A 71,080-nucleotide genomic window follows, 5' to 3' on the forward strand; every position below is an offset into this window, starting at 1 on the left:
GAGCACTAGCCCACAGTGAGTAATGGCCACGATCGCTGTGGTCACTGAGCTGGTAGAAGCACGTGGCAGATGAGCATGTGGCCCACAGTGAGTAATGGCCACGATCCACTGAGCCGGCAGAAGCACGTGGCAGAGGCCCCTAAAGGAGCCTTTCCTTCTTTCTCAGCCCTCATCACGCCGGTAGGACCGCAATACCCCCATTTGTGCACATCATGGCTCCTCTCGCGGGGGCAGCTGCGGGGCGGGGCCAACCACGAGGCCGCGGGAGGTCGTTCCCCAACCCGGCCCTAAGTTCTAGAATAAAGTTTGTTGACATCCGCCAGGCCAGCCCGAAGTGACCGCCCCAGCGCGGGCCACGCCGGAAGTGACGCGTGCACGACGTGACCATAGAGGAGTGGGGGCGGGCAGAGCGGCCGCTCACGTGATCTGAGTCTGCACGGCTTCCGGCGGGCCCAGAAACTGGCCAGTCGGACCCGGCGGCGGCTGCGGGCGGACCCTGGTGACCGGGCTCACAGCGGCCCCTGAGGCCGGCCGGCCGGGCGGGATGTTGCGGGGTCTGGGCAGCTGGTTCGGCCTGGAACAGGCGTCGGCCGAGGGTGGCCCCGAAGAGGCGGCAGCTGCGGGGAGTGCGCCCGAGCAGCTGGTGGGGGAGCCGCGGGAAGGAGACGAGGAGCCTCTTCTGCACCAGGCCAAAGGCCTCGGCAGTGAGCGTCCCCCGGGCCCGGGAGAGCGGGCGGGGGCGGGGTGGGGAGAGGAGGGAGGACCGGGTCCTGGGGGCGGGGCGGGGCCACTCCCCCCTTCCGGAGCGGAGGGAGAGGAGGAGAAAGGAAGGAAGGAAGGAACAAGCATTTATTAAGCGCCTACTGTGTGCGCAGCGGGGGGGGGGGCCGCCCCCTCGCCTCCCCGGTGCCCGCTGGGGCGGACGTGACTTAGGACGTGTTTAATCTTGGAGCGCCTTGGATGCTGGAGACCTTGGGCTGGTCACCGGATACGTGAACGTTTACGAAACTAGTCCGGGCCTAAAGCGTGACCCGAATGTTCCGTGAGGGTGGGAGGTCGGAAAGGCCGTGACCCGACTGTCACCTCCTGGAAGGGGGGGGGGGGGGGCGGGGCGGAAGCACCCAGGACCGGGGACCCCGCGGGTGGGTTGGGCGTGAGCGGCCCCCTCTCGGGACCGAGGACAGGGTTGGATCCCACTGCACCCGAGAGTGTGGTGTGGACAGCCAGAGAACGTGCAGCTGCACAGGGGAGGGGAGCGACGCCGAGAAGGGCTTTGAAAAGCCAGACAGGCTACAATGTATCCAGTAGGCTGCTGCGCTGTCCCTAAAAGACCTTGAGATCCACTTCCGAAAAGCGTTTCCCAAATGCAGTGGCCTCCTCTTACGAAATATTAAAAGACCGTCATTGTATTGCCAATGTTTTTTATGCTTTGATAATGATGAACCACTTTCTAGACTTTGATTTTCTTTTGTAACATAGACCTTTTTGTGTTACAAAGAGCTGGAAAATAAGGGCTGCCCGTACTGTTTCGCTGAAATTTAATGGGTTTTCCACGTTAGTGTACACATTTAGAGTTCTGGATGGAGATATGTTAACAAGAAGTTAGTAGAGTGGATAGCAATGTTTATGGATCGCCTTTGCTTCAGTTAATCATATTGTCTTGTAGTATTTCCCAGTTTTACCACCCCATTAGGTATTAGCTTTGATTTCCATTTCCAATATTTGAGAATTTAATTGTCAATAAACATTTATTAAGCTTTTATTTTATGTTAGGCACGGTGTAAAGAGCTGGGGACACAAAGAAAGGCCAGGAAAAAAAGTTCCTGCTATCACGGAGCTCAGGGTCTAATGGAGAAAACAACATGCAGATAACGAGTTACATGCAAGATATCTATACAGAATAGATGATGGGAAGGTAATGTGAGACAGAAGGCACTGGCACCTTGGTGCACAAGAAAAGGCTTTCTGCTGAAAAGTGAGGCTTGAGGTCAGTCTGGCCAGGGAAACTAGGAAAGTGGTGGTGCCAAAGCAAAGCTTCCATGGGGATAGCCACTGCAAAAGCAGAAAGACAGGAGGTAGAGTGTCACGTTAGGGGAACAAGTGGTCCAGTCTAGCTGCATCATAGAGTACATGGAAGAGGCCACAGTGGAAGAAAACTAGAAAGGTAGGAAGGGCCCGGTAACTAAAAGTTTTAAATGCCAAACAGAACTGTATTTCATCATAGAGGTAATAACCACTGGAGCTCATTGAGCAAAAGGATGACAAGATCAGACCTATGCTTTAGAAAAATCAGGTTGGCAGCTGAGTTAGTTTGGAGTAGGAAGAGCCTTGGGGCAGGGAGACCAGTTGAAAGGCTCTTGCTATATAGCACAGGTAAAAGGGGATGAGGCCCTGACCCAGAGTTGTGGCTGGATAAGTGGGGAAAAGGGAAAATATATATGAGAGTTAAATGCTTCACTGAGATTTGATTTGTTGTAAAATTCTATGCAAACTAACAAACACTTGTTAAATGCAGCAAAGCATAGGGGACAAAGATCCAGCATAGAAGCCAGGGAGACAGGTTCACATCTTGCAGTTGACCAGTACACCGATAGTGTGACACTGGGCAAGTCACTTAAAATCTCAGTGTCCTATGGAATTGCCAGTCTACATTTGTGTAGAGAGTTTTCTTACTGGGAGTTCTGTACCTCAATGAAATCACTGTTCTAGAGAAGTCCAAGTCCAACTCCATAATTATATAGAATAGTCTCTAGCTGTAAGTGCAAGTCTAAAATGCATACAATATTAAAGGACTAGAATCCATCAAAGCTAATCATTTTAAAAACAAGAATATAAGCTATAACTTCTTTTAATCCATTTGCTGTGTCTTGATTGTGATCATCTTAGTCAATAAAGAAAAAGGTCATATCATAATTTTAAATGGGAATTTTAGTAGCCATATTTGTGAAACTGGATTAAAACAAGTGTAAGTGGAAGGAATCTCTTATCCAAAGTACAAAATGATAATCCCAGCAGAAGTAGTTACGCTTGAATGTATCCATGATCTGAGTTCACCTGGCCCTCCCTCCCAACAGTGGCACAGATCGCAGTTCATCCATGCCTTTTTGTCCTTCGCAATTGTAGCCCAGCCTGCTCGTGGTCATCCTCCAGGAAGGCAAACTATGAAGAGAAGTGACCTGGCAATGATTTCTGCAGATGCTGAAGCCCCTAAAGAACTGTAAAGGTCATCTCTCAAGTCTTTGGCATTGTCCAGTGGTTGTGGTCAGAAATGGACAAGGTTTTATCAGTGCAGCTGCCATTAAAGAAATCCTAAGATCTGTACCCTAAGGACCATGGGGCCTTTCCATCTGACTTCCTATATGTATTGCCATCCCTCATTAGAACTCAAGCTCCTTGAAACCAGGAGCTGTCTTGCTTTTCTGTTTTTATCTATCTCCAGTATTTGGTACAAAATTTTGCGCCTAGTATGTGTATGATAAATGCCTATTTGTTCATTCTTTCTATACTTTCCTTTAAATCCTCCAGGATATTGATGTTCTCCAGTACACTGGATACAATAACTAGGTCTTTTTTTATAAACATTTCAAAAAACAGTGTAGCACTTGGGCTGTTCATCTGTTATCCTTTTTTTGATCTTTTTTATGGTACTTTATGTGCACAGAAGTAGGAATATGCTGCAGTCTACTCAGTCCCAACTGTGGATACATTTCTGTATTGCCCTTTTGATCACTCACAATTTTGATTCTTCGGAGATTATGTAGTTCCAAGAATTGCTTCACAATAGCTATTTAGTAGCTCTTTAAGCTACACTGGCAGATAAGGAACGTAGTTAAACTGCAGTAAATTTTGAAACACCCATTATCTGTGCTCAGTGCTTTATAATTTATAGTAAGCAAACTTAGTCTGAACGATTTTCTACAAAAGTACATGTTCTTTTAGTTTTATGTTTAGAATCATTTTCTTAAATACATATTTAATATGCACTCAGTATGTATTCATCACAGCTCATCTCATGTCTTATATTCAGAAACTTATGACCACAACTTTCAAAAGGTTTTGGTCATTTCTGTTGTCTGTTTCTCTTTTTAAAATTTATCCCAGGATCATCTTCCTTTCCTAGTTTGGTTTATTTATTTATGTAAATCTATTCTGCACTTTTAGAAGGCTAGGCCTTCATCTGTCTATAGAAACTTGTAGAAAGACCAAGGATAGGGCGGCTAGGTGGCACAGTGAATAGAGCACTGGCCCTGGAGTCAGAAAGACCTGAGTTCAAATCCGGCCTCAGACAGTTAACACAAAAACTAGCCGTGTGACCTTGGGCAAGTCACTTAACCCCAACTGCACCCCCCCCCCCAAAAAAAAGCAAAAACAAGAAAGACCAAGGATGACTTAATTCTTATCTCTCTGTATATCACTTTTTAAAAATATATCTTGGGGGGGGGAATTATATATATATAATTTATCTGTCATGGGGTGGCTGGGTGGCACAATGAATAGAGCACTGGCCCTGGAGTCAGGAGGACCTGAGTTTAAATCCAGCCTCAGACACTTAACACTTACTAGCCATGTGACCTTGGGCAAGTCACTTAAACCCAATTGCCCTGTCTTCCCCCCTCCAAAAAGCAAAAAAACAAAAACAATAAAAGTTATGCATGTTTTCAATAAAATCCTTGTAATATTGGACTGATAGTATAATTTATGACCTATGATGATTAGGTTTATTTTTAATTTTGTGATAGAATTAGAGAACTATATAGACATTCCCCTGCTTATAAAAGAATTAGATGTAAAAAAGAGAGAAAACTTGTCCTGATCAGCCCCTTACCTTTCATACTGGTGTGTACCTACTCAATGCTAGCTAGCCCATAAAGAAGGAAAAATAATTTTCATTTTTGGAGAATTTTGTATTTCAACAAGTCTTAAGCGCTTATATACAGTATCATATCCTAGATCTCAGAAGAGAAAAAAAATGTAAATAAGATTCAGTCTTTGTCTCCCCCCCTGACATTGAAATGATGGTGATGGTGATAAAGACTTGCATTTATATAAATGTTTAGTTTAAAAAGCTCTTTTTCTCACAACTACTTACTTAGTAGTAAATGATAGAATTGGGTTTCCAAACCAGGGTCTTCAAATTCGTTGTTCTTTCTGATACACCTTGCTGCCTGAAATATAATAGAGATGATTACAGAGGTACATCTAACTATATAGGTCATCCTTGGGGTTCTGTCCTGGGCACTCTTCTCTTCTCCCTTTATATTTCACTTGGTGAGCTCATTGAATCCCATGGATTTAATTACCGTCTCTCTGCTTATGGGTCTCAGATCTACCCATCCTGCTCCAACATCTCTGTTGTCCTCCTTTCTTCTCTCTCCAACTGCCTTTAAACATCTCAAATGATGTGCAGTAACATCTTAAACTGACCATGTCTAAAATAGAGCTCATCTTTCCCCCTAAACAGTCCCCTCTCCTCTACCTTCCTTGTTACTGTAGAGGGCCAACGCCTTCCTCCCAGTTCTTCAGGCTTGCGACCTATAAGTTTATCTTTTGACTCCTTGCTGTTTCTAATCCCTCCCTGCCCGCTCCATATCCAAGCTATTCCCAAGATCTGTCGATTTTATTTCTGCAACATCTCTCTTAAGTGCCCCTATCTCTACTCTGATGCTCCCAGCACTCTAGTGCAGGCCCTTATCACCTCACACCTGCAAAAGCTTGCTGATGGTCTGCCTCCTTCAGGGCTCTTCTCACTCCAATCTGCCCTTCAGTCCCTAAAAGTGACTTTCCTAAAGCACAGGTCCAGCTATGTCATTCCCCTGCTCAGTAAACTCCGGGACTCCTGATTGCCTCTAGGATCAAGTACAAAATGCCCTGCTTGGCATTCAAAGCTTTTGTAACCTAGCCCCTCCTACCTTTCCAGTCTTCTTACACTTTACTACCCACAAGGTATTCTGATCTAATGATTCTGACCTGGCTGTTCCAAAAACTAGGTATTCCATTTCCTGTCTCTGGGTTTTTCCCATGCCTGGAATGCCCTCCCTCCTCAACTCTGCCTACGAACTTTCCTGTCATTCTTTAAGCCCCAACTAAAATTCTATCTTCTATAGGAAGCCTTTCCCAACCTCTCTTTAATTCTAATGCCTTCCCTCTCTTATTATTATTTCCTATTTATTCTGCATATAGCTTTCTTTGCATATATTTATTTCTATATTGTCTTAACCAATCAGATTGGGGTTGCTTCAAGTTGCATGCTCTAGCTTTTTTTTCCCCTTCTTTTAGTTTGAATTGCTTTTGAATTTTGTTCTAACCAGTCAATTTTCTGACCATCACAGAATTTTTTAATTAAAAAAAAATTACATAAATATACATTGGTTGTCTCCTCCAATAGATTATAAGCTTTTGAGGCCACTTTTTCTTCTCCCCTCATCTTGGATTCCAAATTTTGTCTTTGGAGTCATTCTGTCTTTTAATTTTAGGTTTTAAGACTTTTATTTATCAGGAAAAGGAAGGAATAATCCTGTTCCTTTTACTTTACTTGATCTCTGACACTTTTCTTTGGGCATTGAAATTCCCCTGTACCTTTTCTATCTTTGCACAGCAGTGAAAGGACCATGTTTCCTCAGAGACTTTGATATGCCTTATCAATTAGTATATTTTGTTTTAAGTGTTAAAAGTGAACTAGTCACCTACCAAATACTTCTAATTCATAATATATTTTTAGGAATATGCTATTAAGGAGAATTAAATTCTAAAATCCAATTTAATTCAGTAAACATTTCCTAAGCCCCTGTTAATGTTTATCATCCCAAAGTACTACAATTGTTTTAAATCAGTGATAATAATGTAAGAGTGGGCAGAAATGTACCTCTCCCATTTCAGCCATTATACACCTAAACTAGATAAGAATATATCTGTTATTCAAGCACTCATAGAATGATGAAGCACTAGAAAGCCTGAATACTGAAATGATATTGCACAGCAATGATGTTCAGATAGACTGAGGAGACACACCAGGATCATGTGTAAGTTACTAATAAACAAGTTGAGAAGAGATTGATTTCCAGAAATTAGAGCAAATGTGATTTTCTTCTACACTCCTGAGGAAGAAATGCCTGGGAAGGAAGGCAACGCCTCAGACAGATTTCCTTCCCTGAATACCCCCCACTCTTGGGAAGACCTTGAGAGTTTTGGAGGGTCAGGGAATGTTAGACCTCCCATCTTTCCATTGGTGGTCTAGCTACATCCCTGGAATGGCTGATAGTACTACCTCCATCCAGAACTAAGGACAGACTAGGCTAAAGGCTCTACAGAAAGCCTAGCAAGAAACTAAATCATACTTAAGAGAAACTTCTTGAATACCTAGTAAAGGGGAAAAATAGATTTTTAACAACCAAGATCTGCGGGTACTCCTTTGGCACATAAAAAGGGAAAAAAGACTTCCCATTGCTATACGTGCTCTCAGGCTCGAGGTCCTTTTTTCCTGGACTCTGGGTGGTGTTTATGGGAGAATATATCACAGACATTTGACTGGGGTGGGGAGGAATGTATTGTACCAATTTTTTTTTTATTATGGCACCTTAATAAATACCCTTTTCTAAGCAGATTTGGTGGGAGCACAAGTGATGGCATTAGAACCATCCTAAGGTCTACTTACCCCCACACCCCAGAGCCTTTAGAACCCTGAGATTTATCTATGAGAATGAGAGTTGGATTAGTGTGGTAACACACACTGTCTATAACCCCTGCTACTGAGGAGGCTGAGGCTGATTCACTGGCTTGAACTCAAAGTTCTGAACTTCAATATGGTGAGCCAGTCAGCAGCGGGATCTGGTCTATGAATGGCCATTGCACTTCTAGCTTAGGAGAGATAGGGAGACCCAGTCTGGGAGGAGTTTCCTTTTCCTTTCCAAAAAAAGGGGGGAAGGGAAGGAGTTGTAATGAAGATCCTCAGAATGTATATGAAATTGTCCAATTAAGGAGGTTCAGTATTCGCATGAATAGAAGACTCAGCACTTCAAAAGATCCAATATAGGTGAATGGGAAGGAAACCAGAGATAACAGAGTAAAAGGCTTAGGAATAATAAGAGCAACTATGATTTATATATATATATATATATATATATATATATACACACACATATTTACAATCATCACCGATGTGGGGAAGCACCAACACCTGACCACACAAGCTGGGGGATCCCAGTACAGCCATCAGGATCCCACTCGGGAGGGTCCCAGGCAGGACTTCTCCATGGGTGAGATTCCAGTTTGGGGTCTGAATCTTACAGTTTAAGGAGTGCTGAGAACAATGAAGGCATACTGCCAGGTGTTTTTAGCAAGCATCGTATCTTGTGAGAGGCCTGGGACAGAGGCCAATCCCTCCAAGAAAGATGTTTCCTTGGAATGGCTAGTTCCAGGAGTTGGGCAGTTATATCTCTTCCCAAGGATGTGGTTGGGGTCCCAGGAGAAGAGCAGACCTCACGTTTTCAGGATCCTCTTTTCCCAAACACCCTGGGGTAACAGAAAGATATATATATATATAGAGAGAGAGAGAGAGAGGAGGGATATGGGCATATGAATACATATATGAGCATGTGTACATATGTGTGCAGGTATACATAGAGGGCACAGGACCAAATGAATAGGAAGGGATGATACTTAAATGGTGAAATTAAGAGGGGAGAGGAGATGGGGAGAGACAGAATGGGGTCAACTATCATATAGAAGAGGCAAGGGGAAACTTACAATGGAGGGGAAGAACAGGAAGGCAAAAGGGAATGAGTGAACTGGCTTAGGGAGGGAAAGACATACACACTAAGTAGGGTATCCCACCCTACAGGAGAGGAGGGGGGAAAGGGATAAGAGGGGGGATAATGGAAGGGGGGGGCAGGCTGGGGGGGGGGGAGACGTTGGAAGCACTCAGTTTTGAAAAGGGATGGGATCAAAGTAGAGAATAGAACAAGTGGGAGGTGGGATAGGAGGGAGGGAAATATAGTCAGCCTTTCACAATATATCCACTATGGAAATATTTTCCTTAGCTACACATGTACAGGCTATATTGAATTGCTCATCTTCCCAGTAAGGGTGGGTGACAAGGGAGGAAGGGAAAGAATCTGAAATTCAAAGTTTTAAAATCAAATGTTTAAATAAATATATATATATACTATTATTACTATTACTTTACATGCAACTGGGAAATAAGATATACAGGCACAGGGGCATAGAGATCTAATGTGCCCTACTGGAAAGTTGGAGGGGAGATGGGAGAAGATATGGGAGAGAGCAGATTGGAGGAGGGGATATTCAGTGGGATCGCTATTTTGGGGTGGGTGGGTAGAGGAAAAATGGGGAGAAAACTATGTGGAAATGAATGATGTAAACTAAAAAATAAAAAAGGGAAAAAAATACAGTAGAAGTGAAGATTAAAACAACTGAGCTGTTTACCTTATATCCTTTAAATTGACAAAAGATCATTAAAAGGTAGAGACAGCCAATATTGGAAAGGTTGTGTGAAGATAGAAGAGTTTTGCTGATGGACTATGAATTGGGCCAACCATTCTTGAAAAAAATGACGATGGTGTAATAAAAAGTCACTAAACTGTCTCACAGCCTTTAATCCAAGAATCCAGCTATTGGACAAATTCTCCAAGAAGGTCAATTACAAAAGGAAAAGACCTTATATAACATAATATTCATTGTAACTCTCTTTTTGATAGCAAAAAACTGGAAACGATTACCCATTGATTAGGAAATGACAAAACAAAATTTGGCATATGAATGTGATGAAGTATTACTGTACTGTAAAAAATAATGTCATCCAGATTGACATGAATTGATGCATAGTGGGGAAAAAAAGTCAACTGAGAGAATATGTACAATGACAATGATAATATTTAAAAAGTAGTTGAATTCTGATGAATTGTGATGAACAATCTTCATCCTAGAGAGCTGATAGGGTAACAGATACCTTCCAGTAGAGAGATATAGAGTGATTATAAAAACATGAACTGTACATAAGTAGCTATCATACAAAGTATAATGTAATTGAGAGAAATTTGAGCTAGTCTTGGAAGTTTGGGTAGGAATTAATCAAGTGGGACTAGAAGGGAAGGTCCTTGAAAAAGTCAAAAGGGCCGGAGAAATCAAGAGGGGAGGTGAGAGAAGGACCAGGTTAGTTCAGTCGTCAGCAGCACTGATTCCTTCATAGACACAAAAGAGAATGTGGACCAAGGAAAAGTTATTGGACATTATGGGGGTTATTGGTGACTTTTTAGAGCACAGTGTCAGCAGTCAAGATGGAAGCCACATTTTAGTGGGTTAAGGAATTCGTGTATTGGAAAAGAATGGGATTTGGAATCAGGATCTAGATTTTAAATCTTAGAGCTGCTGCTTACTGCCTGTTAGTTACCTGAATCAAGTCACTTAACTTCCCAGGGTTTACTCATCTGTGAAATGAAGAGGTTCAGCTGGATTACCTCTAGACTCCCTTCTAAATCTTATGAACCTATGAGTGGGTGGGGCAGAAAGGGAAACAGAGATTGAGAAGTGTGGTAGTGAAAAAAAAGAAAAATAGTATGATATCTAAAGGGGCAATTGAATTAACCATACTTGAAATTCCTACCTTTATTGCCTTGTTCTCTCTCTCTCTCTCTCTCTCCCTCTCCCCCTCCCTCCCCCTCGCTCCCTCGCTCCCTCTCTCTCCCTCGCTCCCCCTCTTTCCTCAAGCCTGTCCTCAAAGCCTGGACAATACCTCCTTCCCAATCCTAGTGCCTTTTCCTCCGTGAAGATTTCTTTGATATCTTCCTCCTCCCCCCTTCACCCCCCCACACACATCCAGTTCTTAGTATTCTCAAAATGATTGGTTTACCTTTTATTGATTAATCTGTATGTACCTCTCTAGAATGGAAAATCTTTGAAGAAAGTCAGTTTTGATCACATAATAGATGTTCATAAACATTTGTTTTGGACTGGATTAAGTGGAGATTTTGTGCAAAAGCAAGGTGCTAACTGGAGAGATTAAATATGCTAAAGAGAGGGGACATTTTGAGGGAGCAAAAAGGCTCGAGATTCAAATGCATGGGGAGAGTAGAGAGAAGGGACATTACCTCTTGATGAAAAGGAAGGGTGGGGGGAGAGGGACTTTGGGTTAGAGAAAAGTGGAAGAATGCGTACCTTTTGACATAGATCTTTATTTGTAAAGTAAGAAGTAAAGGATGAAGTTGAGAGTAAAGGGAAGAAGTAAGGATGGAAGCTTGAGCAGAGCAAGGAAAGTTTGCGATGGCTGCTGTGGGAAGTTTACTTGGGAATCACAAAGCAATCTAGTCAGTTAGCAGTTGTATTTGCCTGCTGTGTGTAGTGTGAAAGCCTGACTAAAGCCTAAAAGTTTGTTGGTTTTCTTTTCAACCCAGCTTGAATTTTTGTTCTTTTGATTGAATGTTTAATGTGGTATCAGTTAATATGACAAGTCATGGAATACCACAATCACCAAAGAGTTGGAGAGACGTGGTAATGAACCTGCTTCCACACAGACAAAATAGTTCCACAGTGAATCAGCACAGCTTGGTCAAGATTATGGGGCAACCCTGGTGTTTCTGTGCTACCCAGAATGGCAAGAGAACCAGCCTGTGGGCTCTGCCTTCTCCGGGGACACAGACAGGAATATGCCAGAATGGACAGGGCTGGATGGTTTGCCTTCTGCTAGATGGAGAGTTCACACCCATGAGATCACAGACAACCAGAATGGGAGTAAAACATACAGACATACGTATGTTAAACAGACATGGCCCTCCCCTCCCCCAATCAAAATAACTGACCTACAGTGAGTTTCCTTTGTCCCTTTTATTTGTGCAGCCTCTATTCTTGTTCTGTGCTCAGCATCTTTAGTTGGATTTTTGCACTAGCCTCTTGGTTGGCCTCCCTGCTCACAACCTCATTGCTCTCCATTTCATCCTATTCACAGAGCCGTCAAATTAATACTCCTAAAACATAGATATTGCAATGTCACCTTTCCAACTATACATATACTCAGAAATCTTTAGTGGCTCAGCCTGGTGTTTAAAGCCTCTGTCTGAAATTCCCTCCCTTTTCTCAGTCTGCAGGGAGTCTTAACCTCCCTTCAAAGCACAGCTTAGTTGCCTTCCTTAAAAAAAAATACCTGTTCTGATACAGTTACTAGCACTCTCTTGAAATTAATTTTATATATATATATATATACATAGTTTGTATTTGCTTATTTGTATGCATTTTGTATCCTTCCTGGAGAATATAATTTTCTTAAGGTCAAGGATTATTTAATTTTTGTCTTCGTATTTCCAGTGGCTAGTGTAGTGCCTTGCAAGTACGTAATAGCAGTATAATATACGTTTGTTTACTTTATATGGAAATATCTTCCCTAATTAATAATACTGTCTCTCAGAATTTTAGATACTTGCAAGTTTTCTTTTGAGAGGAAAAATCATTATTTATCTACTAAGTATTGTACTTGAATGGAGAGCAGACTAAAGCTTATTTATTTTTTATCATTGGCAGATTACCTATTTAACTTTGCCACTGCTGCTACAAAAAAGATAACCGAATCAGTTGCTGAAACAGCACAAACAATAAAGAAGTCGGTAGAAGAAGGGAAAATAGATGATATCATTGATAAGGTACTTTTAAAATATTTTTGGAAAGTTGAACCCCCATGAAATTTAATCAGTATCTGAATTAAGTCCAAAATAGAATCTCCTACATATTCTGATATTTTATAATTTTGCTTAGTGCTGAGATCCTTGGGGGTTTTTGTTCATTTATGCAAAATTGCTTAAAATACAGATAATTTCAGCCATAGTTTTACAATTTGTTTAAATTTTTTTTATTTAAAATTTTATAACTTAGTTGTTTAATGTTATTTCAGATTCCAAACTCTATTTTCATCCCCGTGCATAATCAAATGACATGTTTCTTATGTACTTGAAGTCATAGCCCAGTGTAATCAATTCCAGTTTGGAAATTTGTTTACATTGTTTGAAACAGAGTATTGTCTAAAGCTTAGGAATCTTGTTTGATACTGAGATTTCCCCCTGCAGTATTATATGTGAATCAGTGAATTTTAGTTGAAGCCCTAGATTTGAGATTGAACTGTACTCCTAGGTATGTTGGTATAATAGGTATATTGTACAGTCACTTCACCTATTAGAGGTCCAGTTTCTACATCTGTAAAATGGGACTGCTTGTCTGACCTACCCCATAGGGAAATCATAAGAAAAGTGATTTTTAAGTTCTTTAAGAAGTTGCATAGAAATGTGATATTTTAATTAAAAAATTAAATACTCAAATAATTTTGTTTATACAGTGGGGAAAGAAAATCCTCAAAAATGTATTCTCAAGCTCAAAAAATACCATGTACCTTTTATTCTATTTTGGGAGGAAAAGATTTGCTTTTTACTTTCTTGTTTGAAAATTTGCATTATGTGTGCTTTTATCTAGTCAAGTGAAGTTTGACTATTTTCAAGATAACGTTTTTAAATTTTTTTTTAGACAATTATAGGAGATTTTCAGAAGGAACAAAAAAAATTTGTGCAAGAACAACAGACAAAAAAGTCAGGTATGATATTTATTCTATATTAGAACATTGATTTTCTAGGTGAAATGTAAAAGATTATGTGAAAGTTAAGAGTTATTCCTGTTTTCTTTTGCCTCTCAGCATATATAATTTGGATACAAAAGTTTTCGGTGCATTCCTGCCTAGAAGTAGCTTTATTTTGGCTAAATGATGATGTCCCCTTATAACCTCACACTAGTAAATACAGTTTAGGTTCTTCTATTCCTTTATGTGGCTTAGTGCACAATTACCACTTGGTGGTGCTAAATGAAAACTAGTTTATTTTTGTACCGAGGAAAGAGAGTATAAAATATAGCCATTTTATCAGTACCAAACTGAAAAAACAGTAATCACCACCCTATAGTTAACATTTTGGCTAGTTGCCTCTAAGGTCATATTTTGCTGCTGTGAGACTGAAATTGATGAAATTATTCTACTATTGATTAATTGATTAAATTATCTACTATTGTTTATTACAGGAAAAGAAAGATCATCTTCTAGGGGGTGTATGTTGGGGGAAGTGAGTCATTGATAAATTGGGTGTGGTTGGGATTGGTCTGTATTCCCCACATGCGACTGGGAGCTCTGGTACTTATGTAGTCCAGGACAAAATGTAACCAAAGAAATTTAATTCTTTTTAGCTCAGTTCAGTGTTTTGTGAAAGCTATTTCTTTGTTTAGTTGTTCACATTTCTCAAAACTCCTCATAGTTTCTACTCTTTCAACCTCTTCACAGCTCTTTCTTGTAAGTCAAGTATGGTATCTCCTTTTCAGACTCACATACAACGGATATAACTTCAACTTAATGAAATTTAAAGTTGTTAACAAATAGAACATTCTAAGTTGATATTTTACTGGGTGTATTAAAGTTTTCTCCTTCTTTATTTTGTATAATCAGCATAATTCACTTCTCCTCATGACCCTTTTTTTAACTTGTAGAAGCAGCAGTGCCTCCATGGGTCGACAGTAATGAAGAAGAAACAATTCAGCAACAAATATTGGCCTTATCTGCAGTAAGTTTCTTGTTGAAACAAACATGAGTGATCACCCGCCATGCCACATGTACGATCATATACAGTTTCACTCAGCAAACACTTTTCTCTCCATATATTGATTGACTAAGTGTTCTATGGTATCTAAAGTATAGATACCAGATAAAGTGTATCTAAAGTTTTCTAACTTTAAGTTACATATAAGATTTCTCTTAAGTATTATTTGAAGAAATGAGACACATCAGTTTAGTGGACAGATAGAGGGAATAGGCTTTGTAGTCAGACCTAGGCTGAAGTCTTGCATCAGACATTCAAGTCACTTCTGCTTTCAGTGCTTCAGGTAATTCTTAAGGCTCATTTGAAGGGCAAATGCAGATTATGTATTAGTAGAGGAAGTTTCTTCACCTGTAGTTTTCTGTACCAATGAAATCACAAGTCTAGTTCCTCTGATACACCCTTCCCCCCCAACCATTATATATTTTTTTTAATGGATAGAATTTGGGGCAGCTCGGTGGCTCAGTGAATAGAGCACTGGCCCTGGAGTCAGGAGGACCTGAGTTCAAATCTGGCCTCAGATACTTAAACACTTATTATCTGTGTGACCTTGGGCAAGTCACTTAACCCCAATTGCCCTGCCTTCCCCCCTCCAAAAAGCAAAAAAAAAAAATAAGGATAGAATTCAAGGGAAAGAGAGGTATGAGGGGTTGCAAGATACAGCTATAACTGAAGAAAGTATAACAAAACTCCAGTAATACAAACTTCTCTCCAATTCTAAATTAATTCATTATCTCTCAAGATGTAGTATAGTATAAAACAAGTATCTTATATGACTCAAGTGCAAAACTGCATCTTGTTTTAATTTCATTAATTTTTTAGTATGGTTGTTTACCTATTAGACTTCTAATTGATTTGAACATTTTCAGAATATTTTTAATTTCCCTATTACATTAGTTTTTAAAAATGGAGCAATAAAGATCCTTACAAATTTTGGTTTTTAGTGCAATTTATATAGGTAGGCATAATGATTAAAATTAATATCAACTCTGCCACCTAACTGCATTAGAAAGAGGAAGTAATATGAAAAAAATGCTAAGTTGGAGCTGGGTGAAATGCAGATTGAGGAAATCGTATTTTATCCCAGAGACTACAGGGAATCATTAAGGTTTTTGAAAAGGGGAGTGACAGTACCATACCTGTGCTTGCCGCTTTCCCTCTCTGTCTCTCTCTCTCACACACACGCATATCTGCATCTGCCCTTCAAATGAACCTTAAGAATTACCCGTGCTTGCCACTTTGCCTTTGTCTCTGTGTCTTTCACACACACACACACACACACACACACACACACACACACACACACACACACACACACACACCAGAAAATAAAGGAGAATGTGGAAAGGGAGAATGCAAAAAGTAGAGTCCCTAGAGCAGAGCCTTGGAAAACACCCTCCTTTAGAGGGAAAATAAGGCATTGGACCAGACTGATAAGTCAGAGTTCAGATACATTGGGGAAGAACACCCAGATAAATAGGGAAGAGCCATTTTGGTAGAATGATGAGATCAGAAGGAGAAAAGAGAAAGAAAATGTCCCTGAAAGGCAGAAGAGATGTAGGACAGTAGTTAGCGAGTCTAGAAGGATGAAGTGAGGGGTTTTCAGGATGCGAGAGGGCAACACATGTAGAGAATGAGCCAGTAGACAGGGAGAGATTGCGAAGACATGATAGAGGATGACTGCAGAGGCAGCCTGCTGAAGGAGACAGAAGGAGTAAGGACAGCTCATCACGTCGGACAGGGGAAGGAGGAAATAGTGGCAAAAGCTATAGGAATGATAGGAGAGAAGAAGGGGGAGCTCACAACTAATGGCCTCAGTTTGTTTTCTGTAAAATGTGAGGTAAGGTTCTCAGCTGACAGCAAGGGGAAATGGGGAGCTATGGAAGGTTTGAGAGAGAAGAAAAAGTTTTGAACATGTTTTCATTTGCCTATTGAGAATGGCTCTTATTCTTATATATTTATATTAATTCCCTATATATTTTGTATATCACATTATCAGAAATTCTCTGCAAAGATTTCCAAGTTAATTGTCTCCCTTCTCATTTTGACCTCATTGATCTTCATGCAAAAGTTTTTCAGTTTTATATAATCAAAATTGTCCATTTTATCATCTGCGATCCTCTCTGTCCCTTGTTTAATGAGGAACTTTTACCTTGTCCATAATTTTGAAAGGTAGTGTTGCCTTCCCTGCTTTTATAATTTGTTTGTGATACAACATTTTATATCTGTCATGTAGCCATTTGGAATTTATTGTGGTATATGATGTGAGATATCAGTTGAAGTCTAATTTCTCTCAGATTGCTTTCAGATTTCCAAGGGAATGATTTCTAAGCAGTGTGGAGACCTGAGCATTTTTACAGGTAGAACCAAAGGATGGAAAATGATAGTTGTAGGGGAGAAAAGAATGCTTAGTGGGGAAATCTCCTAGAGGAGATGGGAGGGAATGGGATGAAGACCACAAGTGCAGGGGGACAGCATTGATAAGATAGGTGGGAGCCTAGAGGCAAGGAGACAAGATGGAGGCAGGAAGCTCTGAAGTGTGAAAACGTAGAGATCAGCCAGCTTGGGATAGATGACCTCTGTTTTCTCAGTAAAGGAAGAGGCTGCCCAGTTGCATTAGGTGGGCATTGGGGTGTTTGAGAAGGTTTGAGCAAGCTGCTTTTGGAAATGTAATATGGAGTGAATAGGAGAGAAAAGGGAGGGAATGTCAGGCACTGTGCTGAGGGCTTTTTACAAGTATTATCTTATTTGATCCTCTCAACAACTCTCTGAGTTAGATGTTCTTATCATCCCTATTTTACAGTTGAGGAAACTGATGTAAATGGAGGTAAAGTGACTTAGGATCACACATCTAGTAAGTGTCTATGACTGAATTTGAACTCAGCACTTCCTGACTCCAGACCCAGCAGTCTATCCACTATGCCACCAGCTGCCTCCAAAGGATTTCTGTGCAATGGAGATTGCCCAGTTTTGACTGACCTTTGCTAAAGCTATAACCAGACTGAAACGTAGCTTCTGCATTAACTGAAGCTTATTAAAATTGAAGTGAATAAGGCTAATTTTATAGAATTTAACAGATTGTACAAGTTTACATTTAGTGGCTTAGCTTATAAAGGGTGACATTCATAATTCTTTATTTTAATATGTTGAATTTGATAGCTATCATTTTAAAAGGTTATATTCCCATTTTATTAATTTAGGGAGTAGGGTTCTCTTAATATGTATTTTGTGTATCAACTGTCTTTTAATAAGAATACAATTACCTAAGACAACTTAGCAAAGCTCAACAGTGTGAAAAAGAATTCTCATAACATTAGAAATATTTGCATGTGTTTTTAGTGTGACTGATTCGTGGTAGAAGAGTTTCATGATGAAAAGGGCAAAAGAATACAAATGTAAGATGGTGTAAGATTGTGCATATGTTTTCAGCGTCACTCCTTTACTTCTTTTCCCCAGCTTCACATTCTGTAGAGCTTTTTATTGTGCACAAAGTAATTTAACAGAGTGAAAGGAGAAATCCAGCTATTTGTTGCATTTTTTTAAATAAGGTACCCCTTATAGAAACTTTAATAGCTTTATTGTTTAATATTGCACTAAGACTTTAGGGGCACCCTGTATAACTAAAGGCAAATAGCTTCAACATTTATACAGTAGAAATGTTTTTGAAATATTCTAAAACTAAATGATGATATAATAATTGTTTATATGTACACGTTGTGAAACAAAGGGGCATCCGTTTTTGATGAGAACTTAAAATCCTTCCCTTTTATTAAGAATGAATTTTCTAACAGGATTAGGTTCTTTTTATATTAATTTTTCCTTTGAAAAGTCTGATATTCTTCTGGTTGAATGAAATATTTGAGTTAATCAAATACTGTTTTATATTCATTTTATCCTTTGTATTTCTCTGTCTTTCTATTAATTAAAGGACAAAAGAAACTTTCTGCGGGATCCTCCAGTGGGTGTTCAGTTTAATTTTGACTTTGATCAAATGTATCCTGTTGCTATGGTAATGCTTCAAGAAGATGAAGTGCTGAACAGAATGAGATTTGACCTTGTTCCTAAACAGTAAGCACCATGTACTTATTTAAACTAAAATTTCATAACTCATCTATTTTTTTTAGTTATACATGAATGCCTCTTATTATTTAGTGCCGCCTTAAATTGTCAAATGGGCACTTATGTATTATTGGAAAATATTTGAATGTGACAAATCAGAATTTTTGTGCTACAGTGACCTTTTGGGATTATCTACTAGTGCGAGGATTTCATTTTATAAATAAAAAAACCAAGGCCTATGGAGATTGCTTAGGATTCTGTCACTACTGAGTGGCAGAGGTAAGACTCCCCTTTTTTGTCATGTGTCCAAGCAAACCGCTCCTAGTTCCTTATTGCTGGTACCCAGTAATGTTTATTGAATTGAATTATTAAATGTCCCTCATATGTTGTGGTTATCAAATACCTTCCTCTTCATGCAGGTTTCTTCCCTGGAAACACTCTTGTTTGCTAGTGTCCCTCCTAAAATATGGTGCCCAGAACAGAAGGAAATAATCTGGAAGTGGTCTGAAAAAAACAAAGTACAACAGAAGTAGTTGCCTCTCAGTGACTGTAAATTCCATGAAGGCAGGGACCGTGTCTAAATTGTTGTCCATATAAGACACTGTGCTAGGTGTAGGGAGTATAAAGACAAGCTTCTAAAGAAGGAGGCTTGTTTTGTGTTGGGGGGAAATGTAACAAAATATATGCAAAGGGGGTTCAAGAGGAAGAGAGCACTATCAGCTGTGGGCATTGGGAAGGGCTTCGTGTTGGAGGGACCCCTGGAATGCTCTGAAAGGAGCTGGAGGTGAGGAGTGTATTCCAGTTATCAGGAGCCGCCTGTGCAGAGGCACAAAGGAAGGGCAGTGTTGCCTGGGGAGCAGCTGGTTAGCCAGTTTCAAGGGGAGTGTAAAGGCCCAGTGTTCATCATGGTTCTTAAGCCATAATAGGTGTTGTATCAGATGATTGTGGAATAAACACTTGTGAGTTACATAAGACATTGTATTTCTGCTAATTCAGCATAAAATTGCATTTGCTTTTCTGGCAGCCATCTCATGCCATTCCTCCATAGAAATCTTGCTCTGATTTCTTGTCATGATGTGGAGGCAGCCCTGGGTTCTCAAATGCTGGGCCTGCATATGCCTCCTGTCACAGATGCATGGTGTGTACTATGAAAATGGTTTCCATGCCTATGGTCGGGTGATCTGTAGCATATGATTGCTATTGTTATTTCCTTCTATGTGTTTTCCTCATTTTTAACATCTTATATATAGCGTAGAAAGAAAATCACGAGCCTCAGTTTCTTCATGTCTGAAGTAGGGATGTTAATACCTGTAGTGTTTGGAGGGTTGTTGTGAGAATCCTGCATAGTATATGTAAGCACTTGGCAATCCTTAGTACTCTGTCATTCATTCATCCTAAATATCATATATTGCTCTTCCTGCTTCGGGTCTTTTCTACTTTGCAGTGTCCTGCACTCCCAGCTACCAAAGTGACATATAACTAAATCATAGATTTGTTTCACTCTTCTTTTCAATAAATTGCAGAGGCTGCCATGGAGAAGCAATAACTTCTGAGATCAAATACAAACTGCTCTATTTGACATGTAAAGCCCCTCGCCATCCAACTCCAACTTAACCTTTCCAGATTTATCGCTCTCATTCACATACTTTTTGGTCCAGTCAATCTGACCTTCACACATGACATTTCCTCTGCTGTCTCTGTGCCTTTTTACAGAACCCCCCCTTCCTGAGTGCTTCCAGCTCATATACTTACCTTGATATGTAGATGTCTTCCCTAAAAAAAGGCAAAATCCTGAGGGTTGATATTGTTTAAGTTTTCAGTCAGTGAATCATTAAATGCTTACCATGTGCCAGGCACTGTGCTGAGTGCTAGGGATACAAATACAAGGAATGAAACAATCCTTTTTCTCAGGGAACTCACATTAAAATGAGGGATTCATTTGATCAGTACCTATTTAAGTATAAAAAGAATAAATGAAGAGTAGACAAATACAGTTTGGAAGAAAGGGTGGTGCTTGAGCTTCATCTTAGAAAGTGAGGTGAGCATAAAGCCCATTCCAAGTATGGGGAACAGCAAATATAGAGATTCAGAGACAGGAAATAGAGTGTAATGCATGAGGAACAATGAGGTGCCAGTTTGATGACATTGCCAAGTGTAAGAGGAGAGTAACATCCAGTGACTCAGGAAAGATAGGGTTAGACCAGTTTGTAAAGGTTTTTAAAAGCTAAGCAGAGAAATATTTATACACACACACACACACACACACACGCACACATATATATACATATATGTATATTTGCTTTTTGGAGGAGGGAAGGCAGGGCAATTTGGGGTTAAGTGGCTTGCCCAAGATCACATGGCTAGTAAGTGTTAAGTGTCTGAGGCTGGATTTGAACTCAGGTCCTCCTGACTCCAGGACTAGTGCTCTATTCACCCCAAAATTAATATTTTTTTTATTCTAAAAGCATTGGGGGACCACTGGAGTTTATTGAGTAGAGGATTGACATGGTTGGATCTGCACTTGAGGGAAATTACTGTGGTAGTAGTATGTTGAATGGACTGAGGGCAGGAAGACCAGTTAAGCTATTGGAATAGTCTAGGATAGAGGTGATGAAGGGCTGAACTAATATGGTCACTATTCAAGAATAGGTAAGGGATCAGATGAGAAATAGCAAAATTTGGCAACTAGTTGGATATATGAGATGAGGGAATGTGAGGAGTCCAGGATTAATACTGAGGTTATAAAGCTGAGATACTGGAAGGATTTTGGTGCCTTACACAAAAATAGTGAAGTTTGGGAGAGGGGAAGGTGTAGAGGAAAAGATCATGAATTAAATTTGAGATGTCTTTGGGATTTCCTGATATGTCCAATAGGCAGCGAGTGCTGTGCTGCTGAAATTCAGGGCCAAGACTCAGGCTGAATATATGCATCTGTGAGTTATCTGCAAAGAGATGATAATTAAAGTCCTAGAAACTGATAAGGTTACCCAGAGAAGGAAGAAAGAGGGCCTAGTACAGAACTTTGCTGAACACCCACTGTTACAGAGTCTGACATGGATGATAACCCAGCAAAGAGGTGGAGAAGGAACAGTCATTTCGGTAAGACAATGAACAGAAAAAGAAGATTATCATGAAATTCAGGGAAGAGAGACTGTCCTGGAGGAGCAAGGCCATCAGCAGTTATAAAATGTAGTGGACATGGTTTTTTTTTTTGTTTCTTTGTTTGCTTTTTGGAGGGCAGTTGGGGTTAAGTGACTTGCCCAAAGTCACACGGCTAGTCAATGTGTCAAGTGTCTGAGGCCGGATTTGAACTCAGGTCCTCCTGACTCCAGGGCTGGTGCTCTACTCACTGCGCCACCTAACCGCCCCCTGTAGCAGAGATGTTGAGGATAGGGGGGAAAAAAGAGCATTAGATCTGATGATTAAGAGATCATGGGTAACTAAAGAGAACAAACAGTTGAGTGATGAAGTTAAAAAAAAAGCCCAATTTCAAAGGGTTAAAGAAAAAGAGAAGCTGCAAGGAATAAACATATCTTTTCCTAGTAGTTTGTCTGAGAAAGAGAAGAGAGCTACAGGATGATAGCAAGGATCACAGAATCTAGTGGTTTTTTAAGGGTGAGAGAGACTTGTGTGTGAAGGAAGTAGGTATGGAATTAGTAGGTAGGGGAGAGAGGGGAGGTGATTGAGGCTGCAGTCTTCAGAAAAGATGGGAGGGCATGGGAAAGATACAGGAAGAGAAGTTGTCCTTGCTAAGGGTAGGACTCTTCATTATCAGAGACTTGAGAGGAGGAAGGAGAATAGGAGATGTTGTCTGTGGTTTCTGAGATGAAGAGAATGTCAGAAAAGGGAGAATTCCTATTGAATGACCTCAGTGCTCTTAGTAAAGTAAGTGATGTCCTCAGCTGAGAGGAAGGGACATAAGATACGTGAGAAAAAAGAGCCTAGTTGAAGCTGGGTAACATGAAATAATGTACCCAGTCAGCGCAGTGCAGTGAGTTGTTATGGGATTTCCTTCAGCTCTGTTTAGATACTCCATAGGGATAGGAAAGTCACATGATCAGAGTAACGTGGGGCTGAGGTTTGGCAAGAGATCAACAGTACCAGGACAAGAGGATGAGGGATTTAAGAGCAAAAGACAGTGTAAAGTTGAAATGGCTACCTCCAGGGTCAAGTTCAGAAAGTAAGGAGAGAAGTCAGAGCAGAGCTAACAGCACGAGAAAACACTGAAATGTGGAGAGATGGTCATTCCTGATGAGGCCAAAGAACAGGTTTAGTAGAGGGGATGCCTAGGAGAGATGGAATGTTAGGTGGTTATAGTCAGATAGGCCAATGTCATAGTCACTCATGAAAGAAGTGGGGCACTGAGGGGTAATGGAAAGATGCACTCTGTGAGCATCTCCCATGTGGCCCCGGGTGGGATGAAGGAGTAGGTCATAGGATTTAAGGGAGAGAAAGAATTAAAGAAGGTTAGGGAGCTTGAGGGAAAATGAGTGTGGATGTTGAAGTGCTCTCTCTCATAAGGGCATGAGCTGGGGAGGAGATGAAGACAGTGAGCCCTGAGAAAAGAGGGAAAGTCACCTAGGGGCCGATATTCTGTGGTCGTCATAATGTGGCTTCAGAAGAACATGCTGATTGACTCTGCTCTTCAGGAGGGGACTTTCCCAAAAGAGAGTGAGAAAGGCAGTGAGAGACCCTGCCTTAAACCATTGTGTCCTGAGGTAAGAAAGAAGGTTAAGCCAGTGCTGAAGACAATGCCTGGGGTTACGGTGTCCTCAGAGGATAACTGGGTCTGAGTGAGGGCTAGTAGCTAGACGGAGTGGGAGAAAGAAATCTTACAGTCCCCAATGATCTTGATGCCTGCTTCTGCAGCGCCTGATAGATACAGGGGGGAATTAATAAATGCTTCTTGGTTGATTTCTTCGATTGTTTTCCTAGTTTCAAACACTGGACTTGGAAACAAACTAACTGCATTTTTAAAATTCTATAAAGTAATGATATCCACAAGTAGATAATTAAATTTTTTTTCAAGGTGAGCAAATTTTCCTATTTTGTTAATGTTCACAATAATCTTCCTAAGAGGGAATGAGCAAATGGTCATTAGACTCATTTTATAAATAGGGAAATTTTTTTTTTTAAAGCCTAAGTTGATTTCTCAAAATCTCAAATACAATGGCAGAATCAGGATAATATCCCCTTTAGCCATATCTCATCACTCCTTTGCTTAGCCATGATCCTTTAGCAGTTGGGAGTCAATGCTGAATGCTTCTCTACAACTTGACAATAAATAAATATCAAACAAACATTAAATTCCTGGAATGTTTACCTTACTGTAGCAATACTGTATGAACTACAAATACCAATGCACACCTTAATTTATTGAATTCTGGTCTCTTCATTCAATTCAATGAACATTTATTAAGCACCTACTTTGTGCTGGGGATACAAATAACACAGACAGCTCTGCCCTCAAGGCTCTTAGAGCTGTCATGGTTCTAGGATTTAAGAGGTCCAGCTCAGATTATTTAAGATCTCCTAATCTAGAAGATTGTTCTTTCCCCTATGTTTTTTAATGTAATATTTTTATTTGCTACCATAGAGAGATCACTATTCATTTTTTGCTGTTACTTTTTTAAATTCGAAAAAATGAAAAGATTGTCTTTAATGTCTTTATTCATATTTGTCTTCAGTGTAAAAGAGGAAGTGTTTTGGAGGAATTACTTTTATCGTGTCTCCCTGATTAAACAGTCTGCACAGCTGACTGCGCTGGCAGCCCAGCAACAAGCCGTAGGAAAGGAGGAAAAGATCGATGGCAGAGAAGGCGATTCACAGCTGACAGGTACTTAACTCTCTGAAAATAATCTTTGCTATATTCTTGTACAAGTCTTTGAGACATCTAACTTGTTAACCTTGATATAGCTCAAATGATAAGTTTTTTTTTCTATTCTGCCTATTAAATGTTAATTCTTCAAATCTTTCTTTTTTCTTTATTCTTTTTCAGTTTCCTAGTTTCTTTATTTCTACATCATAGCTTCTCCATTATTCCCCAATCATCCTGTCCATATTTTTTTTTATTCTCTCGTCATTTGCTGTATGTCAGTTCTTTTTTTAATACCTTATTCTATCTCGCTTTTTTTATACCTGGCTACCCCATAACTATCATTTGAAAAGTAAGATAAGGGGCGGCCAGGTGGCTCAGCGAGTAAGAACACTGGCTCCAGTGTTGGGATGACCTGGGGATCAAATCCGGGCTCAGATACTTAGCACCACACCCAGAAATAACTGGCCGTGTAACCTTGAGCAAGTTACTTAACCCTGATTGCTTAAAAAGAAAGTAAGATAATACTTTACATTTTTCTATTGGAAAGAGTGTTAACCTGAAACCTAGCTTTGTTAAGTATCAATTAATTCTTTTTCATTTTATTTATAAATTTTGTTGGGTGGGAAATGTAAGGAAAAAATGACACTCATAGTTTAAAGGTAAAGCAATTTTATGATGCAACAATCTGTTCATGGAAATTTTAGTTAGAATTGCTTAAAATTAGTCCAGCAATTATTTTCTCTTTCTATTCTCATTTCATAGACACAGTACGACCTAAAACACCACCTGTTGCAATTAAATCTCAACTTAAACCTCAAGAGGTAATGTGATTTTATATTGTACTTAAGAGTTGAATTATTGAATTAAAATAAACTTGTCAACTCAAATTTTTTTTTAAGTAGTTATGATATTGGGTCTTATATCTCTTTAAGATGAAAGAATTCAGTGTTTGAGTAATCAGAGACCTTGCAGTTGAGGCACAGTACAATTTACTACTTTTACTAATTCTAGATTTAATAATTGGGGGGAGGCGGGGAAATGCCTGGTGTTCTAAGGATGAGAATAATAAAAGGTTTATGCTAGGAAGGATAAGCACGATCATTTTCTTTTGCAATAAGCAGGGTAAAAACTGACTAAAGAAAAGAAGAGAATATTTACAGTTGCTATAGAAAAATTTATAAATCTCAGTAATTGAATTTCAGGATGAAGAAGAGATATCAACTAGCCCTGGCGTATCTGAATTTGTTAGTGATGCCTTTGATGCTTGTAACTTTAATCAGGAAGATCTAAGAAAGGAAATGGAACAGTTGGTACTTGACAAAAAGGAAGAGGAAATAACTATATTGGAAGGTAAGAAGAATTATTTTATAAAGCAAATTGCTGTTTGACATTACTTCATATTATTTAATTGATTATAAAAAATATTCTTTAGGGGCAGGTAGGTGGTGCAGTGAATAGACCACTGGCCCTGGAATCAGGAGAACCTGAGTTCAAATCCAGCCTCAGACACTTAACACAGAACTAGCCATGTGACCTTGGGCAAGTTACTTAACCCTAATTGCCCTACCTTCCCCCCTCCAAAAAAAGCAAAAAAAAAAAATTCTCTAAAGTGAGTTGTATAATCAAATAACATCAGCCTGATTTTGCATTGTGAACTATAAGGTGTATTGTAAATAGGTAGGTAGATACAGCATTTATCAAGACATATTAAGTCCTTGGTTTGTGCCAATATGCTAAGTTCTGGGAATACACATACAAGCAAAAAGAAATTCTGTACCCTCAAGGAGTTTACATTCTAATTGGGGAAGCAACCGGGGGGATAGGGGGAGTTTAAAAAGTTGGCCCAGGAACCATGGGCAAAACAATTTTGAATCGAGTATGGTTGGTGTAAGTTGGCTTCCTTAGATAGAGATTCTGTAGAGACACTCCACAATTGGAAGAAGAGGTTAGTGGTGAAGACATTGTCAGCTTTTAGGATAAGAGTGGAGAAATTGTCCTGGAAGTCACAGATTCTCTTAGCATCTTCCTCATCAGTCTTGCATACAAGATATTTTAATCCTGGTTTACACAGTCCCAGGAGACAATGCAGAAAGCACATTTATCGATCATTTTACTTATTTATTTTTTCTATTCAAATAACTCTGAAGTCTTTTTTTTTTTCCATTTAATAGTATCTTATTTTTTTTTCCAATTGAATGTAAAGAGTTTTCAACATTCATTCCTTTAAGATTTTGAGTTCCAAATTTTTCTCCCTCCTTCCTTTCCTTCCCCCTCCCAGGAGAGCAAGCAGTCTGATATAGGTTATACACATTTTAAAAGATAAATTGAAAAAAAAAGAAAAATAAAAGATAAACTGTCCAGCTTCTCTCTCTACCCTTAAATCTCAACTTTTCTTAAACATGTACAAAGCTTATTGAAGCCTGTTGAGCTAACCATGGAATATAGATAAAGCATTAAGTTAGGAAATGGAAGACTTTTCAACAGAGAAGAGAGAGGCTTATTTGCTCCCAAAGCAGGAGGGGAGGTGGCATTGGCAATAACAGATACACCTCCTCACCTTAACCTCACAGTATCCCTGCCTCCACAAGAAGATGAATTGGTTTGTATTTTGTGTATCTGTTGCGTTTGTTTACATGCGCTAATATTGTTTTCTCCCAGGAGAATGTAAACACTAGAAGGGCAGAGAGAGTTTTATTGTTGTCTTTGTATCCACAGTGCCTGGCACATAGTTGGTGCCCATAAGGGTGGGTTGCATGCATTGTTATTTAGGAAGCTAAATAATTAAGTTTTTAAAAGCACATGTCAGTTGATATTTGAGATCTAAAGTTTCCTTCTGTTAAACAGTCATTTATAAAAACATTTCTGTTTTTTTCTCCAAAAACTAAGTTCCAAAAATTTGTTTATTCTTAATGCTTAAGAAAAATGTATTGAGGGGCAACTAGGTGATGCAGTGAGTAGAGCACTGGCCCTGGAGTCAGGAGGACCTGAGTTCAAATCCAGCCTCAGACACTTGACACACTTACTAGCTGTGTGACTTTGGACAAGTCACTTAACCCAATTGCCCTTCAAAAAGCGCAAAAAAAAGTATTGATTACCAAGATTAGGAGGGAAGCAGAAAACAGAAAGAATTTTTACAAACTGTCTCTGATAAAGGCCTCATTTCTAAAATATATAGTGAACTGAGTCAAATTTATAAGAGTACAAGTCATTCCCCCATTGATAAATGATCAAAGGATATAAACAGACAATTTTTCAGAGGAAAAACGAAAGCTATATAATCATATGAAAAAATGTTATAAATCACTGTTGATTAGAGAAATGCAAATCAAAACAACTGTTAGGTACCACATTACACCCATCAGACTGGCTAACATGACAAAACAGGAAAATTATAAATGCTGGAGAAGATGTGGGAAAATTGGAACACTGATCATTGTTGGTGGAGTTGTGAACTGATCCAACTATTCTGGAGAGTAATGTGGAACTATGCCCAAAGGGCTATAAAAATGTGCAATACCCTTTGACCTAGAAATAACCATTTCTAGGGCTGTATCCCAAAAAGATCATAAAAATGGGAAAAGGACCCAAATGTACAAAAATATTTATAGCAGCTGTTTTTGTGGTGGCCAAGAACTGGGAATTGAGGGGATGCCCATTGCAGTCATATACCACATACCATATAACACAACTTCATTGATTGGGAAGTGGCTAAACAAGTTGTGGTATAGGTATATTAATGTATTGTAATGGAATATATTATTGTGCTATAAGAAATGATGAGCAGGGAGGACACTGATGTGGCTGTCGTCGGAAGCTGCCGTCTTGTGGCAGCAAAACCAACGCATGGAGAGCCAATAGGAAGAAGGAACAGCAGCCACTCATGGGTTTCTTTTGCCAATGTTCAATACATCACACTTGAACCATGGGGAATATATTTGCTAACCTCTTCGAGGGGCTCTTTGGCAAAAAAAAAATTCGAATCCTAATGGTTGGTCTGGATGCTGCAGGAAAGACAACTATTTTGTACAAACTGAAGCTGGGTGAAACACCAACTACTATTCCCAGTATAGGTTTTGATGTAGAAACTGTAGAATACAAAAACATTGGCTTCACAGTGTGGTATGTTGGTGGCCAGGACAAGATCCGACCCCTGTGGGGCCATTACTTCCAGAACACACAAGGACTGATTTTTGTGCTTGACAGTAATGACAGAACGAGTGAATGAGGCCCGAGAAGAACTGATGAGAATGTTGGCAGAGGATGAGCTTAGAGATGCCGTCTTATTAGTGTTTGCTAACAAACAGGATCTTCCGGATGCCATGAACGCAGCTGAAATCACAGATAAACTTGGACTGCATTCTCTTCCACACAGAAACTGGTCCATCCAAGCCACCTGTGCCACTAGTGGGGATGGGCTCTGTGAAGGACTGGACTGGCTGTCCAATCAGCTCCGAGACCAGAAATGAATCCACAAAAGTTCCTTCTCTCCCTCTTTATCCCCACCTATTCGCCCTTCCCTTTACTCTCACGTGGCAAACTGTGTTACTTTGTGGTATTCAGTGCCGGAGGCTACTTTTTTCCTACCCGTTGTCACAGTATGTATTGTACCATGCTGTAAATGTGGCAAATACAGGCCTGAAACACAGCTTTCTTATTTAATGTAAATAGTTTTTGTTTCCAATGGGGCAGTTTCTGGCACTCCTATACAATATTACTCAGCTTTTTTATTGTAAGAAAATCAACTCACCATTTGGTGCTAGGAAGGGATTTTAAGCACATTGACACTTGGGTTGCTGGGGGTTAACGTGCAGCAGCAGAGCCAAATGCTACTCCTGCTCCTATTGGCTTGTGAGATCTGTGTTGAGATCCATTTTGGCGGTTGGTTTTTAACCTGAACTCAATGTATTTTTTTAATAGTAAAAAAATTTAAAAAGACAAGTAAAACACTGAAACACACAGAACAGAGAAATATGCTTAGTGTAGGTTTTGCAGTAACAACTTGAATACCATAATTGTCTGCAGTTTCTCTTTTAAACTTGAGAAATGATAAAAGGGTGGGGTCAAGATGGCGGAGTAGAAGCAGGACCTCCGCGAGGCTCCAGCTTCCACCTTCCCCAGTTCATGTAAAGGGGACTCTGAACAAATGTTGGAGCTGGAGAACCCACAAAGTGACACAGAGAAGCTAACCTCCCACTGAGGACAGCCTGCCAGGCCGGCAGCAAGTGGCCAGCGCAGCGCTTTGGGAGCCGAGCCCAGGCCCACAAGAGCGGAGGTTTTGGTCCCAGGACAGGCCTGACCAGCTGCCAGCCCTAGGGACTCCACATCACCAGCAGCTGTGGTCATCTCCAGAATTATCAACACATAGATGCGAAGGACATAGTGAGAGGTCACTGCAGTGCGAACTTTGGGACCCAGTAGTTGGGAGTGCAAGGCTTTTGTCCCTGAGGTGAGGAGCTGCACCCCCAACATGGCAGCTTCAGCTCCTGACCTGCAGATTGTAGGGGGACCAAGCGACCAGTCTGAGGGGTAATCGCTCTTGCTTTAACCTTCTTGGATTTGGATTGCGGCCTAGGGTGGAGGTCCTGGGAGTGTGTCCAGCTTGCCAGAGCATGTGGAGGCTTCAGCAAGGGCACCCAACTAATACTCCGGCAGCTGAGAAAACCCCAGTGTTTGGGATGAAGCTCCCCTGTCTGGTAGCAGAGTCCTACTGTGGCAAAAAGCCCAAAATTCAAGTAATTGAGTGGCAACATGGCCAGGCAAAGGAAACAAAGCAAACAGAAGAATCCAACGTTAGACTCCCATTTGGGGGGCAAAAAGGATCGAAGCATGGTACAGGAGGAAGACAGTGAAGTCAGAACTCCTGCACCAAAAGCTTCAAAGGAAAATATGAGCTGGTTACAGGCCACAGGGGACCTTAAGAAGCAGGTAAGAGAAGTGGAGGGAAAAGTGGGAAGAGAAATGAGAATGATGCAAGAAAATTACGAAATGAGAGTTAACAGCCAGACTTGAGGAAAATAACACCTTAAAAAACAGACTAACTCAAATGGCAAAAGAGGCTCAAAAAGGCAATGAGGAGAAGAATGCCTTAAAAAGCCAAATTTGCCAGATGGAAAAAGAATCTGAAAAAACCAGAGTTGAATAGAAAATTTGACATTCAGATACAAGAAGCAAGAGAAGCATAAGAAGGTAAACAGGGAAAAGAAATCATAAGGAACTTATCAAAGTTGAACTATTAACATTCCTACATGGAAAAACAATAATTGTAACTGATGAAACTTTTGTCAGTATGAAAATAGTTGAAGGGAATAGAAATATATGTGTGTGTGTATGTATATATGAGGGTATATGGGCATATGAATGCATATGTGAATGTGTGTATATATGTTTACAGGTATAGATAGAGGGCACAGGATCAATTTAACAGGAAGGGATGGTACTTAAAAGGTGAAATTAAGAGGTGAGAGAGGAATATAATGAGAAGAGATGGGGAGAGACAGAATGGGGTAAACTATCTCATAGAAGATGCAAGGAAAAATGGTTACAATGGAGGGGAAGAATAGGAAGGCAAAGGGAATGGGTCAACCTTATTCTCACTGAATTTGGCTCGGGGAGGGAATGAAATACACACTAAATAGGGTATCTCACCCTACAGGAGAGTAGGGGGGAAGGGGATGAGAGGGGGGATGATGGAAGGGTGGGTAGCTTGGGGGGGAGGGAAGTTGGAAGCACCCACTTTTGAAAAGGTACAGATCAAAGTAGAGAATAGAACAAGTGGGAGGTGGGATAGGAGGGAGGGAAATATAGTCAGTCTTTTACAATATATCTGCTGTGTTAATGTTTTGCATTAGCTACACATGTACAACCTATACTGAACTGCTTATCTTCCCAGCAAGGGTGGGTGACAAGGGAGGAAGGGAATGAATCTGGAATTCAAAGTTTTAAAATCAAATATTTAAAAATACATATATATGTATCCAAATATATATTATTATTAATACTATTTTACATGTAATTGGGAAATAAGATATACAGGCACTGGGGCATAGAGATCCACTGGAAAAGTCGAAAGAGGTATGGGAGAAGATATGGGAGAGAGCAGATTGGAGGAGGGGATATCCTGTGGGACTGCTATTTTGGGGTGGTGGGTAGGGGAAAAACGGGGAGAAAATTTGTAACTCAAAATCTGATGGAAATGAATGATGTAAATCAGAAGTTAATAAAGCATTTGAAAAATGGAAAAAAATTATAAAATTTTGTGATCAATTTTGCATGGTTAAAATAGAGATCCATGTAGTGCTATGTCTTTGGATATTTATGTATTTCATAGAGTTTGTATTTGTGTTTATATGGATACTTATTAGGAACAAAAGCTTTGAGGTTGTGGTTCAGAGCAGCCTGTACATTGAGAGCATTGATCTTCAATCATAAACCATTTATAACTAGACTTTTTTCCCCTTGCAGTTCAGGTCAGGCTGTGATTAGTCCTCCATTTCACTTGAATAACTCTTAGGAAGGACACAATTATGGCTGGTTATAAACAGTGAGAACAGTTTTTTGACATATTTGGACAATAAAACACCAGCCTTTTAATTTTGGTCAAGTGTGTGTGTGTGGTGCTTCTGTTTGAAACTCTGCAGTTAAGCACAGCCTGTATTAGCCCCAAAGCTTGGCTGGAGATATTTCAAAAACACAGTCAGGAATACCAAGCATTTCTCTATGGTATCTAGGTTTTGAAAGAAAATAAATTCAGCATGAGAGCTTGGGGAGTCATTCCATTCTAGAAATATTCTGTCCCATTTTGGAACAATACCCCTACCTGTGTATGTGTGAAATGTCCTTTACTCACCCTCATTCCTACAAGGGTCAGATTTGCCATCTGGAAAAAAAAAGATCTTTACTTTTTTTTTTCTTTTGTATTTTGATAAGCATTGAAGAAGCTGGAGCTGTTAAACTTTATCTCAGGAAAAGCTCAGAACTGGTTTGTTTGGTGTTGTGGAAACTCTTACTACTTCCAACATGACAAACAAGCACTATAATTAAAGCTATTAGAATAAAATCTCTGAATTATTTAAAAAAAAAAAGATGATGAACAGGTGGCCTTGAGAAAAACCTGGAAAAAGTCACGTGAACTGATGTTGAGTGAGGGGAACAGAACTAGGAAAACATTGTACACAGCCACAGCCACATTGTGTGCTGACTCACTTAGACTGACTTAGCTCTTCTCAGCAAAACAAGGACCTAAAACAACTCTAAAAGACTCATGGAAAATTCTATCCACATCCATAGAAAGAAATATGGAATCTGAATGCAGATCAAAGCATACTATTTGCTCTTTTGTTTTTTTCTTTCTCATGGTTCCTCCCATTCATTCAAATTCTTCTGTACAACATGACTAATGTGAAAATATATTTAATAAGAATGTGTGTGTATAGCCTGTATCAGATTGCACATCATCTTGGAGAGGAGGGAGGGAAGGGAGGAAGACAAAATTTAAAACTTATTCACTTGCATAAGTTATTTTTTTAAGTATGTTGATTAATAAAAGATTGAGGCAAATGAAAGGAATGTAAAATTTCCTATCTTCTGCCACTGAAATATAGAATATTTGATGTCAGTATTGATCTTAGAGAATCCAAACCCTTTCATCTCTCATTTACACAGTAATATTTCCATGGGTTACATGTTCTGCAATAATTGTTCTGAAGCATGAATGTTAACCTCCTTTATTTTTTATATCTGCTAAAAAAACAACTAAATTAGCCAGACTGTAAAAAATTTAAGTTTATGAGTTTATCATACCACAGCATACGTTTTAATTATGTGTTTTGATATGTATACTATTACCTTAGCTGTGTTGATCAGTTTTTGTATTTATTTCCTCTTGGCATACAAATTCCCTTAGAGCTTAATCTCTCGGGCTTTAACTGTCTCCTCTGTGTGGGTAGTTGTCATCTGCTTGGAAAAGTCAGACCTCCCATACATATCTTTTGCTTGACTATACATATTTGTTATTTGGGGTTTTTTTTTGGTTTTTTTTTTGGTATTTAGGGGCTAGGTTGGCAGAGAGAGGGAGCTAGGGATAAGGTAAGGTAGCCCCAAAACAGTATAATTAAAGCATTATTTTTAAAATAAAGTTTATTGTATCTTTTTTTTTTCTTTTTGGAGGGCAATTGGGGTTAAGTGACTTGCCCAAGGTCGCAGGGCTAGTTTTTTTGTGTTAAGTGTCTGAGGCCAAATTTGAACTCAGGTCCTCCTGACTCCAGGGCTGGTGCTCTACTCACTGTGCCACAGAGCTGCTTCTAAAGCATTTTTTTGATGCACAGAAAAATAAGAAGGCTAGAAAAAGTCACAGGCAAGCAGTACAGCTTTGAAAGTTACTCACTGAATTCATTATATGATATTTATTATATGCTTTAAAAGATAAGCAAGCTGTACATAGAGATACAAAGAGATCTGCTGTTTAATATACAGTCTTCTTTTTCAGTTTTACTATGTTTATAGATATGCCTGTCTTAATGTTAGGTTCAGAAAAAATTTCAGCAATAAAATTAATCTATCATAACACATATCCACAGTAATAAAGTAGGAAAGTATAATAGATGTCTCCTGAAACAATGGTCATAAAGCTGAGCATGAATAACTAATTCATTCAGTGTATGGGTGGGGTTTTTTGTCAGTTTTGTTTCCAGTAGAACATTATTTTTCTTTTTAATTGTGAATTTGACAGTGTACAAATATTGTCAATAACAAGAACATGGATTGAATAAGAAATATATATGTGTGTGTATATCTATATATATAATTTTAACAAGATAGTCATAAAGTTGCTGTATATGTGTTCCTTTTACTTTTTGTTTTCTTCTGTGCCTTTTAAAAATAATCTATTAATGTTCTTTTGTAAAATGTCTTTTAGGTAGCTTCCCACTCTTATTACAAATGTCTCCACACATACACACACTGTTAAGGGAAACAGACCCCAGTACATTGGCCATGTCTAAGAATACCAGCCTCAGTACCTCTAGTCTAGCTCCGTGTACTAAGGGAAGGGAAGGGTGTTTCATCATTGTCATTGTCTTTTGCTACTGTGGCCAGAGCTCTGAGATCTTAAACAAGTTTACCTTCACAGATTTGTGTGTTACAATTTGTTTAGACATTACTCAGTAAATTACTAACAACTTACTTTGTTTCCAGTGCTTTACTACCAAAAAAGGCGAGCTTGTCATCTCACAACCATTCTAAACAATTTCTGTTTGTCATCTTTACCAATCTGATGAGTATGAAGTGAAAGTTTAGACTTGTTTTAATGTATTTTTTTTTTTGCTATTAGTGATTTGAAGCATTTTTAAAATCCGGTTATTGATTGCTTGTATTTCTTCATTTGGAAATTCCCTATTTCTATATTTTAACCTTAATTTTATTTCTGACAGAAGAATCTGCAGAGTGGGAAAAAGAACTACAGCAGGAACTTCAGGAATATGAAGTGGTGACAGAATCAGAGAAACGGGATGAAAAATGGGACAAAGAAATTGAGGAAATGCTTCAGGAAGGAAATTAACTCTATTTTGGAATATGATATAATCTTGAGACATTCCATTCACTGACATGAAATTCTGTTAGTCTGGACTCCACCACCACATAAACTGAAGAGCATATAATGGCATATGGAAGATCATTATGTAGAGAAACAACCAGCATTATTTCTTTGTTTAAAATTAAATAATCGTTTATTCCTAATAATCACAAATGTATGTTTCACATAACAATAGCTTATCTGAAGATAACTTGAGGAGTCCTATTTGTAGGCTATATTGATGTAAAGGTAGCAGAAAATGTAGTTAAGATTTTAGAATAGTGCATTCTCTGAGGTTAAAAGTGGGCCGGCATTAATTTATTCTTTATGCAGAGTTTTACAAAATTTCTTCATGTTTGTACTTTTATCACTGAAAGTTCTCTGTAAATATGCATTAAAATACTTAATTCTCTTTAATTATTATCTCCTAAATGACCAAACCATGCCAAAGAACTTAGAGAAAACATTTCAGAATTACTGTATGGGAGTAGCTTCTTTTGGTAAATACTTTCAGAAAACCTACCTAGAAGCCAAATAACTTACTTCGTGTTGATTTTTAATAGCTTTACCCTGGCATTATTTGCAGTTTCTAATCAGAAAACATTATTATAGTATGGATTTCTTTTTTAAATAAATGGGGAAAGTTTTGCTTTTTTTAACTATACATAATTTTAATGATTTTCTTTTTGAATTACATGCCACTACCATTTCAGGTCTTGTAGGCTTCCACTCCTTTTTGTATTAATGGTACTCAGAAGATATTTAAATTTGCATTTATTTTTTCTTGTTTAAGTAGAGCTGACATGTATAAATACTTTAGTTTCATTCACACTAATTACACAGTTTTGTATTTATAAAATGTATTTATGTTCCTCCTGATAGAGACATACTAGAATATTAGTGACCATTACTGATTGCACCCTGCTGAATAGTGCTTGTTAAGACTTTTTTTTAAGGAACAGTGCTAACTCCATACAACAGATAACTGCCAGAACATATGGTATGTCCTGCAGCCTTTACATTTCCTTGAAGGCCTTTATTTCTTAAGATGAGGGTGGTGCTACTGGTTAGCAGGTTTTTAAATAAAAAAAGAAATGCTCCATAAACAACTCAGGTCCAGCAGACATTATCCCTTAACATATACTGGTATTTTATTTTATTTTTTTAAATTTTTTCTCAAGCAATTGGGGTTAAGCAACTTGCTCAAGGTTACATGGCCAGTTATTTTTTGTGTGGGTGCCAAGTATCTGAGGCCGGAACTGAGCCTGGGTCAACGCCGGGGCCAAACCTCCATATACTGGTATTTTTAAAGAAATTTATGGTGGGTCATCATGATACATTGATGCTGGTAAACTGTACATTACCATTCAAGACCAAACCTCAGGGTCTAAATTTTCTAAAGGTATGCATGAATTACATGGAACAACTGATAGTTTTCAAGGCCTTTTAGTCTATGGTGGAATTCCTTTTGTGAAAGTACCAAAGTTCAGAGAAATGGAATCTCCTCCTTTCTATTGATGAGAAATTTTGGGGTGTTGTTGGATAGTGGAGACAGAAGCAAAGGTAAGAAATGTCTGCCTGTTGATAGAGCTTTGGGGTTTCTGATGAGGGAAATAAAGAAAACGATTCGGGGGACAGGAGGGTAAAAACCACAGTAAAATTTAAGATGGAGCCAGTGAGCTTACATCGAAGGGAAAAAGAGACCTCAAATAACAATATTACCATGTCCCGATTTCAAGAAAATATGTGACATGGTTGGTTATTAAATTTTAAACATAAATTAGTCATGAATTAATCTGTAAAAATCTTTATAAATATGAAAGAAAATTATAGATGAATTTAAAGAGCAGCCTATTAATGCAGCAATGCTTCATTTTTCTAGCATAGTCAGGAAATGATTGTTTGTGGAGAAGTAAATTTGCCAGAAACTGGAATTTATACCTTTACTAAAACTTGGGGTGGGGGGGGGGAGTTAACAGCTTTGTTAGTGCTATTGTGGATATAGAGGCTATTTGTCCATGTTCCGGTCCCCAGATAGTCTTGGGCATCCCTGCTTCCCTTGTTTGCTTTTTCAGTGGTCTCTTCCTTCAGAAAGTCACATTTTTCGAGTCTTTATCAATAGGTTTTCCTCTGCACTTTCTTTGCCCATCAAGTATAATATAGAAAGAAAGTTTGGGATTCCAAAAAGGAGCTGATAATAAGCTTTTAAATCAGTAAATTACATTTTTGCCCAATTCCAAGTCAGCAAGCTGTAAGGGTAGCAGCATACTTACAGAAGTAATGGGACAGCCATTTTTTTTTCAATGGCATGAAACATTTTTCCCACTTGTTTTGTGGTTGCCACCTGTGATCCGGATTGAAATTGTCTCAAATCTGACTGCTAGAGTGACAACATTTGACCCAATATGAGTACATATGAGCAAGAATAAACACTAACGGGGCAGCTAGGTGGCACTGTGAATAGAGCACTGGCCCTGGAGTCAGGAGGAGCTGAGTCCAAATCTGGCCTCAGACACAACACAAAAAAAACTAGCCATGTGACCTTGGGCAAGTCACCTAACCCTAATTGCCTTAAATTCCCCCCTCCAAAAAGCAAAAAAGAAAAATCAAAAAAATAAGTATTAACAGAGGCAGAAATTATTTATCGGTGAGAAGTATAAAAATTATTTAAACTGGTTTTGGCATTAAAATATTGATAGTATCTGTTTGTATTATGGGTTACAAGTGCTCATAGCATGGAACAAATCTAGATGGGGCTATCATTTTTGACAAAGAATTTCCTCTGTTGAGTTAAACTTGGACCTGCCAGATTTTCCCTCTTCACTCCAAAATAGAAACCCTTAATTACAATTTTTGAGATTTTTTTTAAAGTGTCAGTGATTTTTAAATGGAAATGAAACATTTATCAAGATACATTGCAGTCACTTTATATCTAGTGTTTTCTGTTTCTTATGCTCTTTTGTAAATGAATATTTTCAGGATCAACAATTCTCAAGTTTAGAGCATTGTTTTAAGAAATGTAAGCAGTTTGTTTTAAAAAACGTTACACGAGTTGTCTATGGCTTTCAAAATTGTATTGTAATTACTGTGGCCTCTTTTAGTTATAAAATTGACTTAAATTTTTGCATATTTTATAGATAAAATATTCTGATATGGAATTTGTACAGTTTTTTGTTTTGGGGATTTTTTTTTGCTTTTGATAAGAGGAAACGCTAAAATATTTAGAAATGATACGTAACTGAAAATTACAGTTTCATTTTGGCAGTTTTTTCTTTCATTTAAAAATTAATAAAGACTTAATTATTACCAATAATTTTATTATGAAGAAGGTAAGTTACCTCATGAATAGGTACTTCCACAGCCTAAATTAAAGAAAAGCCTAAAATGATAAATAATCCATAATTTGTTACCAAGAACAATAGTATCTTATACTAAAGCTCATTATAAGCTCAAGATAAATGACAGCAGATGAAAATATATATAATTAATGAAAGCTTTTATGGGCGGCTAGGTGGCGCAGTGAGTAAAGCGCCAGCCCCGGAGTCAGGAGGCCCCAAGTTCGGTTCTGTCCTCAGACACTTAACACCCACACAAAAAAAACTAGCCGTGTGACCTTGGGTAAGTCATTTAACCCCAATTGCCCTCCAAAAGGCCCCAAAAAAAAAGCTTTTAAAGCATGTATTATGTCTACTTAAGCATTTGTTGAATTACCATAAAACCAGTATAAATCATTAGCAAACTTGAGACTCAGGGATTCATTCAAGTATTGCTATTTTTTTTCTTTAAAAAAAATACTCAGCATAGAATTCACTCAATACATTCATGTGACTTACATAATTATAAATTTTGGATGCGCTTTATCCTGAATAAATCCTGATTTTAGTGGGAAGATTTGAGTTGTGTTTTCTTTGATTTCTAAACACTTTTTTCTGAAATACTATCCTAAATATTTCAAAGTTGTATGTGAATTCACAAAATTGGAAGATTCTTGAGATTTTGTATTGTCAGTAAAATGAAGTCTATCTTTAACATATAATTTATCAACAAACATCTACTTTTATTTTTAAAAATTAATTTTTAGTTTTCAACATCTTTCTTATACAGTAACAAATATTTTTTTAATTTATTCAATTTTAGTTTTTAACGTTCACTTCTGAAGTTTGCGGGCTGTTTTGTTTCGAGTTTCTTCCCCTCATTAGTGGCAATCATTTTATGCCTTACTGTACACACTTAGCTTGTGAACAATGGCACTCACTTGTAAGATAGTTGACTGTGGCTTAGAGGCTAAGAAAAGCTAACTAATGGTCCATTGAGAAATCAAACTTATAACCTGGGGTTACCTGAAGTCGCATTTTAATGAATTGAACTAACTGGACAATCTAACATCACCACATAGTATTTACTGTTCTGAATGCCTGCCGAACCTGCTCTGCTCTGCCCTCCTTTATGTATGGAATCCTCCATTCTGCTCTGAACAAACTACCATTCTTACTGGACTACTTTTATACTCTGATAATCAAGGAAACCTGACTCTTCCCCAAAGAGCACTAAAACCCTCACCGTCTGTTCCAGTACAGAATTCTTCTCTTCCCCTTCTCTCATCGACCTCATCATACTAAGGCAGGAAGAATAGGCACATTCCCTGCTCCCTACTGTCATTTCCAGACCTCCTCCCTGTTGCTATCACTGCAATCTTTCTTTGGAGATTGTCTATCCAGATACTGAATGATGGTTACCTACCAACTTGTGTTTGTCCGTCATTTCTCAAGGTATTCAGTAGGTGTTTCACAGTGTTTCTATATGCCCCAATGCCTTCGCTTTAGCTTGGGGACTTCAATGTACATGTTGACATATTCTCAAACATATAGGCTCTTTGTCCTCAACTCCCTTTGGCCTGCATCTTATTTCCACCACACATAAGGATGTTCATACCCTTATTCTTCCTTTAGAGACTCCCACCCCTGCCTTTTGTGCTCCTACTTTAATGCTGCTCAATGAAGTCACACAATCGTCCTCTGGCTTCATTACAATTATATTACCTAATTACAACTGACTCCTTCATTGATGTATGTTAATCTTTTATTCTTCCCTGACTCCTGATGGAACTTTGCAAAGGCCTATTCAAGATCTCAGGTTACATACTTCATTCTTCTCTCCCACTTCCAATTCCTTGGAAGCACAGGATTTCACTTCAAATTTTACCAAGAAAATTGAGACACTCTATGGTGAGCTCACTCTTCTCCCCAAATTTATACCTCAGATCCCCTCAACATCATTTTCCATTCTTTCCTCCTTTTTCAGACTTGGAGGACAAGATGGTCAAGATGACAAGGTCATCCCCTCCACTTTGTGCCCTTGATTTAATGCTGTCCTCTCCCCCTCCAGGAGCTTCCAACTTTTATGATTCTCCTTTCTATGTACTTTAGTACATAGATTCTCCATTGACTTCTTCCCACCTGCTTACCAAAGTGCCCAAATTTAACCCTAATGTCAAACCTTTACTTGGCCCTGCTGTTGCCTAAAGAGGCTAAATAAAGTATGCCTTCCCTCCTTTTCACAGCCAATATCCTACAAAAAGTTTTTCACTTTAGCTGCCTTCACTTAATTTCTCGTGTATTTAACATTTGCAGTCTATTTTCTGACCCTGTCCCTTGATTAAAACTGTTCTCCAAAGTTGCCAATGGTCTCTTTCCCTAAGATTTTTGTTTTAATTTTTTTTAATATATGACAAGTTCAGTACATTGTTTCCAAAGCTGTTCTATTTGTCTCTGCCTCCCTATGAATTTCTGTTCTTTCTGTGCATTTAACATTTTAAAATGTTTCATTAGTATTTTATTTTTTATTTCACATCACTTAAAAAAAAGTCCTCCTCTGTGACAGTCATATAAACATGCAAAAAAAACCAGGCCACTTGAAAATGTATATATATCTCATTCTGTACTTTTCTGTCAGTATGTCATCTCTCTGTTATGAGGTATAAGCATGCTTCATTAGTTCTCTGGAGTCGTGGTTGGTCATTGGATTGATGAAATTTCTTGTCTTTCAAAGTTATTTTATTTTATATTTTGTTGTTATTGTATAAATTAATTAATCTGCTGTTCACTTTTCATTGCATCAGTTCACACAAATCTCCCAAGGGTTTTTGATTCTACCCCCAAGAGTTGTCTTAATTTGCACTTCTCTTATAGACTTGGAGCATTTTTTTATGACTTGATCAGTTGGATTTTTCCCTTACAGAACCATGGGTTCTTATCCTTTGACAATTTACCTTTAGGCAAATGACTCTTCTAATGTGCATCAATTCCTTATGTATCTTGGATAGGAGAACAGAGAAACTTGGTGAAAAAAGGTTTCCCAGTTCACCCCTGCCCTTTTCGTTTTAACTGTATTGGCTTTATTTGTGCTAAAGTTTTCAACTTTATCAGAATTTCCCAATTTCTCTCCTGTGATCCTCTTTTCTCTGTGTTTGGTCAGGAGCTCTTCCCTTATCCATAATTGTGATTTTTTTCTTCCTTGCTCCTTTGTTTATGAGGTGACATATCCATTCGAAATTTATTACATGGAGTAGGACATTAAACCTAATATCTCCTAGACTACCTTTCTAGGAGTTTTTTTGGTCAGATCATGAATCCTTACTCCCAGTAACAGGGGTTTCTGGATTTCTTTGGATCTGGTATACCTAATCATGCCACTGTTCAACAACTTGTTAAAAAAAAAAAAACTAATACTAATTTTGGGGCAGCTAGGTTGCACAGTGAATGGAGCACCTACCCCGGAGTCAGGAGGACCTTCCCCCTTCCAAAAAAGAAAAAAAAACTAGAATACTATTTTTTTGTGTGAGATCTGCTACTGCTAAGCATCCTTATGTCTTACTTGAAAAAAAAATTTCTACTATAAAATATTTTTATGTCAAAATATTTACGACCACATTTTTCATGAAAGCAAAAACTTGGAAACAAGATGTCCATTGATTGTGGAATAGTAAAGGAAATTGTGGTATGTGATATAATGGAATATTATAAGTTCTGTAAGAAACAATGAATGTGATGAATACAGAGCACATGTAAAGATCTATATGAACTAAAGCAAAATGAAGTCAGCAGAACCAAGAAAATAATGTATACAATGATTGTAACAATGTAAATGGAAAGGACAGCCATACACAAAATTATCAAAAGCAAATGTTGCAAAATTATTAAGAACATGTGTTGCTTGAAAGAATAGACTGAAGAAGATGCTCCCACCTCTTTTCAGAGGTGGGAGATTCACAAATATTGTGCATTGCACATATTTTCAGATTCTTTCAATGTATTATGGTGGGTTATGGTGATTTTTTTCATCTTATTAGATTTTGTTTTGTTTGCTTTTTGGAGGGGGGAAGGTAGGGCAATTGGGGTTAAGTGATTTGCCCAAGGTCACAAGGCTAGTTTTGTGTTAAGTGTCTAACGCCAAATTTGAACTCAGGTCCTCCTGACTCCAGGGCCATTGTTCTATTCACTACACCGCCTACCTGCCCCTTAATAAACCCTTGTTCCACAACAGGATGCAGAACTAGGGCCAGTGGGAAGAAGTTACAGAGGTAGATATTTGTCTAGTCCATATTGCAGCAATACATAACCAGAATTGGGCCACTAAAGCTAGTGAGTTCTGCCATCATTGAGCAGGCTCCTTGTTGCTTTGACCAGGACAAGTTGTAAAGTGTCCTGTAGCTCTCAGATTCTGTGCTTCTCTGAAGCTTCAAAAGTTCCAAAATAACATGATCAGAATCACTGGACAGTTCCTTCAATTTGGAACCACTAAAGGTACTTCTAGAGGTTGGTTTTTTTTCTTTTAGACTTAAGGGTCAGAACACAAATACAGAATAGGAAAAAGAACCAAAAACATACCATAAACTTAAATATTGGAACTTAAATACAAAGTAAGAAAGGGGGGGGGAGCATGTTATGTGCATAGCAGAACATAAGAGAGGATTCAAAGTATGTAACAATAAATTTTCATTGCAAAAAAGCTTGCATGATAAATAATACACGTTGTATTAAGAATCGTCCATCTTTGCTTCCTTGAGTTTTCTTTTGTTCTCTGCTGTGCACTTTACTTTGTTCTTTTGACCAAATTAGACTTTTAAAAGATCAAATCTTTTTTTTTTTTGCTTTTTGGAGGGCAAATGGGGTTAAGTAACTTGCCCAAGGTCACATGGCTAGGTTTTGTGTTAAGTGTCTGAGGCCAGATTTGAACTCAGGTCCTCCTGACTCCAGGGCTGGTGCTCTACTCACTGCGCCACCTAGCCGCCCCCAAAAGATCAAATCTTAATGGTGAAATCCAGAAAAAGTTACAGTGAGTCTTTTGTCCAGCCCATATCAGCATAGAGAGAAAGGTCTACAGAAACTGGGGACAGAGTTGGAGCAAGAACACTCAGTAGGCAGAGTACAGTGCCCAAGGAGAGCCTGCACACCGGCACAAAAGGAGATTCCAGACTCATACTGGGGTATTGCAATGGGAACAGGTACCAACTGGCAGCTTTGTCTCCTTACTAACCAGTCCAGGGTTGCAAATTAGAAGGGAGAAGCCTATGCATGCCTTTCCCAACTGGAGGTGTGGGGGAAATATGGAGAATGAAAGAAGTTAACAAACCAAGCAGGAGCATTGGTTTAGACCCCAAGTTCTGAGCAGGGTCTACTTTACTCCTAGCATCAAACCCAGTTTGCCGAGGAATAACCAAGGCAAGAAACTCAGGACATCTTGGAGCCTACAATTCTGCCAGTTTGAACCAACAGAGCTTTCCAGTTGGCAGAAAGGGGCAGAGTCTAACAACGCTAAGCCTGACAGACCCAACTCAGATCAGGAACTTGCAAAGTTCAGGCTAGAGGGGCAGAAATCAGACTTTTCCCTGGCCCAGACCCCTTTTGGAACACTGGAAACTTGTAAGTCCTCAGGCCATCAATGAAATCCTAGAATAACAACATTCAATGTCCTAAGAAAGCAGCAAAAGGATCATCTCAGACCTTCCCTCTTGAAATGTGGCAGAGTCCATTCCTAACATCACATCCAAAGTCAGGAGGTAGGCTAGAAAAATGGGTAAATAAAAATATTATAACAACATAATGAGCAATTGTGTCAGGGATACTCAAGACACAAATCCAGAAAAAGAGAATGACTCAAAAACATCTACAAGCATTGTCTCAGAGTAAAACTCAGCTTCAGCACAAATTCAAATAAAATTCCTGGAAGAGATAAAGAAAAAAAAAAAAAAAAAAAAGTTTTAAAACATTTTAATAAATGGAATGAAGATGTTTGAGGAAAAAAAATTGGAAAAGAAATGAGAACTATGGAAGAAAGAACTAGAAAACAAATTAACAAGTTGGCACAATAGGCATAAAACCTTGTCCAAGGAATAAATTCCCTAAAAATTGGAATGGACCAAAGACACGATGATTTCATGAGGTAACAAGAAATATTAAAACAAAGTCAAAAGGCTAGAAAAATAGAAGAAAATATAAAGTATCTCAGGAAAAACAACTGAACTGGAGAAAAGAATGAGCAGAAAAAAATTTGAAAATCATTGGTCTAGCAGTCCCCAGAAGGCTTGTGGCTGGCTTAGGGGGCCTGAGAAGGCTCAGGCATGGCGGCCACAGCTGAGGGCATCCCTGCAGCCCAGCAGGAGGGTCTGGGTCGAGACAATGCAATGGTGGAGAGGGCTGAGAAGGCCATGGAGCCTGCCAAGGTGGACATCACCGGGCTGTGCCAGGACATGTTTTCCAAAATGGCCACATACCTGATGGGCAAGCTGACAGCCACCAGTGAAGATTATAAATTTCTGGAAAATATGAACAAACAAACTAGCTTGAAGTATCTAGAAAATCATTGGTCTATCTGACTGCCATGATCTTCTTTCAAGAAATCTTAAAACAGAACTGCCCAAGTCTCTTAGAACCAGAGGGCAAAATGAAGATAGAATCTACTTGTCACCTTCCAAAAGAAATTCCAAAGTGAAAATTCCTGGGAACATCATAGCCAAAATCCAGAGCTTCCAGGTCAGAGAAAATATACTTCAGGCAGCCAGATAGAAAGAATTCTAATACCAAGGAGTCAGCAGTCAAGATCATACACAATTTAGTAGCCACTGCAGTAAAGTCTAGAGAACTTGGGATCAGTATTCCATAAGATAAAGCGTATGGGCTTACAGTCAAGAGTGACACCCAGCAAAACAATATCATGCAGTGAGTAAAGCACCAGCCCCGAGTCAGGAGGACCTGAGTTCCATTCAGGCCTCAGACATTTAATGCCCACACACACAAAAAAAAAACTAGCTGTATAACCTCGGGCAATTTACTTAACCCCAATTGCCCTCCAAAACGCAAAAAAATAAAAAAGCCAAAACCCAAAAAACAATATGCTACAGGAGAAAAAATGGATTTTTCATGAAATATGGCACTTCCAAGCATTCCTTATAAAAAGACCAGAGCTATAAAGAAACTTTGAAGTTCAAGCACAAGAGTGAGGAGAAGCAAAAGGTAAACATTAATGAACAATGATAAAGAACTGATCAGAAATAAACTGCTCATATTAAAATATGGGGGGATGATACATGTGTCCCCTCTGGATCCTGTTATCATCAGGGATTCAACTAGGCAAGGTCTAGGAGTAGTTCTGTTATGTCTTGATGGTCTTAAAAGAATGGAAAGAAAGGGTAGAGTAATGTATTACAGGGCAAGGAAAGGAAGGCTAGGGAAGATTATCTCACATAGGATGCACACCACAGATACCTAAGCAAGGAAGGGGTGGTGGGGATTTGACTGATACTTGAATCTAACTCACATCTGAACTGGTCAAAAGAAATTACACATTCACACAGTTGGGTACAAAAACTTATTTCATTCAAAAGGCAAATAAGGAGAAGGTGGGGGGGGGAGTAGAGGTGGAAGGAGAAGGGCAATTAGAAGGAGAATAAATTAAGGGGGAGATGAATCCTAAGAAAAACAAACTTAAGGGTGTTCAAAAATATTTATAACTCTTTCTTGAAGTGACAAAGGATGGGAATCTGAAGGAGTGCCCCCAAATTGGAGAATGACTGAACTATATATGTGATAGAATACTATTTTGCTGAATTCTTCAGAGGACAAATGATGAAACATGCTACCCACCTCTTGATAAACAGGTGAAGAACTCAGGATGCTGAATGAGACAAAACAAATTTGGGGGGAAGGGCATGGCCAATGTGGAAATTTGTTTTGACTCACTATACATGTTCTCGGTTGTGAAGGTGATGAGAAATGGGGTGAGAGAGTGAGAAGGTGGATGTTGGCTGACAAAACATAGTATTTCTTTTAAAATACTATTTGTTATATCAGATGACTCTCGAGGGGTCAGGAAAAAGGATGCTGGGGGAAACTGGTGATATAAAAAAACCAAAAGATATAAATAAAAATATATTTTTAAAAAAAGCTTTTTAAAATAATGTTTTGTAATTGGGTTCTTATAATTCCTACATATGTTGGTAGGTGATTTCTCATACATTCTGTAATTAATTAATGGAATTTCTCTCATCTCTTTTTGCTAGATGTTGTTGATAATATACAAAAAGACTAATAATATATGTTGGTTTATTTTTAGTTATATCTATAAGGTATGGCTCTTTTTCTGGCTGGAATCATGGTGGGAATAGCAGAAAAGAAGAAGCTACCATCCGATCCAGAATCCCTTCTGAGAAAGCAAAAGGCTTTTGGAAATCTTAATATAATAGACTCTCCATATGGAAGACAGAACCAAAACATTTATTCGAACACCAGAAAACCAAATCCATCATAACAACAAAGAAATCTATATACAATAACAACGCAGGTGGTACTGCCATCCCCAAGCCTCCCCCTGTTAGGGCCTTTCCACAAACGAACACTCACAGTTCACTGCCTGCTTGTTCATTGTTTGTATTGGGTTCAGTGGAATGAATGTGAGATATGGAAACAAGAAGCCTTAAGTATGATTCCTGCCTCAGACAGTAAGCAGTTGTGTGATTCTGGACAAGATATTTAACATCCTCCCACCTCACCTTCTAAGCTATAAAATGGGTATGATAATAGAACCTACCTTCCAGGGTAGTTATGAGGATAAAATGATAATATTCTTAAAGTGCTTTACAAACCTTAAAATGCTTTATAAATGCTAACTCTTTTTTTATTTAATTCTGTTTTTTAGATATTTTTCAAATTATGTGTGGGACAGCTAAGCTCCAAGGACATTTCACATGTTAAAATTGATCTTTTTTATTTTTTGGCCAAGGCTGCCAATATGTCAATTAAAAACAAAGAAACAAGAACTCTTTACAATGGTAGTGAACATCTTTCTACCAAAAAGAACAGAAGTGGATGGAGAAGTCACTTCAGGGGCCCATCCAAGACACTGATAACTATTGTTATTGGAATTTAAGGGACCTCAAGTCCCTCCCTCCCTTCAGGACATCCTCCACTCAGCTGTCAAATTAATCTTCCTAAAAGTACAGGTTTCACCATGTCACCACTGTTTTCAACAATCTCCAGTGGCTCCCTATTAACTCCAGGTTCCAAAAGAATCTTATAAGGGGTGGAGCCAAGATGGTGGAGTCAAAGCAGGGACTCACCTGAGCTCTCCCACAAACTCCTTTAAATACCTCTAAAAAGTGAATCTGAACAAATTTTAGAGTGGCAGAATTCACAAAGAGACAGAGTATGGCAGATTTCCAGCCCAAGACAACCTGGAAGGTTGATAGGAAGGATGGGCTGCACTGGGCTGGGAGAGGAGTGAAGTGCAGACTCGACCATAACGAGGCTGGAGCAGCCCCCAGCTGGCTGAATCACTGGCAGCAGAGGTAATTCCCAGACTTCTGGGGTCTGTTGAGATTGGGTGAGAGAAGTACAGTCCTGTGCAGAGCCTGTGGCAGAGACAGCAGCTACTCCTGCAGCTATCAACCCACAGATTCAGTGTCTGAAAGTCACCTATCTAAAATTCTGGGATCAAGACAGTGGAGTAAACAGTAAATCTCTCTCACCCTCCCTTGCTGATCTTGAAAAACCCAGAGAATATTGCACCAGGAAAAATCCTGAGATATTGGAGCCAACATAAAGGGTAAGGCAGTCTTTTAGCTCAAGAGGCTAGGGGGAAAGGTCCCTCTTGCTGTGGATGAAGGGGACCATAATAGGACAGGAGGTGTCCAGGAAAGCCCCACCTCAGTGGACCAGCTGGAGATCCTGAGCCCCAGGATGGTGAAGCTGGCAAGCAACAACACCAGGACCCCAGGTGTGCCTTTACACAGCCAGGGGAATCAGCAGACACTATTATGGAATGGCATCCACCAGCAGCTGAGCCTACCTGTGCTCTAGTACAGCCCTACAAAAAGAAACCTCCAGTGACCAGACCACCCCTCCCCTTCACCTCATGCCATGGGTTTCAGTGTAACCCTGGGGAAACTCAGAAAGACCTCACCTGGCCATGGCACACATCAGCCAGCTCCAGGTCAGCCCCAGGTAAGCTATAGCATTGTATAGGTTCCAGTTACCAGAACCAGAGGCCACAGCACACAAAGTCAGTAACCAGAAGCATGGGACAGAGCCCCCTGTGCGCCAGAAGCAAAGATCCACTTAAAAAAAATTATTAAAAAGGCAATCACAATGAGAAAAAAGCAAATTTAAAAAAGCAAAGTCTGTAATTCCTTAATATGGGGACAGGGAAGATCAAAATACAAATTCAGAAAAGGACAGCATTGACACTATACCCACATCTGACACCTCAAAAGGGAGTCTGAACTGGTCTCAAGCCCAAAAAGCATTCTTGGAAGAGCTCAAGAAGGATTTAAAAAGTCAAATTAGAGAGGGAGAAGAAAAAATGATCAATTCTCTTAAAAAGACAATTGACAAAATGGGAAAAAAAATTCACTGAAGAAAATAACTTGTTAAAAAGTGAAACTGACCAAATGGAAAAGGAGTTATGAAAACAATTTGTTAAGAATTAGAATTGGCCAAGTAGAAGCTAATGACTCTATGAAGTATCAAGAATCAGTCAAACAAAATCAAAAGAATGAAAAAATACAAGAAAACATAAAATATCTCATTGGAAAAACAACTGACCTGGAAAATAGATCCAGGAGAGATAATTTAAGAATTATTTGTCTATAAGAAAGCCATAATGAAAAAAAGAGCCTGGACAGTATCTTCCAAGAAATCATCAAGGAAAACTGCCCCAAGGTCCTAGAACCAGATGGTAATATAGTCATAGAAAGAATACACTGATCACCTCCTGAAAGAGATCCCAAATTGAAAATGCCAAAGAATATTGTAGCCAAATTTCAGAATTTTCATGTCAAGGAGAAAATACTGTAAGCAGTCAGAAAGAAACAATTCAAATACAGTCAGGGTCACACAGGACTTTGCAGCTTCTACATTTAAAGATCAGAAGGATTGGAATATCATATTCCATAAGGCAAAGGAGCTTGGACTATAGTCCCCCAAGATTAACTACCCAGAAAAACTGAGCATAATCTTTCAGGCAAAAAAGATGGATATTCAATGAAATAAGGGACTTTCAGATTTCCCTAATGAAAAGACTCAATGGAAAAATTGATCTTCAAATACAAGACTCAAGAGAGGCATAAAAAGGTAAACAGGGGAAAAAAACCTTCTTATTCAAAAAGAGCAAACTAATTACATCCCTACATGGGAGGATGATACTTGAAAAGTATCTCAAGATACTTGTAAAGTATTCAAGATTGTAAATCTTGAGAATTGCATCTTTACTACTACATTTAAAAGGGATATACATAGACAGAGGGTGTGTAACTTGTGATGATTAAAAAACCTAATTAAGGGATACAAAGGGATTGTAATACGAAAAGAGGAAAGGAAGAGGAAGAAAAGGGTAAATTACATCACATGAAGGGGCACAAAACATAGTAGAAGGAAAGAAGGGAGGGAAATGAGCATTGTTTCAACTTCACACTCATCAAATGTGGTTCAAGGAGGGAATAACATACTTAGTTAAGTATAGAAATCTAACTTGCCTTACAGGCAGTAGGAGGGGAAAGGGGAAAGAAAAGGGATGGGGTAGTTAGAAGGGAGGGAAGATTGAGGGAGGTGGTGGTCAAAAGCAAAGTTCTCCTGGGGAGGGTAAAAGACAAGGGAGAAATAAAAGCATAAACAGGGAGGAAATAGGATGGAGAGAAAGACACAGATGGTAATCATAACCATGACTGTTAATGGAATGAACTCTCCCATAAAACAGAAGTGGATAGCAGAATGAATTAAAAGCCATTATGCTACAATATGCTGCTTAGAAGAAACATATTTGGGGTGGCTAGGTGGCACAGTGAATAGAGCACTGGCCCAGAAGTCAGAAGGACCTGAGTTCAAATCTGACCTCAGACACTTAACACAAAAGCTAGCTGTGTGACCTTGGGCAAGTCACTTAACCCTAGTTGCCCTCCAAAAAAAAAAGAAGAAACGTATTTGAAACAGAAGGATACACACAGGGAAAGGTAAAAAGCTGAAGCAGAATATATTATGCTTCAACTGAAGTAAAAAAAGGAGGGGTAGCAATCCTAATCTTGGAAAAAGTAAAAGCAAAAAAGAGATAAGGAAGGAAAGTATATCTTGTTAAAAGGCACCATAGGCAATGAAGTAATATCATTACTAAATATATATGCACCGAATGGTATAGCATCCAAAATCTTAGAGAAAAAGTTAAGACAGTTACAGGAAGAAATAGCCAGCAAAGCTATACTAGTGGGGAACCTCAACCTCCTTCTCTCCTCCAGCTCATTTTACCAACAAAATTTTAGCAACTGAGGCAAGCAGGGTTAAGTGATTTGCCCAGGGTTACACAATTTCTCCCTCATGTTCTCTTCCATAAAGTCTTAGTACTCTTTTTAAGAGAGGGCATCATTCCTTTTTATCACAAATCAATGATGGCATTGGCTATGGTTCTAGCTTTCAAAATACATTTATCCATGCTTCTTCCAACTGATAGTTAGTAGAAAGGAAAGATGTCTTCTTCAACTTTAATTAATTCCTGTCACTCATTGAAAAAAAATGAGAATAGTAAAAGAATTGGGTATCTATAAATTTAATTCAGGACAAAATTTTGAAGAACCCAGTTCCTTATATTTACATATTAATAAAGTTGCAAATTCAACTTAGGATTACAAAATAGATTCATGGAGGTATGCACATTTTTATTTTAAAATTTTGTCATACTGATCTACTGATCAAGAGACATGTTATGCTGTATGGAGAGCTGGCCTCTAAATCAAGAAGAATTGGCTTCTGTCACATACTGGCAGTGTAATTGTTGTTATTTATCTTCATTAGCAAAGATGTCTCAACTTGCAAGTAAGTTGGATTTAAATGAGGCAGGGCTATGCAAAGTCATCAGCCTCACTCTCTCCTTCAGAGTAATAGGAGTCCTGAGGCAAGATATAGATCGAGATGACTGCAGATGGCCCCAGATGCAGTGGGGACCTTGGTCTTTTTAAGCTTTCCCAGGTCTCAGTTTGTCTGAGGTAATGTCATTCAGTTATTAAAGGCTAGGTAAGAATTAAGGCACAAGATGGCCTAGTTTGCCTTCATAAAATATCAATCAGAGGTGGAGCCAAGATGGCAGAGAAAAATCAGTAAGTTGCCTGAGCTCTCCCCAGTTTCCCTCAGAAACAATACTAAATTAAGACTCTAAATGGATTCTGAAGTCAGAACCCAAAAAAAATACAGAGTGAAACCATTTTCCAGCTCAAGATAACTTAGAAGGGGCGGCTAGGTGGTGCAGTGAGTAAAACACCAGCCCCAGAGTCAGGAGGACCCGAGTTCGGTTCCGGCCTCAGACACTTAACACCCACACAAAAAAAACTAGCCATGTAATCTTGGGCAAGTTACTTAACACCAATTGCCCTCCAAAAGGCAAAAGAAAAAAAAAAGATAACTTAGAAGGACTTCAGGAAAGGTCTGTCTCACTTGAGTAAAAGATGAGTGAAACCCAGTACAAATGTGTAGCTCCAATGCAATATTCATAGCACCAGTGGTCACTGTAAATATACCGACATAGTGCTCAATCACAAAATATAACAGACTCTCCATATAGAACACAGAAACAAAACAATTATTCAGACACCAGGAAACCGAATCCAAAAACCAGTAAGCTGATTCAATCATAGTACCAAAAAATTTAGTAAGCCATAACAGCACAGAGAGCCACAACATCCTTTAGCCTTCCCACAAACCAACATTTACTCACAAACCTGTCTCCCTCAGATGTGTCCTCTTCTCCCAACCATGTCTAGCTGCTCTAACTCTCAGCTTCCTGTGGGCTCTGCTCCACCCTTCAGCAAACTCTTCCCACCACAAGCTCCATGTAATTACATTCCGTCAATTGGGGGAAGAGTATATTTTTACAGCAGGGAAGGTCTTCAAATTCCCTTAGGCTTATTAAGGGGCAGGGAAGATCTTCAAATTCCCATTACCATTACAAGATGGTATCCAGGCAAGCCAGTGGAAGACCCTTAGCCACAGCAGAGATCAGCAACCTAGTCCTGACTGAGCAGCCTACTGTCATAGCAGGTCAGCTGTGAAACCTCCAGCTCCGGCACAGAAGGCAAACTGCCAGTCCTGGAACCCTGGCACAGCAAGCATAACTAAGCTGGGCCACCCCAGCAGAGTGGGCAAGCCACCAGCACCTGAGGCCCCTACTCAGAAAGCCAGTGACCAGGCCCCTGTCCCTCAACACAAGAATCTTGAAACACTGCCCCCTGTGCCCTAGGAGCAGAGCTCAAATTTTTAAAATGAGCAAAAAACAAAAAGAGTCCTTCCCTGCGGCAACAGGGAAGATCAAACCACAAACCCAGAGGAGGAAAACAATGTCAAAATGCCAACATGTGAAGCTTTGAAGGGGGATAACAAATTGGTCTCAAACCCATAAAGCTCAAAAATTATTTTTAAAATCAAGTAAGAGAGGTAGAAGAAAAACTGGGAAAAGAAATGGGAGATATGCAGGAGAATTATGAAAAAAAGAGCTTTGGAAAAGGAAGCATAAAACTTGTCTAAAAATAAAACAACTCCTTTAAAAGTAGAATTGGTCTAATGGAAAAGGAGGTACAAGAGCTAACTGAAGATAATAATTCCTTAAAAATTAGAATTGGGCAACTTGAAGCTAATGACTCTATGAGGCATCAAGAATCAGTCAAACAGGGGGGTGGAGTCAAGATGGTGGAGTAGAAGCAGGACCTCCCCACGGCTCCGGCTTCCACCTTCCCCAATCCATGTAAAAAGGGGACTCTGAACAAACTTTGGAGCCGCAGAACCCACAAAATGACACAGAGAAGCTAACCTCCCGCTGAGGACAGCCTGGAAGGCTGGCAGGAATGGGCCAGCACAGCTCTCTGGGAGCCGAGCCCAGACCCACTCCCAAGGCTTTAGCCCCAGGGTAGGTCTGACCAGCTGCAGGCTGTGGGCCGGGGGACTCCAGATCATCAGCAGCTGTGGCCATTTCCAGATTTATCAACACATAGATGCGAAGGACAAAGTGAGAGGTCAGTGCAGTCTGGACTTTGGGACCCAGTAAGTGGGAGTGCGGGGCTTTTGCCCCCAGGGCGAGAAGCTGCTGAGACGCTGGCACAGCCAGGCAGCGTCACATGCCAGCTTCAGCTCCTGGCCTGCAGAGTGTAGGGGGACCAAGCACCAGTGTAAGGGGTAATTGCTCTTGCTTTAACCTGCTTGGATCTGGATTTCAGTCTAGGGTGGAGGTCCTGGGGTGTGTGTCCAGCTTGCCAGAGCATGTAGAGAACTCAGAGAGGGCACCCATCTAATTCCTCTGGCAGCTGAGAAAACCCCAGTGTTTAAGATGAAAGCTCCCCTGTCTGGTGGCAGAGTCCTACTGTGGCAAAAAGCCCAGGGGTCAAGTGACTGAAGGGCGACATGACCAGGCAAAGGAAACAAAGTAGACAGAAGATTCCAACATTACACTCCTATTTTGGGGACAAAAAGGAGCAAAGCATGGAACAGGAGGAAGACAGTGAAGTCAGAACTCCTGCACCAAAAGCTTCAAAGGAAAATAAGAGCTGGTTATAGGCCATAGAGGACCTTAAGAAGCAGATAAGAGAAGTGGAGGAAAAATTGGGAAGAAAAATGAGAACAATGCAAGAAAATTACAAAATGAGAATCAACAGCCTGACTGAGGAAAATACTACCTTAAAAAATAGACTACCTCAAATGGCAAAAGAAGTTCAAAAAGGCAATGAGGAGAAGAATGCCTTAAAAAGCCAAATTTGCCAGATGGAAAAAGAATCTCAAAAGCTCACTGAGGAGAATCATGGCTTCAGAATTAGATTGGAGCAAATGGAAGCTAATGACTTTATAAGAAATCAAGCTGCTGTTAAACACATCCAAACAAATGAAAGAATAGAAAGCAATGTGAAATATCTCATGGGAAAAACCACTGACCTGGAAAATAGATCCAGGAGAGATAATTTAAAAATTATTGGACTACCTGAAAGCCATGATCAAAGTAAGAACCTAGAAATCATCCTCCAGGAAGTTCTCAAAGAAAACTGCTCTGATGTTTTAGAACCAGAGGGCAAAACATATATATGAGGGTATATGGGCATATGAATACATATATGAATGTGTATATATGTTTACAGGTATACATAGATAGAGGGCACAGGACCAATTTAACAGAAAGGGATGATACTTAAAAGGTGAAATTGAGAGGTGAGAGAGGAATATAATGAGAGGAGATGGGGAGAGATGGAGTGGGGTGGACTATCTCATATAGAAGAGGCAGGGGAAGGTGGTTGCAGTGGAGGGGAAGGATAGGGGGGTGGGGGGAATGGGTCAACCTTGTTCCCCCTGAGTTTGGCTTGAGGAGGGAATGAAATACACACTAAATAGGGTGTCTTGCCCTCCAGGAGAGTGGGGGGGAAGGAGATGAGGGGGGTATGCTGGGCTAGGGGCGAGGGAAGTTGGGGGCACCCACTTTTGAGGGGGAACGGCATCAAGGCAGAGAATAGAACGAGTGGGGGGGGGGATGGGAGGGAGGGAAATGTAGTCGGTCTTTTACAATATGTCTATTATGTTATTGTTTTGCATTAGCCACACATGTACAACCTATACTGAGATTGCTTGTCTCCCCAGTGGGGGTGGGTGACAAGGAAGGAGGGAAGTGAATCTGGAATTCAAAGTTTTAAAATCGAATATTCAAATATATATATACTATTATTATTATTATTTTACATGTAATTGGGAAGTGAGATGTGCAGGCACTGGGGCATAGAGATCCACTGGAAAAGTCAAAAGGGGTATGGGAGAAAATATGGGAGAGAGCAGATTGGAGGAGGGGATATCCTGTGGGACTGCTATTTTGGGGCAGTGGGTATGGGAAAAACTGGAAGAAAATTTGTAACTCAAAATCTGGCAGAATAGAATGATGTAAATCAGAAGTTAATAAAGCATTTGTAAAAAAAAATAAAACAAAAGATAGGAAATAGACCAGTGATTTCACTGGTATAGGGCCTCCTAAGTAAGGAAATTACCTGGACCAACACAGGTCAACACCTTCTTTGCAGCTTAAAGCTTTAAGGATGTGCCTACCGCAGAGAGAAGTTGAAAGACATTCCTAGGATTATGCAGCTAGTCTGTACAAAAGGTACAATATAAGCCTATGAAATATTCTTTTCACCATGTACCCTCTAAAGGTGGCCCATGCCCTTTCTCCAAAGCAATATATATTAATAAATTTTTTTAACAACACCAAAAAAAAAAAAAAAGAATCAGTCAAACAGGGGCGGCTAGATGGCACGAGTAAAGCACCAGCCCCGGAATCGGGATGACCTGGGTTTGGTTCTGGCCTCAGACACTTAACACACACACACACACAAACTAGCTGTGTAACCTTGGGAAAGTTATTTAACCCCAATTGCCCTCCAAAAGGCAAAAAACCAAAACAAAACAATCAGTCAAACAATATCAAAAATTTTAAAAATAGAAGAAAATGTAAACTACCTCATTGGAAAATCAACTGAACTGGAAAACAAATCTAGGAGAAATAATTTAAGAATAATTGGACTACATGAAAACCATGATCAAAAAAAGAGCCTGGACAGCATCTTTCAAGAAATTATGAAGGAAAATTGCCTTCATATCCTTGAACCAGAGGGTAGTAATTGAAATTATCTACTGATGACCTCCTGAAAGAGATCCCAAAATTAAAATTCCAAGGAATATTACAGCCAAATTCTAGAGTTAGCAGTTAAAGAAGAAAATACTGCAAGCAGCCAGAAAGAAACAATTTGAATATCAAGGAGTCACAATCAGGATTAACCAGGAATTAGCAGCTTCTACATTAAAGAATCAGAGGGTTTGGAATGATATTACAAAAGGCAAAGGAGCTTGAATTGTAACCAAGAATCAACTACCCAGCAAAATTGAGCATAATCTTTCAGGAGAAAAGATGAATATTCAATGAAATAGGAGACTTTCAAACTTTCCTGATGAAAAGACCAGAGCGGAACTGAAAATTCAGACTTTAACTACAAAACTCAAGAGAAGCATAAAAGGGTAAACAGGAAAGAAAAACAAAAACATGTTATTTAATAAGATTAAACTGCTTATATCCCTACATGGGAAGATTATATTTTTAACTCTGGAGAACTATATTTTTATTGGGGCAGTTAAGAGGAATATACATAGATAGAACGTATGGATATAAGTTGACTTTGATGTGATATAAAGAAAATTAAGTGGTGAAAAAAATTGTACTGGGAGAAGAGGAAAGGGGGAAGCAGAAAAGGGTAAATTATTAACATGAAGAGACTCAAAAGACCTATCACAGTAGAGGGAAAGAAGGGAGGAGGTGAATATTGTTTGGACTTTACTCATCAGATTTGGCTCAAAGGGGGAAACATATACACTCACTTGGGTACAGACATTTGGCTTATCCTGTAGGGAAGTAGGAGGGGAAAGGGGAAAGGAAAGGGAAGGGTGAAGTGCTATAGAAGGGATGGCAGATTGAGGGAAGTGGTGGTCAGAAGCAAAATACTGTTGAGGAGGGACAGGGTGAAAGGAGAGAGAAAATATAAATGGGAGAAAGTAGAATGGAGAGAAATACACAGTTAATAATCAGAATGTGAATGGGATGAACTCTTTCATAAAATGGAAGCAGACAGCAGAGTGCATTAAAAACCAGAATCGTACAATATGTTGTTTACAAGAAACATATCTGAAGCAGAGATACACATAGAGTAAAGGTAAAAAAGGCTGGAGCAGAATATATTGTGATTGAGCTGAAGTAAAATAAAGCAGGGGTAGCATGCCTGATCTCAAACAAAGCAAAAGCAAAAATAGATCTAGTTAAGAGATTAAGGAAGGAATCTACATCTTACTAAAAGGTGCCAAGTAATATCAATACTACACAAATATGTACCGAGTGGTGTAGCATCTAAATTCTTAAAGAAGTCAAGTGAGTTACAGGAAGAAATAGACAACAAAACTATACTAGTGTGAGACCTCAATCTCCCCCTTTCAGAACTAGATAAATCTAACCAGAAAATAAACAAGAAAGAAGTTTAGGAGGTAAATAGAATTTTAGAAAAGTTAAATATAATAGACCTGTGGAGAAAATTGAATTGGGATAGAAAGGAATATACCCTTTTCTCAGTGGTACATGACATCTACACAAAAACGGACTGTGTATTAGGGCATAAAAACCTCATGATCAAATTCAGAAAGATTAAATACATCCTTTTCAGATCATGATACAATAAAAATTTTATGTAACAAAGGGCCATTGAAAGAAAGACTAAAAATTAGTAGGAAACTAAATAATCTAATCCTAAAGAATGAATGGTCCAAACAACAAATCATAGAAACAATAATTTCATCAAAGAGAATGACAATAATAAGACAACCTATCAAAACTTATGAGATGCAGCCAAAGCAGTTTTTAGGGGAAATTTTATATCTCTGAATGCTTACATGAATAAAGTAAAAAGGAGATCAATTAATTGGACATTCAACTAAAAAAGCTAGAAAAAGAACAAATTTAAAATCTCTAATTAAATATCCAATTAGAAATTCTGCAAATCAAAGGAGAGATTAATGAAATTGAAAGTAGAAAACTGGGCAGCTAGGTGACACAGTGAATAAAGCACTGGCCCTGGAGTCAGGAGGACCTGAGTTCAAATCCGGCCTCAGACACTTAACACAAAAAATAGCGTTGTGACCTTGGTCAAGTCACTTAACCCCAATTGCCCTAAAAAAAAAAGTAAAAAACTACTGAACTAATAAATAAAACTAAGAGCTGGTTTTATTTAAAAAAAAACACACACACAATAAAATAGATAAATCTTTGGTTAATTTGGTTAAAAAAAGAAAGAAAAAATTAAATTACAAGTATCAAAAATAAAAAGAGTGAATTCACCACCAATGAAGAGGAAATTAAAGCAATAATTAAGAGCTATTTTGCCCAATTACATGCCAATAAATCTGACAATCTAAGTGAAATGGATGTTTATAAAAATATAAATTGCCCAGATTAACAGAAGAGGAAATGAAATACTTATATAATCCCATTTTAAAAAGAAATTGAACAAGCCATCAATGAACTCCCTAAGAAAAAATCTCCAGGGCCGGATGAATTTACAAGTGAATTGTTATGTTTGTCTTTCATTTTCAAAGAGGACCATGGCATCAGGGAGATGATGACATGACTTGCAGTTGACTTTGATTTGAGTGAAGGAGGGCTGTGCAAAGTCACCAGCCTCACTTTCTCCTACAGAGCCATCTGAATCCAGTGGCAGATATTCACCAGGATGACTGTAGATGGCCCAGGATGCAATGGGAGACCCTGGACCTTTTAGGCTAAGGCCTTTTCAGGTTCTCACTTTGAGTGAGATAATGCCCATTCAGTGCATAGGCCTCTTAATAATAGGCCTATTGAATAATAATAGGCACAATTTAATTCTACCAAACATTTAAAGAATAATTTATTCCAATACTATAAAAACTATTTGGAAAAATAGGTGAAGAAGACTCCTACCAAATTCCTTTTATGACACAAATATGGTGCTGATACCTAAACCAGGAAGAATGAAAACAGAGAAAGAAAATTATAGATTTCCCCAATGAATATTGATGTAAAACTTTTATTTTTTGCTTTTTTTGGAGGGGGGGAAGGTAGGGCAATTGGTGTTAAGTGACTTGCCCAAGGTCACAAGGCTAGTTTTTGTGTTAAGTGTCTGAGGCCGGATTTGAACTCAGGTCTTCCTGACTCCAGGGCCGGTGCTCTACTCACTGCACCACCTAGCTGCCCCTAGATGTAAAACTTTTAAATAAAATATTAGCAAACAAATTACAGCAATTTATCACAAGGATAAAACACTGTGACCAGGTGGGATTTATACCAGGAATGCGGGATTGGTTCAATATTAGGAAAACTATCTACATAACTGACCATATCAACAACAAAAATAACAGACATCATATGATTATCTCAATAGATGCAGAAAAAACTTTTGACAAAATACAATACCTGTTCCTATTAAAAACACTAAAGAGCATATGAATACTTTTCCTTAAAATGACAAGCAGTATCTATCTAAAACCATATAGCAAACATTATATATAAAATCAACAAGCTAGAAGCATTCCCAATAAGATCAGGGGTGAAACAAGGATGTCCATTATCACCACTATTATTCAATGTTATATTGGAAATGTCGGTTACATCAATAAGAAAAGAAAAAGAAATTGAAGGAATAGAACAGACAATGAGGAAACAAGTGTCACTCTTTGTAGATGATATGATGATATACTTAGGAAATCCTAGAGAATCAACTAAATCATCTTTAAGATGGGGGGAGAGTGATGCAAAAGTAGGAGCATCGCCACTACATGATCCGTCCAGTAGCAGTGACCAGCACCACTTGTGATGACGACGAAAAGGAATTAATTACCAATGCCATGGTCTGTGCCTTTCACCACGGTCCATTTTCAAAGTGGGAATTTTAAAAAATTAACTTTGAAGGTAATGGAAATAATACTTTACAAAAAGAGCAACAAATTGTGTGTGTTTTCTACATACTAGTAGGGATAAGGAGCTATTGTTCAGTTAAGTAATTGAACACCTGTACTGTAGAAGAAGCAGTGTTATTGATATTTAGGCAGTTCTAATATGTTGCCAGATTTAGTGCAGGCACAAAATGAGTAAGAAAACAATTATAGTGTTAAACCCAAATTGTTCAGACATGCTGACAGCAGCTATGGGGAGAGGTGGGAGGAATACTGAGATTAATTTGGCACATATTAATATTAAACCAATCTTGAACTTAACTTAGTAGTACCAGAAAATGGGAATAGAGCAAAAGGAAGATAGTATGATATAGGGGAAACCTAGACTCAGAGTAAGAAATATATGAGTTTAAATACTACCTCAGACACTGGCCGTGTGGCCCTGGATTTGTGACAATCTCTCAACCCCAATTTCCTCATGTGTAAAATGGAGATGATAAAGTAGCTCCTATGTTACAGGGTTGTTGGGTGAATCAAACAAATAATACATGTAAAGCACTTTGCAAACCTTTAAGTTTTCTATTTCTTCTGTTTTATTGAGTTTATTCCATCTACTCATAGTTATGATTGCTAATTGTGTATTCCCCTCCATCCTATTCTCTTATATTTATCTTTCTTTTTAACCCCATCTGCCTCTATTTTATTCACTATCCATTTTCCCCCAGTAGGATTCTACTTAATTTTGCTGAGTAGGTTTAAGTATTTAATTGTAATCCTAGATTCTTTGCTTTCTGGAATATCCTATTCCAAGCCTTACGTTCTTTTAAAGTTGTAGCTGCTAAATGTTGTGTGATTCTGATTGTGACTCTGAGGTACACAATTGTTTCTTTTGGGCAACTTGTGATAAGTTTCTTCCTGATCTAGGAGCTCTGGATTTTGACTAAATTATTCCTGGGAGTTTTCACTGGTAGATTCTTTCAATTTCTCTGATCATTTCAATTAAATTAATTTTGTCCTGTAACTAAGTCATGATTTTTTGTCTCTGAACTTAGTTCAGAAATTCATCTGGCCTATAATGAGTTAAGTTTAGAAATCCAGTTCTCGTGTTAATCACTATTCTTTTCTTGACTCAAGGAAATCTGCTACACTTGAAGGATGCAGATGGACATCAGGAAGTCTGGTCTAGTATCTATACACCACCTATTCTTCAAGGATGTCTGATTTGCTGTCCAAAGAAGTTTGATCTACTCTCTCTGCCCTTGCAGGTAAACTCAAAACAATTAACATGTCTTAGTCACAAGGGTATGCACAGTCAATAGACTGTATACCTTCTGACCTAGTGCTGCCACCATTAGTCATATACTCCAAAAAGATCAAATAAGGAAGAAAAAGACCTGTAGCTACAAAAATATTTATAGCAACTCTTTTTATAGTAGTAAAAAACTTGAAACTATGGGGGTGTGTACCTAATGGGGAATGACTAATAAAACTGGGTGGAATTCTATGCACTGATGTAGAGTGAAGTAAGCAGGACCTAAGGAACAATTTATACAATGGCAACAATGTTATAAAGATTTTAGAACCCTGATCAATGTAATGACAAACCATGATTCAAGAGGACCTAAGACAAAGCAGGCTGCTCACCTCTTGACAGGTGATAGCCTCAAAATGTCCAATGAGAAATACATTTTTGAATATAGATAATGAGGGAATTTGCTTGATTTAACCAAACATTTGCTATGAGGGTTTTTGCTTTTTCTTTTTTGTTGCTGTTCCAACAGGGAGGTGGGAAAAAGAAAGTAAATACTTAATTGGAAAAATAATAAAATAAAATGAAAATGAAACAAAAATACCTTCAAATTACAAAGCAGCGTGTAAAATATCTGGTAGGCCATTCATGGAAACACATATAGGAATTGTGTGAATACAGCTATGCAAAAACTTTATAGAAACAAAGGAAGACTGGAAAGGAACTAATTACATATGACTGTGTTGTGCCAATATAATAAAAATTATAATGCTACCTAAGTTAATTTATAGATTCAGTATCATACCAGTCATCTACCAAAGAATTATTTTATGGAACTGGGTAAAATAATGTATTCTCAAGTGAAGGACATGTACAGTACTAGATCCCAAACTATGCCAAAAAGTAGTAATTGTTAAAATACTTTGATACTAGTTAAAAAGTAAAAAACTTGATAAAAAGAACAGATTTGGAACACAAGAGCAAAAAGCAATTAAACATAATATCATAATGTTAGATAAACTCAAGGACACCAACTACTGGTATAAGATTTCATTCACTATCTGAAAAACACTGCTGGGAAAATGAGAAATCAGTCTAGGAGAAGTTATTCTTAGATCAAAATTTTATAAACTTCAAATGAACACAAGGCCTAGATATAAAAGGTCATATAATAAATTAAGAGGAGAATGGAAGGAAATAGCTTTCACAAATACTGTTGGGGGAAGATTTTCATCTAAACAAGGGATAGAGAGAATCATAGGAGAGAAAATGCATAATTTTTATTTCATAAAATTGAATAGTTTCTATATACACAAAATTGATATAAACCAATGAGAAAGGGAAGGGTTAATTGGGAAAAAATTTTTGCAGCTAGTTCTCTGATAGTAATCTAATATTCAAGACCATGAAGGAATTGATATAAATACATGAAAAAGAGTCATTCCCTAGTTCATAAAGGGCTAAACACTATGAATAGATAGTTCTCAAGGAAAGAAATTCAAGTTTTAAACAACCTTATGAAAAAATGCTCCAAAAAAAGAGAACTATAAATTAAAGTAACTTTGAGTCTCTTCCTCACATTCCACTCTCTGAGTGTCAAAGATGACAAAAAAAGGAAAATCGTTTATTATGATTAGAGTGGATGTTGGAGGGCAGGCAAATTAATGTTGGTGGAGCAATGAATCACTTTAATCATTCTGAAAAGCAACTTGGAATTATATTTTAAAAATTACTAAACTGTGTATATACCCTTCGACACTGGATTACTTTTACTAGGCATATATCCCAAAGAGCTTAAACAAAAAGAGGAAAAAGACCCATGTGGATAAAAATATTTATAAGAGGGTCAGAGATAAGCATTTATTGTCTACTATGTGCCCTACACTATGCTAAATGATTACAAACATTGCAAATACTATCTCATTTGATCCTTATAACACCCCTGAGAGGTAGATGCATTTTTTGTAGTGGAAAAGAAACCAGGTAGATGCTGTCTATTGGAAAATGACTGGACAAATTATGCTTTATGAAAAATGGAGTATTACTTGTGGCATAAGAAAATATGTAAAAGATGGATTCAGAGAGATGTGGGAGGACATATGAACTGATGCACAATGAGGTGAACAGAAGGAGAATTAGTGATATAATGATCACAACACTACAGAGGAAAACAATTTTAAGACTTAAGAACTCAGATCAGTACAATGCTCAATTAAGACTCCAGAAGCCTGATGATGAAGAGTGCCTTCCACCTGTTGGCAGAGAAATGATGAATTGTGGATGCAAAACGAGTCATACATATTCAGACATGACCAGTATAGAATTTTTTGCTTGACCATACTTATTTCCTACAAAGAAGAGTTTTTATTTGAAGAGAGGAAGAAGAATGGTGGAGAGCACTGATAGTGATACAAAAAAATTAAAATAAAGAAGAAAAGAATTTCAATGAAATTGTTTCAAAAATACAGATTTTCAGGGCAATGTAGGTATTACCATGGAAATATAGACACACCTACGTACACATAGGTACATGTGTATATATATATATATATATATATATATATGTATGTATGTATATACACATATATTTATATAAAATCCATGTAATTAGTAGATTAATATATCATCTGCTTTATGGCCTTTGAATACAGAAATGTTTATGTTTGTTGATTTTCTCATTCATATTTTCTGAAAAATTAAAGGAACCCAAATAAATAATCACAAGTACTTATCAAACTCCTATTATGTGCTAAGCATGGTGTTAGGTAACCAAGATATAAAGAATGAAACAACCTGTACTTTCAAGGAAGGAAGAAAGTAACAAATAAATATGTAGGTACACAGAGAACACAAATAAATTTAAAGTCATTAAACACAGGGAATGTGGGAGGGATAGTCTAATCGCCAAGCTGATAAAGAAGTTTTTATGGTGGCATTGTGTTTATCCTTTGTTCTTGAAGAGGACCATGACATCAGGGAGATGATGACATGACTTTGTTTACTCTGATTTCAGTGAGGAAGGGCAGTACAAGGTTACCAGCTTCACTTTCTCCTCCAAAGTCATCTGGGTCCAGTGGCCAGATATTCCCAGGATGCAATGGGAGACCCTGACCCTTTTAGGCTAAAACCTTTTCAGGATCTCACTTTGAGGGAGGTAATGCCCATTCAGTGAAAGTGAACTTCTTTAAGAAGTGAGTCAGGGGATGGCCTCTTTAATAACAAACATAACAACCACAGCAAAAATCCAACTGGGAGGGGAAACCCCTCTAGGCTACTGGCCAAAAGAGAAACAGTTAGTATTCACATTCACTCTGAGACTGAAGGGCCAAAAAAATAGCCATTAAGTGGTGCTTTGGGCAGGGACCTATTGTTGAGTTTGAAGCTTGGTCTTTAAGAAAGACTTCTAGAAACGCTTCATAAAAACCCCCCAAAACTGGTGCTTGAGTTTTGACTTGAAGAGAAGGACTCTTTCCTTTCTAATTTATTAGGCAAAGGCGAGAAAGGAGTGCATTCCAGTCCCCAGGGAACAGTCAGAAAGAAGAAATGTAAGACTGAGAGCTGTGTGAGAACCAGAGAAAGGGTCATTTTGGCTGGACTGCATACTCTAGGAAGAGGAGTAATGTTCAACAGAGCTAGAATGATTGGTTGGGTTCAGATTGGGAAGGGTTTTAAAAGCAAAAGAGGAGTTTATATTTGATTCTAAAGGCAATTTTGAGCCACTGGAGTTGATTGAGAAGGGGAGTCACATCCTCAGATCTATACTTAATGAAAAGCACTTTAGCAGTAGTATATAGGATGGGCTGAGGCAAGAAAGGCAAGCCTGAGGCTGCAAGAATAATCAGAAGTAATGAAGGTCTGAGTTGTAGTTGTACTGTAAAAATGCGTAGAAGGGATTAAATATGAGCACTGTTGTGAAGATGGAAACAACACGGATTTGAAAAGCGATTGGAGAACAGCGTGAGGTTAAGAACTTGAGAACCAGGAAGAACGATAGAGCTTTCTACAAATAAGGAACTTTGGACGAGGAATGAATTTGCTTTGAAAATGTTGAGTTAGGATTCTAGATCATCTATTCTTAAATGTCTCATAGGCAATTGGTTGCTTTTGTTCATCCTTCATTTTTCTCAAAGAGGACCAATGACATCAGGCGGGTGAACTGATGATCGTGAATTGGATTTAAGTGAGGCAAAACTGCACAGTCATCAGTCAGTCTTACTCTCTCCTCCAGAGTCATCAGAGTCCAGTGGCAAGATAAGAGTCAAGATGACTGGTGATGGCCCAGGATACAGTGGTCTTTCTAAATTAAGGTCTTTCCCAGGTTTCAGTCTGTGGAACCTTTGGGATTGAAGCTCAGGAATGGATGGGCTATTGGGAGATATCTGAATAAGGATGATAGTTAAATCCATGGGATTTAATTATCCACGGGATTATTATTATATTTAATTATCCACGGGATAATAACACGAGATAATGTGAAAATAAAAGAGTCTATGATAGAGCCTTTGTAAACACTCACAGATATGGATGATGTAGCAAAAGAGAATGAGGAGAGGCTAAACAGGCAGGAAGGGAAAGTGCCCTGAGAGAACACAAGAGAGGCTGGTCAACAGTGTCAAATGCAGTAAATATATCAAGAAAAATGAGGCATGGGAAAGTAACATTAAATTTGGCAACTAAGAGATTGATGGTAACTTTAGAGAAAGAAGTTTCAGTTGAAGGAAGACATTATAAATTGTGACAGGAGATTAAGGCAGTGGAAGTAACAGCTTTTTCTAAGGATTTAGCAAAAAAAAAAAAAGGTAGTATAGCTTAAAGTGTGAGGGATAACTTGCAGTGAAGTTCTAAACATCCTATATACATTCTTATTACTTCCTTATACTTTGTAACTAAGTTCAGTGTGTTTCCCCATATATATGTAGGTCATTGTGTATTTCAAGGTAATGTAAGAGCTACTGAGTATTAATACAATTGATTGGGTTAACTATTCAGACCAAATTAGAGGTGTTTTTAGTTTAAGGAAAGGAATGGTAGTGTGAGAGGTAGCAAAGGGTTAAGTTTCTACAGAACTGCAAGAATTGCTGAATCAAGACTACTGATAAAAAGTATCAGACAGTAGCCTTGGGAAGAAGTTGGGTTCCCAGTTCCCACAGAACTCCTAGATAATACTAAAAATGAAAGAATGTAGAATAAAAGGAGCTGGCAGCAGCAGCAGGTGGATGTGACCAATCAGGAAGGCGGCCTTGGGATACTCAGGCCCAGATAAGGACACATCTAGGTTGGACTGAAGGGGGTTCAGTATTCTGAGGTTGTTACTGGGCTTGCTTAGTGTACTTCATGTATTATGTATGTTGTCTAACAAAATTAGAGCCTCATTAGTAATAATTAGGTTAATGAATGGAGAGGGCTTTGCATCAATTGGTTGGCATTAATAAGGAGACTGTGAGCTTGCCTTACCAACCAATGGTAAGGTGGGACAGTGGAGAAGGTGCGGAATTCCCACATTAGGGCTTTATAATCTTGCTTTTGCCTTCTGTAGTGCTCTCCTCCCTTCTGACTTTCTTGGGGACACCCTTTCTCCAAAAAGATAGTAATAGTTTTTGCTTATACTTTGAGAATTCTCTGAGTCATTTTGGGTGAGTGGTCTTCTGACTCATATATACATGGTAAGATCTAGTGAAGTTTTTTAAAGATGGGAGAGAGGGGGGATGGCTAGGTGGCGCAGTGAGTAAAGCGCCAGCTTGGAGTCAGGAGGACCGGAGTTTGGTTCTGACCTCAGACACACAAAAAACTAGCCATGTGACCTTGGGCAAGTTACTGAACCCCAATTGCCCTCCAAAAGGCAAGGAAAAAAAGATGGGAGAGAGGAGCGTGTTTGAAAGCTGTAATGAAGGCACCAATAGAAAGGGAAAGGTTGGAGTCTGGAGAGCAGGAAGAGATGAATGGAGTTAAATCTGCTGGAGAAGATGGCTTAGGATGGAATCAAAAGCAAGGGTGGAGGGGATGATGTTGGCAAGAAGGGCCACCTCTCTGCTTCTCTCCTAGGACTTATCTGTGCTTGTTGGAGGGGGTGGGGTTGAATAAAGGTTGTCAGCTCTGGAGAAGATGGCCAAGGATACATTGTAATTATGGAGGATCAAGGTCTCTGTTAGGGCTAATAGATGGAAAGATCAGAATGAAGGGAGGTTTGTTTACTATGGGAAAGGATTTTCCAAGACATGGTGGGAAGAACTGGAGTGGTCTATGGAGAGGGACGTAGGGAGAGAACAGGAGGTGGAAGGTGTTTGGCTACAGTGTCCCTATATGGCCAGTGGTTGAATAGTACAGAATCTAGGAAGACAAACTGGTGATGGGAAATTGTTAGATATAGGGGTAGTTGGGTTGGGTGGCACGTGAATAATAATTTTCACAACTGCCCTGGCCCTTTCACCCAACAATTCTGCCTAACTATGACTGATAGGATCTCCAAACTGATGTACCCAAGTTGTGACCCCAACTTCCTTTGGTTCTCGGACTTGACGGGTTTTTTTCTCTGTACTGTTTGACTTGTCTTTGTTTCCACACTTTGAATTTTACCGACTTGGACTTCGGTATTTGGCCACACTTTTTGTTTCTTCAGTTTTGGTGCCCTGGCCAGCTTCTCTCCTCCACAAACCAGTGAGATAGCACCCTGGCCCTTCTTTAAAAGGACTACTGAAACCTGGCTTTCCCTTTCCTATCTGAATCCTTGAACGGTTTGCATTCACGACTACTGGTCAACAGAGCAGGTGTCAACCAGGCAGAACTCTTACTACCTATATTTTACTGGATTCAGTGCCTGTTACAATGGCCAGTCTCAGAGGGCTGCAACTGCAGTTATGATTTTGCAACCCTGAATAACTCCTTTTGAAAATGTCTTTAAGTTGACCCCACAGCAGGGCAATGACAGTTAGACTGGTGATCCACAAGAAGCATACTGGAACTAGTAAAAGCAAAAATTTGGTCAAATATAGGCAAAATTCCATTTTACAAGGCTAGCCTGGTCAGAGACCTAAGGTAAACACAACTCTAGAGATGTGGGTGAGATCTTACTTTATCTTCCCAGAAGCTAGGCCTCCAAGGTATCCATCTCTACTGTCTGCTCATTTCTACCCCCACTTGAACTTACATAGTACAGATGGATGAACCTCTACTTTATCTGGCTGAGACTCCGGCTTTCCTTACCAGGTCCTATTGCTTGGTAAAATATATAAATAAAAGGTTGGAAAGGATACTAGTGTTAGTTGTTCTGGGAATTCCACAGACAAAGGCAGAGTAGTAAGGAACTGCAAGCACTATCTAGGCGTCTCATATTCCCGAATGGTTACAGTTCATCTTATTTTAAAGTTCTCGGCCTCACAGAATTCAGCGTGTTCATCTTGTAAGGCAGACTCCAGTGGTACCCCCACTCCACCTCTTGTTATGGTAATCAAATCAACACTAAGGCCTGAAAGGGATGTCAGTCAATTGACCACTGCCACTCACCATCTCTATGATATTAGAGACCAAAACAACTTCACCTTGCTACTACACTTGCAGGAAAATGTAAGCTTCTGGCTTTCCCTCCCCCTGCTTTTATTTGTATCCCCAGAATTTTGCACAGTATCCTGGCACATAACAAGCCCTAAATCAATTTTTTGAAAATTTATTCATTGGAGCTCTAAAAGTTTTTACCTTTATCAGTGAGAGTATAAGGGTAGTGGTTGGGGAAACACTGACAAATAAAAATAAAAAGGGGTGGCTAGGTGGTGCAGTGAATGGCTCACCCACTGGCCCTGGGGGTCAGGAGGACCTGAGTTCAAATTCAGCCTCAGACACTTAACACTTACTGTTACCTTGCGATAGCTAAAGGGGTTGGTCCTGTGATTTCATTGGTATAGAAAATACCCAGAGGCTGAGGGAGGCTAAGAGTCATATAGCTAGTATCTGAGGCCAAATTTGAATTCAGCCCCTCCTGACTGCAGGTCCAGCCCTCTATTCACTGCAGATCAGCCCCCCTTCTCTGACATTCATAGTCCTAGACTTGACATACAGTACAGTGGCTTAGGGGACTTAGGGGACAGTTACAAGGCTACCATGCCAGAGGAGGGACATTATTAAGTGAAGCACTTATTAAGCACTTACTACTTGCAAATCACTTCGTAAAGCGTTTTGGACACAAGTAGAGAAGACAGGCCCTGCTTTCAAGGAGCTAATACTCTAACGCAGGAGCCAAAACATCTGGAAGGTTTTGGCCCTGTCAAATCGAAAGGTTCTATGACCCTCAGGGTGCCTCGGTATGGTAATGTGTCCTTTTGAACGTCATTTCCACTGATGAAATCATACAATTTCTTGTGCTAGACAATGCCGAGGGCTTTAGGGGAAATAACTTTCTTTTCGTGTTCAGTAGCTTCGCCTGCAGCCAGTTGGCAGGCTGCAAGTTCACTGGGAGTAGTTTCCCGGGATAATAGCTAAAGGCATTGGGTCTGGAGGATTTTAGATTCTCCAATGGGTTCTGAAGACAGATGGTGATCAAGATGGTGGTGGCTGCAGTTTGACTTTTCTGGCACCAGCTACCGCCTGTATCTTCCTCAGGGTGACTTGCTGCTTCACCACTGTGAGGGTCTGGAGGGAGTGGGGTCGGTCACTTCCAGGGCTCCTGCGCCTTAGCCTGGTCTTTCTGGTTTTGAGTCCAGCCCTCTCAATCCAAAGCCTGGCAGAATTAAGTGTAATTAAACAATGCAAACAGGTTGTTTGATAACTTCTCTAAGGGATTTCCATCAGCATTACCTCACCTGAACTTCACGATCGCCCCAAGAGGTGGGCAGGGCGAGGCCCAGAGGTAACGCAACCTTGCTGACCTTTAAACACAGTGGTAGCCGGGATCCCTACCAGGCAGCCTGAAGGAATGGGGGAGGCGGAATCTGAATTCTGGCAGCTCAGCACCCGGCCCACCCAGGACCACACTTTGTGAAGAGCTGAGCTAAGGCGTGCAAAGCACTTGCAAAAAACGTAATAGTGGGGTTTTTTCGCGACTGATCTGGAGCACTTTCTTTTCAAACTCTTTTTTTCCGGAGCCAAAGGCAAAATCCTTTAGCCAAGAAAAGGTCTTGAGTCTCCTTTCCCGAGAGCAAGACAACAGCGCTGCAGCCACACGGCTGGGCTCCCCCAAATCTCCCCCTCGGGAAGGGGCATTTTCCTCCCCCAGAGCCGGGAATGCATCAGGTGCAGCTTGCAGCCACACGGCTGGGCTCCCCAATCTCCCCCCTCGGGCAGGGGCAGCTTCCTGCCCCAGAGCCGGGAATGCATCAGGTGTAGCTTGTGGGCTCCCCAATCTCCCCCCTCGGGGCAGCTTCCTGCCCCAGAGCCGGGAATGCATCAGGTGCAGCGTGCAGCCACACGGCTGGGCTCCCCCAAATCTCCCCCTCGGGCAGGGGCAGCTTCCTGCCCCAGAGCCGAGAATGTATCAGGTGCAGCTTGCAGCCACACGGCTGGGCTCCCCCAAATCTCCCCCTGGGGCAGGGGCATTTTCCTCCCCCAGAGCCGAGAATGCATCAGGTGCAGCTTGCAGCCACACGGCTGGTCTCCCCCAAATCTCCCCCTCGGGCAGGGGCAGCTTCCTGCCCCAGAGCCGGGAATGCATCAGGTGCAGCGTGCAGCCACACGGCTGGTCTCCCCCAAATCTCCCCCCTCGGGCAGGGGCAGCTTCCTGCCCCAGAGCCGGGAATGCATCAGGTGCAGCTTGCAGCCACA

At 39.3% G+C, this 71,080-nt stretch overlaps 2 protein-coding genes and 1 pseudogene across 4 annotated transcripts in view; all 3 read left to right on the forward strand.

Moving 5' to 3' along the window:
• Window positions 1–409: 409 nt before the first annotated feature.
• On the forward strand, window positions 410–35,740 carry SYAP1 (synapse associated protein 1). 3 transcript variants are annotated; one of them, XM_069100703.1, is made up of 10 exons: window positions 588–704; window positions 3,124–3,223; window positions 12,526–12,644; window positions 13,516–13,582; window positions 14,518–14,591; window positions 18,553–18,692; window positions 24,371–24,519; window positions 25,264–25,322; window positions 25,704–25,851; window positions 34,929–35,740. In XM_069100703.1, exons 2-10 carry the CDS (start codon window positions 3,196–3,198, stop codon window positions 35,054–35,056), a joined length of 912 nt encoding a protein of 303 aa, XP_068956804.1. In that variant the 5' UTR covers window positions 588–704; window positions 3,124–3,195; the 3' UTR covers window positions 35,057–35,740. The 3 variants fall into 3 exon arrangements, with proteins under 3 accessions (XP_068956803.1, XP_068956802.1, XP_068956804.1); XM_069100702.1 differs by lacking the exon at window positions 3,124–3,223 and having other exon boundaries at window positions 410–704; window positions 34,932–35,740; XM_069100701.1 differs by lacking the exon at window positions 3,124–3,223 and having other exon boundaries at window positions 411–704.
• LOC138171242 (ADP-ribosylation factor 1 pseudogene) lies at window positions 25,866–32,582 on the forward strand (annotated as a pseudogene).
• Window positions 35,741–70,034: 34,294 nt separating the features above from the next.
• The window catches only part of LOC138171241 (uncharacterized), a 1,597-nt gene continuing 551 nt past the window's right edge, over window positions 70,035–71,080 (forward strand). The window contains exon 1 of the mRNA XM_069100704.1: window positions 70,035–71,062. Coding sequence (XP_068956805.1) covers window positions 70,701–71,062 — 362 coding nt within the window. The 5' untranslated portion in view covers window positions 70,035–70,700. The remainder of the gene's footprint in view (window positions 71,063–71,080) is intronic.

The sequence above is a fragment of the Petaurus breviceps genome, unplaced genomic scaffold (assembly GCF_028583685.1).
Source record: "Petaurus breviceps papuanus isolate PSGF00001 unplaced genomic scaffold, PetGlider_PUasm1.0 419, whole genome shotgun sequence".
NCBI lineage: Eukaryota > Metazoa > Chordata > Mammalia > Diprotodontia > Petauridae > Petaurus > Petaurus breviceps.

Excerpts from the sequence above, each read along its gene's own strand:
- SYAP1 (XM_069100701.1), top strand. The coding sequence starts at position 545 with ATGTTGCGGGGTCTGGGCAGCTGGTTCGGCCTGGAACAGGCGTCGGCC. Across the intron at positions 13,583-14,517 it reads ACAACAGACAAAAAAGTCAG|AAGCAGCAGTGCCTCCATGG; the intron begins GTATGATATTTA and ends TTTAACTTGTAG. Across the intron at positions 25,852-34,928 it reads GGAAATAACTATATTGGAAG|AAGAATCTGCAGAGTGGGAA; the intron begins GTAAGAAGAATT and ends TATTTCTGACAG.